Source organism: Alligator mississippiensis, chromosome 3 (genome assembly GCF_030867095.1).
Source record: "Alligator mississippiensis isolate rAllMis1 chromosome 3, rAllMis1, whole genome shotgun sequence".
Classification (NCBI taxonomy): Eukaryota; Metazoa; Chordata; order Crocodylia; family Alligatoridae; genus Alligator; species Alligator mississippiensis.
Genome location: NC_081826.1, coordinates 53,187,377 through 53,258,414, shown reverse-complemented (window position 1 = coordinate 53,258,414; position 71,038 = coordinate 53,187,377). Strand labels below are relative to the sequence as shown.

Sequence of the window (71,038 nt, the reverse complement as noted above, 5' to 3'; positions counted from 1 at the left end):
GATGTTAAACAGCTGATGAAGATGTTAAACCTGTTGTGATCTGAGTTCCTTGTAACAGAAGATTTGCTTTATTATTCCAAAAAAATGAAAAATTAGAACCGACATTTCCAAGGGGTGCCTTGAGTCTAATAAGGTTGAGAACCCTTGCTCCAGTTTTATCTTACTACACCAAAGATTTCAATGAAGTTACACTATCAGAAGATGGAGTTACACAGTAATGGATCAGTAACAATGAGAAATGTAAGATACTTCTAGGAAACTATTTAATCTTCAAAAACATTGGTGAAACAAAGAGCAAGAGGTGCTGGGTAATAGAATGTAGTATATAGAAACAATCCGCAGATTATATTTTCCAAATGTACTGTAGTTACTTAGTTCTGATTAACAGCTGACGACATGATGTGAGTTACTTTATTTATAATGATAGTCCAGCTTTATAATTTAGTGAACTCAAGGGGTTTTTAGGTTAATTTCTTCATTACAACTCAATTATGTAGGTAGCAATTCAGTCTCTGTTCCTTTTCCTCATGCCAAGATTACATTTTAACACTACTCAGCACTTTTCAGAAGCTAACTTCTTCATTTTGGTGCAGTTTCTGATTCAATATTTAGAGACCTAAAATGTAAATATTTAACTGATTTCTGCATACTTTAGCCTCCACAGCAGAATATCTTTTTCAGCTCACTGCATCTGGCATTTCTACAGAATGCTTATCCCTATGCATGTGAAACAATTGTTGTCTGTTGCAATTAATGTTTCAGATGATGGCTCAATGGTGTGGTATAAACCATGTTAGGGTATGTCTACCCTCAGTGCTACCAGAGGCCATGTCCAGACAAACATGGATGTTTGGTTTCCTGGGGACAAGTAGCAGTGGTGCATCTTGAGCTGCAGCTACTTGTCCCCAGGGAATGCCTGTGCCACATGTACTTTGGTGCGCAGCAAGTTACCCCAGGGGCAGTAGGGGAGGCTGAAGCCAGTCTTACTTGGGGGCCTCTTGGGGCTGCAGCAGCAGCAATCCTGCTGGACAGAGCCTGGCTGCCAGCCACAGCATTATTCTGGGTGGCCTGGCTCTGCTTCTCATTGGTGTGTGCTGCCATGTGTGCACTGCTGTGCTTTTTTTTCCTCTGGGTTTTTTGACCCCTGGATACCCCTGGCATGGCCAAGGTTGAAGCCTGGCCTAGAGCCTGGCATACTTTAGTTGCTGTTGCAACTTCTTTTGAGTTCAGCATAGCTGTGTCACTGAACTCCAGCTATGTGTTTTGCTGGCTGTTTTGGCCACACAGGCCTAGAGTGGGATGATGTCATGAGCTTATCCTCCTCTAGTCCAGGCTGCCCAGGAACGGGGTCCTGGCAGCTACTGGCCGTGCAGGCCTTGAATGGGATGATGCTGTGAGAGTATCATTCCCTAATGGAGCCTGACCAAGAAACAGGGTCTTGGTAGTCATTGTGTTGGGGACTGTAGTGCCTCAGCATGGTGGTATAGCTGAGATTACATGTCCAGGCTGCAGCCATAAGCCTGGGCCCTTTTTTGCTGTTTACAGCTGCTGCATTTCAGCCCACTGGTCTGAGGCTGAACCCCAGTCATGTGTTGGTTGTCAGATTTGGGCCAGGGTGAAGCACTGGCACTTGTTGTTGTTTATTAATGCTTCAGTGGTGGATAAGCCTAGTTGGCTTTTTGCTGCCCAGTCCAGGCCCAGTGAAATAGGCCTGGGCCCTTTTTTGGTTCCTTTTGCAGTTTATGCCCTAATCCAGCACTGTGGTTGGGTGCTAGTTTGAATTCAGGCCCAAGTCAAAATAGGTCTGGTCCTCCTTTGTTGTTTCATAGCTGTTAGGTCTCAGCCTAGCAGTGTAGCTGAGACTATGGCTAAGGACAGATGTTCAAAAACCCTGAGCCTGAATTGATTCAATCTTTGCAGGTTAGTCTAACCTAGCTAGGCTGAACTGGTTTGTAACCAGACAGACATTCTCTCTGGACTGAGGAAATTCAGGCACATGCCTGCAGTGGCTCAGGCTAGAAGCTGGGGGGCGAAGGGGGGGCACTAGAGTAGCCCTCCCTTCCCTTCCAGGTGCTGAGCTGATGAGGGGTGTGACCAGGCCTCTGATTAGCAAGGTTTACCTGCACCATCCCAGGCTTTTCCCTACTGGCTGCTCAAGAGGTGGGAGTGTTGCCAGACCCCAGCCCTGGGCTAGCACTCTGAGGCAGGGGGGCGGTGTGTAGTGCATGCATCTGTTGATGACACAAAGCTTTTCAATCTCCCTTCCTGTTTCTTTATACTGTCTGAAGCAAACTGACAGGTGAGCAAGCCAGAAGGCAGCTGATAAGTGTTTATCACCCCATCAGCAAAACAATAGTCTCTCTCCATTACTTCAAACTCTTCTTAAACAGCTTACCAGTGAACCTGTTGATTAGCTCCAAAAAGCCCTAAGCAGTCTCTGTTCTGTCTGCCTGTCCTAGTGAAATTAGAGACAAACACACAGGCACCTCTCAGCATTAGCTAGCATACCACATGCCCAGGGTCCATGGGGCTGGGGTCTGTGCTGTGTGAGATAGGAGGGATGGGGAAATCCTTGCTTGAGCAGTTAAGGGGGTGATGGGGCAGGATAGAGGGAAGCCAATAGACCCTGCTGTACCTGCAGTCTCTGCCAGAGCTCCAGCCAGAGAGCAGAGGGGAGGGGCAAGCCCTGCTATGGAGCAGAGAGACCTGCCCAGCTCAGAGAGCATGCTGGGATGCTGGGGGAGTCTAGTTTATCTTAAACCAGCAAAGCTGGGACAGACATTGCATTAACCTGTTTGAGCCAAATCAGTTAAGTCTGATACTACATTCAACCTGGTTTATTTCAAATTGGTTTCAGCCATTTTCAAACGGTTTATCTGCACTGAACATCTGTTCTGTTACAGGTTTAAACCAGTTTCTGATCACTTAAACCAGTTTATGTGTAATATATGTCCAGGCTGCAGCCAAGTAAGCCTGGTGCTCTTTTGCTGAATGTTCAGGCCTGGGTGCAGGACAGGCCTGAGTCCCTCTTTCATTGCTTTACATTAGTTGTGTATCCGTATAGCTGTACTGCTGAGCCCTGCTGTACGTTTGTTTGCTGTATGTCTGGGCCTGGCACATGTTTGCTTTTGTGGCTCTGTGTGGTCACCAATGCAGTGCAGTTGGCACTGGTTGCTGGTCAGGGTTTTTTTGCTGTTTAGCTTGCTTTTCTCTGAGTTCTCTTGCAGTTTCCTGCCCCAGCTGAGCTGGGATTAGAGGACTAAAAACTTTGGGGTGCTATATGCTGATGAAAACTTCAGTTAACTTCTCAAATCCACCATGTGGGAGTGAGGATCAGTGCTACAATTTTGCAGGGAGCAATGAGGGACTCTTTGCAACACAGAAGGACCTACGTTCTCTAGCAGCTTCCTAAGGAGCAGCTCACTGGACTCTCTGGTGCAGGCCCCTGCTCTAGCCCATTGCTGAAGGGCAGGTATCAGGGTGCAGGCCCCTGGAACTACCCTTTGGGAAGTCCCAAAGTCCCAGACTACCTGGGTATGGGTAAAGACCCTGCAAAGAGGGTACCACCTATAGACTTTGTTTTGTAGTTTGTAGTGTTTTAAAATTATAGTTAGTGTTTACTTTTGTTTTTCTTTATGCTTTGTAATAAATTTGGTTCTTGTGTTTACACTGCTTGCAGGAAAAGGGTTGCTGGCTTTATTGGACACCCTAGTATATCCATTTAGTGTTTCCCAGGTAGACTGGTTGGGGGCTTGAGCCACAGTAAAATATATTTGGTATCCCCGAAATTGAACCAGGCCCTTGTTGCTACTAACAGGTACTCAGCAGAAGGGTTACACTGAGAATGATTCAATGCAGTAAAACAGCTCCCACTTTAACCATGCTTCATCCAGGGTTAAAGTTCACATCTCCACACCCTTAAAACTTAAGTCAAACCTATCTCCAGATCAGTTAGATCTGCAGTGAGCAACCTTTACAAACTGCAGACCCGAGGAGCTTGACTCTGGTTGGACACAGGCTAGAGGATTTCAGCAGGACATCAGTGGTGGGGGGCTTTGCCCACACCTGTGTCAGGGCCAGGCAACTGGGTACTGTGCCTGCATTGCCACTGCTTCTCTATACATCTTTCCCCTTGGCTCCCCAGGTTCATAGCAGCTTCCAGTTAGTAGGTAGCTATGCTGGAACTGAGCAGCTGAAAGCTTTGTCTATCTGCCACCACTTCCACCCCACTCATCTCCCAGCTATGGTGCCTGGTTTCAATGCAGCTCCCCAGCAAGTGGTAGCTGTGTCCACCCCACATCTGGGGGAAAGGGAGGCAGAGATAAGTGACAGCAGTGTGGATGAAGTTTCTAGCTTCCTAGCTCTGGCTTGGCTGTGGGCACAGGCAAAGCCCTCCAGCTCCAAAGTAAATCCATTCCATAGACCATATGTTGCTGACCCCTGAGTTAAATGTACAGAATGATAATAAATTGGAAGACAGAATATAATAGAAGACAATTAGGGTTGTGCGAAATAGCACCATTCTGATTTGACTTCCATTTCAACCATTCAATGGAACAGTGTTTCGTTTTGAGTTTCGTTTAGTTTCAAAAGCGTTGTTCTCTTTCATTTAGTTGGAACTGCTTTGCTGTTTTGACACTGTTTTGATGTTTCACCCATAGTTTATTATGGGGAAATATAACATGTAGCAGGCAGACAGATGGGGCTGCAGGGGCTGTGCTGGAGTCCTCCTGGGGGTGCTGGCCCCCGATCTGCCTGCCAGATGAGAGAAGCCAGGTGCTGCTGCCTGGAACCAGCACTGAGAAGATCACCGCTGCTGCTGGTCCCAGCTGGCAGCACCCATCTCCTGTCATCTGGCAGGCAGAATGGGGGCTCGCCTGCACCCCTCGGAGGGCTGCGGGGACTGAGCTGGAGTCCTCCCAGGGGTGCAGGCCCCCAATCTGCCTGCCAGATAACAGACTGGCGCTAGGCGTAGCCTGCATCCAATGCCAGGAAGATCGGTGCTGCCACTGGCCCCAGGCGGCAGCACCTAGCTCCTGTCACCCGGCAGGCAGATTGGGGGCATGCACCCCCAGGGAGGACTCCAGCACAGTCCCCACAGCCCTCCTAGGGGTTCCGGCAGGCCCCTGATCTGCCTGCTGGCTGACAGGAGCCGAGTGCTGCCACCTGGGGCCAGTGGGGCTGGGGTAGATCAGCTCGTGCGGGGACCTACCTCCCCAATCCCGGGGCAGGGGAGGGTCCCTGCACAAGCTGATCTGCCCCATCCCCGCTGACCCCAGCCAGAACATGGCTCCTGTCAACCAGCAGGCAGATCAGGGGCCTGCCAGCACCCCTGGGAGGGCTGTGGGGGCTGTGTCAGAGTCCTCCTGTGGCTGCGTACCCCTGATCTGCCTGCTGGGTGACAGGAGTTGGGTGCTGCTGCCTGGGGCCAGCGGCAGCACTGATCTTCCCGGCGCTGGGTGCAGGCTGCACCCAGCACCACTCTGTCATCTGGCAGGCAGATCAGGGACCCACACCCCTGGGAGGACTCTGGCATAGCCCTGCAGCCCTCTTGGGGGTGTAGGCGAGCCCCCGATTTGTCTGCCGGATGACAGGAGGTGGGTGCTGCTGGCTGGGACTGGCGCTGAACCCAGTAAGCCTGGCTTCGAAACTCGAAACATTTTGAAACTTCCAAAACTTTTTGAGTTTCCTTTTTTCATTTCAAAGCTCTTTTGAAGGCTTTTGTTTCATTTCAATTTCACTGTTTCAAGCTCAAAACTCATTGAAACAGCTTCAAAACGAAACACCAGGCAAAATTTTGCAAAGTACTAAAGAGAATATCTATTGAAAATAATTCCCATCATTTCAGCCACATTCATAGATTCATAGATTGTAGAGTCGTAAGGGACCAATGGATCATCGTGTCCAACTCCCTGCCCCTGGCAGGAAAGAGGACCGAGGTCAGACGACCCCAGCCAGGTGATTGTCAAGCCTCCTCTTGAAGACCTCCAAGTTAGGCGATAGTACCACCTCTCTTGGAAGTCCATTCCAGACTCTGGCCACCCTTATTGTAAAAAAAGTCTTCCTAACGTCTAACCTAAATCTACTCTCCAACAGTTTGCACCCATTATTCCTAGTTACTCCCTGGGACGCTCTGGTAAACAGCGCATCCCCAATTCCCTGCTGTCCTCCCCTGATAAATTTATAGGCAGCTACAAAGTCACCCCTCAGCCGTCTTTTGTATAGGCTGAAGAGATCCAGATCTCTCAACCTTTCCTCATAGGGTCTTTCAGGAGACCACTAATCATGCGAGTGGCCCTCCTCTGAACCGTCTCCAGATCCTCTGTGTCCCTCTTGAAGTGCGGCACCCAAAACTGGACACAGTACTCCAACTAAGGCCTGACTAATGCCGCATAGAGGGGGAGTGTAACAGGGGGCCTGCTCGGGGCCAATCTCCGTGGCCTGCCCACCTGTTCTTGGGCCAACCACCCGCCTTCTCGCCCACCAAGCCTTGATGTTAATTGATTAATTAATAGATGTCAATTAAGCGGGAGGCTGCCCACTTTGCTGCCTGATCCTGGGGGCGCTTTCTGCGGCTCCTTTCCTCCCCTTCACCACAAGTCTCACAGATGGCATCTAGGTGTTCTCATTATCCCCAGACTCCACACTGTGCCTCCGGAATCCTCCTAACAGGACCCCTACATGATCCCTCCATTCAGGCGGCCTCCCCTGCCTTCATTCAGGCTACCTAGCTCCCTGAAACTATTTTCCCCTCTCGAGTGTGGTCCCCCCAGGACCTCTGGCTACCAGCCCTGGCTCACCTCCAGGCCAGTCAAGACCCCAAGCCCCTGGCTCTTGGGCGTCCCTTGTGGTGGGCCCCTGGCCCTTTTGACCATCCTGGTCCTGGCCCCAGCATGGGCCAGTTGAGGGTACTCTCTCAATCAGGTTGAGTCACTAGCCCTTCTCTCTCTCCTGGGGTCTGCCTTCTGGGTCCTACAAACACAGGGGTTACTCACCTGGTGGTGGGGACTAGGGGTTAAAGCACCCCGACCCACCTTTCACCGGGGTGGTAACTGGCCTGGCATTTCCTGGGGGCTCCCGCGCCACTGAGAGCCCCACCAGGCCACCCACTTCCGGCAGGGTGCAGTTTTAGGTCATGCCCAGGACCAGGAGCCTCCTTACCATCCCCTATGGCTCCTCCCTTACCTCCAGCTGTAGAGCTGCAGCCCTTCGGCCAGGCGATGTTGTTGTCTGGCCTCCAGCAGCTGAACTGCCCTGTTTATATAGACAGCCCCTGACTCAAAATGGCTGCCTTCATCAGGCACCTGGTGGCTGCCAGCTCCAGGCCCTCAAAGTGGCAGGCACACACAGTGCCCTGCCACAGGGAGCATCATCTCCCTCAATCTGTTGGTCATGCATCTGCTAATACATGACAAGGTGCGATTGGCTTTGTTGATGGCCTTGTTACACTGCCGGCTCATGTTCATCTTGGAATCAACTATGACTCCAAGATCTCTCTCAGCCTCTGAGATGCTGAGGAGGTCTTCCCCCAACCTATAGGTGTGCTGGGGATTCCTCCTTCCTAGGTGGAGTACCTTACATTTATCTTTGTTGAATTGCATCCCATTACATTGTACCCATTGATCTAACCTGTCCAGGTCTACCTGTATCTGCTCCCTGCCCTCTGGTGTATTAACTTTGCCCCATAATTTGGTATCATCTGCAAACTTGAAGAGGGTGCTCACCATACCCTCATCCAAATTGCTGATCAAGATATTAAATAACACCGGCCCAAGGACTGAACCCTGTGGGACCCCACTGCCCACCTCCTTCCAGGCCGAGAATGACCAGGCCACCACCACTCTCTGGGTGCGGTCCCTAAGCCAGTTGGCCACCCACCTGACTGTGTATGCGTCCACTCCACAGCCCATTAGCTTCCCTATGAGAATAGGGTGTGAAACTGTGTCGAAGGCCTTCCTAAAATCCAGGTAGATGACATCAGCCTCAGCTCCTGTGTCAAGGCAGTGTGTGACTTGGTCATAAAAGGCTATAAGGTTTGTCAGGCAGGATCTACCTGTAACGAACCTGTGCTGGTTTCCTTTCAGCCTTGTTTCCCCTGCTGGGCCTTCACAAATACGCTCTTTGATGATTTTTTCTACTATTTTCCCAAGGATAGAGGTAAGACCAACTGGCCTAAAGTTACCTGGCTCCTCCCTTCTCCCCTTAAAAAATGGCACCACATTGGCCTTTTTCTAGTCCTCAGGGACCTGGCTAGAGCACCATGAGAGTTCAAACAGCCATGTTAGCAGCTCAGCAATGACACTGGCCAATTACTTCAGCACCCGTGGATGGAGGTCATCCGGGACAGCTGACTTGTACCCATCCAGCCCTTCCAATTGCTCCTTAACTAAGTCAGCACTAACCTTTGGTGGTCTGGTGCCTTTTGGACTACTGTCTATGGTCAAGGTGGGGGGGGATTGTCTTGGTCAGTATTAAGGAATACTGAAGCAAAGAACTCATTGAAGAGCTCTGCTTTTTTCTCTCTGTCAACCACCACCTGACCTGATTTGTCCTGCAGGGGCCCTATGCTACTCTGAGCTTTCTTTTTGCTCGCTATGTATCTGTAGAAGGACTTTTTACTGTCCTTAATTGTTGTAGCCAGCCTAAGCTCCAGTCCTGCCTTGGCCTGCCTGACTCCCTGCAATAGTGTGCCAGTGTGGTGTATGCCTCCTTGATGGCTGCCCCCTGCTTCCACTGCCTATACATCTCTTTCTTTGCCCCCAGTCTTTCCTGAAGCTCCCTGTTCAGCCAAGGGGGCTTTGTTATCCCCTTAGCCCCTTTCCTGTGTAAGAGGATAGACTTCCCCAAGGATCACTCCCTTGAGAAACTTCCAACCCTCTTGGATCCCCATTAGCTCGATGCTCTTGAGTTTCGCCACCTCACTAACTAGGTTTCATAACATTATGTTATTCTTTTTCATCCAATGTTATTTATTATATCACTCAGGAACATGATCCTCGTCATTTTTCAAAACAGGAGTAACAGATGCCAGAGACTTCTTGGCATTCACCAAAAATTGCCTCTGTGTACCCTTTTATTGTGTTCACATGGGTGGTGAAGTTGAATCAGTAAAACAATATTTCTCTCAGTGCGTGTTTCATTATCAAAACTGCTACAAAACTAAAAATAAATTAACAGTTTAAATCTCTCCCCCACGTATTTTAACATGTATATATTTAAACATGAACAGGGATAAGCACTGGTTTGACTATGTTAAGTGCTCTGAGATGTTTAATTTAGCTAATGTTTCTCTTACAGTTAACAGAAAACACAATGTGAATGTCTTATCAATAATTCAAGACAAAATGAAAATTAATATAAATTAAGCATTTTCTTCAATCCTGTGAGACAGAGAGGAATCTTTGGCTTTTCTAAAGCTTCTAGAACTTTGATTTGAAAGGGCTAAACATTTAGAACCCACATGACATAAAATTCTTCTCATCTTACCGCAGATACTTAGAAAGCATTATTGTAAAAGTATCCTTCCTGAATTTCTGATATTGTGGAATCAATGTTATAATAAAAAACTCTTTAGTACTGTTAATTAGGAATCATTTACATGGTATCTTAGATCCCAATTTCATCTGGGTAGGGCAATTTCCCTGAAAACACTTACATTGTTTTCTCTCTTTTGTGTTGCTAGTATAGTTCTCTACAAAACAATTTCTGTATTACACTTTTTGTTCTTTTATATCTTTAGCATACTCACTTTAATGAGTGCAGCATTACTTAATTAGTTTGCTATAATTATTACTGCTACAGAATAAGGAGACACCTGACATTTCAAAGAGGCTGAGATTTGTTGCAGTGAGTTCATGCAAATCTTTTATTATAATGCATAAGGAAGGCCTTTGTGGAAACAACTGAGATTCTCTCGTTGTATTTGGCAGACTTGTGTGTCATAGATAGATCTCAAAGAACTCACTTATTCTGAAATAATATGTTGGCAAAACAAACATTCATCTTAGTTTTCTTCTTATTTTGTAAATACATAAAACTGCAAGCAAAAGATAAGCCTTATATAAAAGGTACTGCTTCTAGGAATGTTACAGCTAAATAGAATGTACTGACAGTTTTTGGTACAAAACTACTATACATGTAATTCATATTTGTGTCAGGATTACAATTTTTAAATATTTGACTACTGTTCTAATATATGGCTGCTCTTGGTCTGAATTATAGAATTAAAAGGAAAGTGATTTTCCAGTTGGATTTGTTAAACCAATACTTTATAACCTTCCACCTGAAAGTATATGTCATACCTATGTTAATAAATGGGCCTATCAAAAGAAGCAGTTCTGATCACTTGACAGGAAAAATAGCTATATAAACAAAGGAATTGAATAGGTGCTGAGTTTCATGAAAAGCACATGCAAATCTAAGACTATGAGGAAAATATTTTATCATCAGCAAAAGTTGAACAATATTATCAGGGTCTGCTAAAAATGCAGACATATATAACAGCAATGTATATGCATGCCTATTCTTAGAAAAAGAGAGTGAAAACAAACTACTTGACTCACAATATTCACAACACTGAAAAGTGCCTTTTAATGGGTACATACATCATCAATATCTTGCTCTGCTCTTTAAAATCTATAACTATTTTGCAAAGTATACAAAATACAGGCACAGCTTCAGGAACTCTTTGAAATGTATCGGAATGTATTGATTGGATTCCAACACAACTACTCTTACTGAAGTCTGCAGTTGTCATACTTCAGCAAAACTGTTCCCAATTAGATTAAGGTAAGAGGTCTGTCAAAGGTCACTCTGCCAGATAAGGGTGTAACAGTGGCTTAGCACATCCTGACACAACTGCGGTCAACAGGTTTACTGTACACATACCTGGAATGCCATCTACAGACTGCAGCCCTTTATGCAGCTCATGGAGACTCTTGCTGACCTTGAGCATTCTGCCTTCCATTGAACCTCTGGGGTAGGGACAGACATTACACATAAGCTGTTTTAAGTGATCAGAAACTGGTTTAAACCTGTAACAGAACAGAAGTTCAGTGCACATAAACCAATTTGAAAATGGCTGAAACTGGTCTGAGATAAACCTGGTTGAATGTAGCATCAGACTTAACTGATTTGGGTCAAACTGGTTTATACAATGCCTGTCCCAGACCCTTCCTGGTTCAAATTAAACCAGAATCCCCCAGCATCCCAGATGCTTTGCAGCCCTGGGCAGGGCTCTCTGCTCTGAGAGCTGGGCTGGCCCCTCCCCTCTGCTCCCTGGCTGGAGCTCCGGCAGAGACAGCAGGCACAGTAGTGCTCCCCCGCTCCACCCCCCTTATCATAGAATCCCATGCTCAAGCAGGGATTCCCCCTCTCCTCTCCCACAACACGGGCCAAAGCCAGCATGTGGTATGCTTGCTAATGCTGAGAGGCATCTGTGTAAGGCAGACAGGATAGTGTCTGCTTAGGGCTTTTTAGAGCTAATCAACAGGTCAGCTAGTCCCTCCATTCCTTCCTTGGAAAAAGTTGTTTAAGAAGAGCGTGAACTAATGAGAGAGGCTTTTATTTTGTTTTGATGGGCTGATAAATACTCTGTTATCAACTCTCTGCTGGGCTTGTCAGGAGCAGCGAGGGGGGAGCCCCTCCCTAATCAAAGCATCGTGCTGGGGTCTGGCCACGCCCCCCCTCAGCTCAGCACTATGGAAGGGGAGAGCCCCCTGGCGTCTGACCCCCGTTGTCTAGCCTCACCCACTGCAGGCATGTGCCTGCATTGCTTCAGTCTAGAGGGGATGTCTTTACAGTTATAAACCAGTTCAGCCTCGCCAGGTTAGACTAACCAGCAAAGATTGAATAATTTCAGGCTCAGGCTATTTGAATGTCTGCCCCCAGCTTTTTCCTTGCTATGGTTGTGAGGGATTTTTTTATTCCCAGCATTATACAGGAAGCGGGTGTAAATTTGCAATCAACAGAAAAATCCAACCTTCAGCTTCAGAAATACAATATATGGAACACTTTAGGGAAGAGAAACTAAAGGAAAGCTCTTCCTCTTGTTGTTACATAGCTGGAACAATGAAAAATTCATAGATTCATAGATGTTCTTCTGGGGAAGATCTTGGAAAAAATGATCAGAGAGACCATTCTTGATAAACTGGCTGATGGCAACATCCTGAGGGATAGCCAGCACGGGCTTGTTGCGGGTAGGTCTTGCCTGACCAATCTCATCTCCTTCTATGACCGGGTGACCTATCACCTGGACAAGGGAGAAGAGATTGACATCATATATCTTGATTTTAAAAAAGCTTTCAATCTGGTATCCCATGATCATCTCATAGAAAAACTGGTCAACTGTTGCCTTGGCTATATCACAGTCTGATGACTGGGGGATTTGCTTTGAGGTTGGACCCAGAGAGTGGTAGTTGATGGAAATCAATCATCATGGTGCGCCGCAACCAGTGGGGTCCCCCAAGGCTCCATCCTTGGGCCTATACTCTTCAACATCTTTATTAATGATGTGGACATTGGTATCAAAAATGGACTGGCCAAGTTCACTGATGACACCAAACTTTGAGGTAAAGCATCCATACCCGAGGACGGGATGGTGATCCAGGCCAACCTTGATAGGCTCAGAAAATGGGCAGACAAAAGTCTGATGGCATTCAACACCAAAAAACGGAAAGTTCTCCATCTTGGGAAGAAAAACCTGCAGCATGCTTATAGGATCGGCAGTGCTACTCTTGCTAGCACCACGGCTGAAAGGAACTTGTGAAGGGGAACAGAACGGAGTCAATCGCCATTATGTGTAAGCGAGCAGGTCACATACACAGCTGAAACTATGAGGAATTCAAAGGGCATGACCCCAAACTGCTAGGCTAAGCACAAACTGGAACAATTCTAGTTTAGTAAAAACAGGATACTAGTATAGAAAGTGCGTGACTATTAAATAGATTGATGTATCTGTTACTATGCATATGATGTCATACTTCCTATATCATACTTGCTATATAATCAAGCTGCGCGCGAAGTGGAACAACAGACAGTTTCCTCTCGGGGCAGTTGTCTGTTCAGAATGCATTCTTTAATAAATCAAGTCTTTAAACTTATGTTGTTGTTCGTCTGAGCCTCCGCCTAACGAACCCGGGGACAAGTTTTCCTCAACACTTGGGGGTCATGACTGACCACAAGGTGAATATGAGCCACCAATGTGATGTTGCAGCTGGTAAAGTGAGCAAAACTCTGTCTTGCATCCCTAGATGCTTCTCTAGCAAATCCCAAGATGTCATCCTCCCATTGTACTCAGCCTTGGTGAGGCCGCAGCTGGAGTACTGTATCCAATTCTTTGCTCCATAATTCAGGAAGGATGTGGAGAAGCTTGAGAGAGTCCAGAAGAGAGCCACGTGCATGATCAGAGGGCAGGAGAACAGGCCTTATGATGAGTGGCTTAGAGCTATGGGAGTCTACAGCCCAGAAAAGCGCAGGCTCAGGGCGGGAACCTGGTGGCTGCCTATAAGTACATCAGGGGTGTACATCATCAGGGGTGTACATCAGGATCTGGGGGAATGCCTGTTCACCAGAGCGCCCCAAGGGATGACAAGATCAAATGGTCACAAACTCCTCCAGGACTGTTTCAGGCTGGACATAAGGAAAAACTTCTTTGTTGTCCGAGCCCTAAAGGCCTGGAACAGACTGCCACCAGAGGTGGTGCAAGTACCTACTCTGTACTCCTTTAAGAGACATTTGGACATTTATCTTGCTAGGATCCTTTGACTCCAACTGACTTCCTGCCCCTGGGGCAGGGGGCTGGACTCAATGATCTCCCAAGGCCCCTTCCAGCCCTAATGTCTATGAAATCTATGAAATCTATTAAGTAAACAAGTGACTGATCTTTCTCATTTATTTCATTTTCAGACTTTTAGAGATAAGACCAAAAGAGACCATAATCATGATCTAGTCCTAGGAACACATTATATTATATAACTTCAGTAATTCTGTCATCAAGCCTATAGATTCTGACTGAGCTAGGAAAATGTGCAGTCTTGATTTAAAGACTTCAAATGATGGGGAGACTTTATGTCCCATCCTTTGGTAATTGTTCTAATAGATAATTACTGTCATTGTTGAAAGTGTGCACCTTATATCCACACTGTATTTATCTATCCTCAGCTTCTAGCCCTGGAATATTATTGGGCTTGTTGAATCAAAAGCTGAGAATTATCAGACATCTTTTCTCTATATTAGTCCTTTTATACTCTTATTTTAATTCCTAGTACACACAGGCACTCATTCTATCAAGGTGACAAAGCACTCCCCCCCCCCATCTCTTCCCACTTCTGCACATTGGATTTCCCTATTGCCCAAAATATTCATAAGCATGATGATTATATGGGTTGCTTCATATTTGGCTCTGGAAAATATCTCCACTTACATTAAAACTTGCATAAGATATATGACTGAACAAAACAGGATTCAATTTCCTTAATATTTGGAATGGATTTTCGCTAGGAACAGACTTAGATCCAAAGAGGTGATACTTCCCCTCTATTGGGCGCTGGTCAGACCACAGTTGGAGTACTGCGTGCAATTCTGGGCGCTGCACTTCAAGAGGGATGCGGATAACCTGGAGAGGGTCCAGAGAAGGGCCACTCGTATGGTTAAGGGCTTGCAGACCAAGCCCTACGAGGAGAGACTAGAGAAACTGGACCTTTTCAGCCTCCGCAAGAGAAGGTGGAGAGGTGACCTTGTGGCTGCCTATAAGTTCATCACGGGGGCACAGATGGGAATTGGTGAGGTTTTATTCACCAAGGTGCCCCCGGGGATTACAAGAAATAATGGCCACAAGCTAGCAGAGAGCAGATTTAGATTGGACATTAGGAAGAACTTCTTCACAGTTCGAGTGGCCAAGGTCTGGAACGGGCTCCTAAGGGAGGTGGTGCTCTCACCTACCCTGGGGGTCTTCAAGAGGAGGTTAGATGAGTATCTAGTTGGGGTCATCTAGACCCAGCACTCTTTCCTGCCTATGCAGGGGGTTGGACTCGATGATCTATTGAGGTCCCTTCCGACCCTAACATCTATGAATCTATGAATCTATGTTAGGGTCAGAAGTGACCTCAATAGATCATTGAGTCCGACCCCCTGCATAAGCAGGAAAGAGTGCTGGGTCTAGATGACCCCAGCTAGATACTCTAGATATTTTCTAGATACTAGAAAATTACAGCACTGTGATCAGGTAACATAAGTTACAGGAGTCAATAACTGGCACTGGTGTCCTTATATTTTTAACCAATAAATACTACATACATTTTAACTAGGGCTCCCATACACACTCCCTTCAGCACTGATTAACTCCAAGCAACAGAAATGTGGGTAGCAGAAAAGGAAGTGAGAGCAACTGGGAAACATATTCATTTGTTCTTTTACTTTAGCATGACTTGGAAAACAAGCTTATATTATGCAATGACTTTATTTGCAGTGTTTGCATTTTATTCTTAACAATAGAATGTAAATTTGAGGACTTTCCAGGAGGTGTTTGCTTTGGGGAAATGTTGTCTGTGAAAACTTGGTTTAATAATAGGCAGACAAGGTTCTTTGGTAGGTGTGATATCTTTTATTAAATCAACTAAATAGTTGGGGAAAAGTTATTTGCAAGCTTTGGGGCACAAACACCCTTCTTCAGGCATTGGGAGACTCCGCTGCTGTTCTGTGTTCTCCAGGGTAGAAATGAAGCTAAAGTAAACAGGGAGTCTGTGAAAATGCAAATGAGTGGAAGTTTGGAAGACAGTGAGTAGAGAAGTGGGTGGGGAGGGAGGGAAATAATATTCACTCCAAAGGGAAAAATAATCATCCAAATTATTCCGACGAGCCTCAGGAATATACTGATGAACCTCAGGGTATCCAGTAGTGATCCACTGTGTAAGGTAAGGTAATCATCCCAACATTGCCTTCAATTTGGTAACACTATGGGTAAGTACAGTAAAAAAGCAGACAGTAAAAAAGCCCAAGACTGAATTGATTCAATCTTTGCAGGTTAATCTAAGCTGCATAGATTGAACCGATAAGCAAGTGAACAAACATTCACTTTTGATTTCAGAAATGCAGCCACATGCCTGCAATGGCCCATGCCAGAAGTGGGGGGCACTAGAGCGTACCTCCTTGCCGGCTGGAGCAGACAGTTTGGACCAAAGCTAGCCTACCCACCCTGAGAGGATGTATTTTTGGGGGAGGTGCAAGGCATCCTGGGATGCTAGGGGACTGTGAGTTAACTTGAATTGGGGGGGGGGGGGTTCTGGGACAAAAGTTCTATAAAACAATTTAACCTAATTCAGCTCATCTGATACTACATCCATCCAGATTTATTTTAAACCACTTTCACCCATTTTGAAAATGGTTTATGTGCACTGAACTTCTGTTGTTACACATTTGAACTGGTTTCCGGTCACTTATACTGGTTTATGTGTAATGTCTATCTCCATTGGTGACGCGTAGGGGGTGCACATGCACCCTCTGAGATTGGATACCGCTGCTGGCGGTGTCTGCGGGTGCTCACCGATCGCCACTCGGTGCTCACCACCCCCACCCCCCGCCACTGCTAACACTGCTGCTGCTGCCTGTGAGCGATCACCATGCCCCCCAGCCTTGGGAGGCACAATGCATTCATGTCTGTCCCTAGCCTATATGAAATGGTTGTCCAAACATTCTTACTGCTGCTATCATGTAGCAGTTACTATGTAGGATCTGCCTCTTTCAGTTGTTCTTTTGAAGCTGTGTAACTGTGCATTTCTCTGCTGCCAGGAAAGAACTATTTCATAAAGTGAAGACACTGTCTTTGTCAAAGACCTTCTGCTCTGCAGCCATCTGGAGACATTGCCTTGGAACGTATCCAGTAGGCATCCAAGATTTGTCTTGGTCACCTCTCTTTGTGGACTGCTACCCCTAAGGCAGCATTACATTTTATTCATAGAGAACACAGTTTCATAGCAAGTTGTCTGGAAATGTAATTCTGACTGCTAAATGTTGGGCCCGCAGCCAACTATGATGGACAGTCTCAGAGAAAGAATCAAGAAAAATAGCTAAAGGATTCTAAGAAAGAAATCAAGAGAAGGGGACGTGAAACTAAGACTCCAGGATGAAATAGTTGGTTGGAGATGTAATTCTTAAGGTTAAATCCTAGGTCTACAGGGCAAAGGATATTAGGGGGAAAAATCAGAGAAATATAATGAAAGGATTTGATGGAATAAAGTAGTTGAAGAATAGATCCAATATTCTGGAACCAAACAGACAGAAATGAAAATCTGGGCCTAAATCTGAACTCTACAGTTTAGGCCTTTCTCTAATTCTGACTAGACAAAGGAAAGTGGGGAGAAGTAAGGAAAAAGGACTAGGAGGGGAAAAAATGAGCAAAGAAGAAAAACAGGCTAACAAATGTAGCTAAAATGATAGTTTGTTGCTATCCTCAGTCCATAATGAGGGTATAAGTAAGAAAGAGCTAGATTTGCTGTTTCACATATGCTGATTAGACAAGGCTAATGGGCTGCTAAATAAGTCTCCAGTGGGGCTAATTATACACAAAAAACAGTCTGTATACTTGAGCTGCAGGGTTTTTTGGGGTTTGTTTTTTTTAGAAAATGTATATAATAAAATATTAGACTGCTGTCTGGGATACCAACATCACTTTTGTTAAACAACACTGCCTCACAAAATTAACACATTGTAAGACTATAACTAGATTTAGGAATCATGAATCACTTGGTGTAACAATAAGAACAGCCTCAATCATAAATCTTTTGGAGTTCTCAGATGACCTAAAGGGAATGAAAAGATCTGTTAAAGGTCTTATTTCTTATGTACTGTTTTGGAATAGACTTTCAAAGTTCAATCTCAAGTACACCAATGTCAAACTTCACTTGTTCAGTAAAGTTGGTATAAGACCCCAAGTGATCAGCGTTATAACTAAGACTCTTTTATTCAGATTGAATAACAAAATGTGGTTGTAAGCAAGTGCAGAGAGTGAATGGCCACACACCATTTCTTGGGGATTTCATGTAATAGAAAGATTATGTCTTTTTCAGGAGCAAGAAAGAGTTTAAAGCTTTATGATTACAAAACTTATCTTTCCTTTATGGCAGGGGTGTCGGATACAGCCCACAGAGCCCTGTCAACCATCCCATAGTACTGCCTATGAGTCTTGGAATGGACCCATACACCACTTAAGGTGAGCACTGGATTGGCCCTATATGCTTCACACAATGTGTGGGGCCAGGGAGGATGTGTGTTGCACAGGGAGTGCAAGGCCATTCCAGGATGCTTGCTGTACATGCTGCCTGCTCTAGCCAGTCTGGGACACCCACTGGATACAATACCAATGCAGGGCTGGTCCAGGATGTATGCTAGCCCTGCATGCTAGATCTGGCATGTGTGGCTGGTCTACAGGTTCAGTCTGGCCAAAAGACTGGCCCTGCACCATTTATCCAGCCTGTGAACAGCATTCATCTGGCCTACAGGGCTGGATGAGTTTAACACCCCTGTTCATGGTACTAACGATCCCTCAGATGATGGAGGTATATTCAGTTTATGGTTTTCTAAGGAAGGAATTGTTTTATATCTTTTCAAACTGATGATTCAGATCTAAGGAAAGGTTATGACAAATCTGGCTTCTGGTTATGACAAATGTTGAGAGACTGATTGACTTGCAGTAATTATCACAACTTTTGTTTGGATTCTGTAGAGTGAGTGAAGCATGTGCCACAAGAAACTGCTGTCAAAACACATGAAGGATGATCCAAAAATTATTTCTGCCTTAGCTGTTTTGTAGTCTACAAGAACTGAAGACTCCCAAGACCTTGGAGAAAAAAGCTAAAACCCTTCTTCATTTCCTGAATATGTACCAGTCCTTCTGCCATTGAGGCTGATAGGTATGTTATTACCAATTTAAACTGTAATGAGATCAAGTTATTTGCATTACACTGAAGACAGAGATGGACTGTTGAAGTAACATAGGTTAGTTTTGCCTACAAAATACAAATATTCTATTTATCTTTCTATGAATCGGATCTTACATGCCTTACTCAATCGAAAATCCTATTACTTTTTGAATAAGGCAGTTATTCTCAACCTTTTTAAGACTCAAGGCATCCATCCATAACTGTTGTGAATTGAACAGTACCCCACTTTAAAATTTGATTTATTACAGTGCTTGCCTCCTTGCAGTGGAGGCAGGGACCTACCAGTCAGGGAGAGCATGAGCTTGTTATCTCTTTATCTCTTCACACTCCTGGTGCTCTAGCTGGCACTTGATTGAGAATCACTGGCACACGGAATAGGTTTGTTACAATTCTTTCTCACAAACATATTTTTCCCCCTCAGGCAACAAGCTAGAATCAGGAAAGGATAAATATGTTAAGAAGTTACTGACTCGTGAAATTACTTTATCTGCTTAATTTTATAAGATAGATCTAAGAAGGAAGTTGGATTTCTCTCAGGTCTGTATTAGTTAAAAAGAATTAAAGATAAATTCTAATAACAGGTGCCAGATATTCTCTTTTGTACATCACACTTCCTGGGGAAACTTGGGGAGCATTTTGACACAAAGTAAAGAAGAAATGCTATACTGAAGGCTTCTTAGATAGCCACAGAATGTATTTACTGTACTATTATCAACGTATTTACTCCAGGCTCCCTAATACCTGAGGGTTGCTAAGAGCCTATGCTTCAGGTAGCAAAACAAGACCCGCCAAAAACTTAGAAAAGGTATTTCTGCCATCTAGTGGAAAAATTAAAAATTGCACTGGTTTTGCATCCATCAAAAGTGCCTTCATGGGTGGAAACACACGTCTCTTGACACCTCGTGTGTGTGGCCGTAACATTTTTTATGGCCACACAAAGGCTGAGCAAATAGATGTCGATACCCGTTGTTGCACCACGTCAAAAGGAAAAGCAGTGGCACAAAGCTGGTAATAGAGGGCGCACCTACACGCTCATTAATTCACCATAATTATGGCAGGGCACATTTAGTACCTGTAAAAACTTAATCGGCGCTACTGCACACTAGCGCAAACGAACACTTTTTGTGTGATGCTTAATGCTCGTTGGACTAATGTCCTGCGCACTAGCAGGGTTTTGGCCGCCCTGCCAACGCGCGGTAGAACTAGTCCAATGGGCATTAAGTGCCCCGTGCAGACGCGCCAACTCTGCCGCGCACTGCGACTTCGCGCCACCTCCCCCTTCAGCCACACCCGCACCCCACTGCCGCGAGCTCCCGCTACGCATGCGCGGCTTTGAGCCGGTCCCACGCTCGGCTTCCACAGGGCCCGCGGGCGGGCAGCGCGCACGCGCACCCCGCGCACTCCATTTCCCAGCAGGTCCCGCGCCGCGCTTTCCCTCCCTGCTGCCGCGGGGGCCGCTGGGGGCTCGATGGCGGCGCGGCGGGTGATGGTGGGGTTGCGGGCGGTGAAGAGCGTTCGGGTCTGCTTCTGCCCCTTCGAGACCAACGTGGAGAGCACGCGGTGCGCGGCGGCGCCCCTCACTCCTCCCCCGCAACCCCTGCTCTCTGCAGCCCCCTGCGCCTCCTTGCTGCCCGGCCCGGCCCGGCCCGGCCCCTGCGAGCACAGGCACTGGCCCGGGGCCGTGCAGCTCCTGGTGCCCCGGCAGGCTCCCTCATCCCCTTCCCCCTGCCTAGCCGCATGGCGGCCACGCGTGTGCGCGCCCTCCCCCCGCTCTTCGGAGCCCCAAGCAGCACCTTGCTAGGGCAAGCCAGGACAAACCTAGAAGCTGAGCTGACCACAATCCTGGACGTTTGAGTATATAAAAAAACCACCCGGGGCAAGACTGGGGGATCCAAAAAGAGAACAAAAACCCAAATAGATTGAGTTATCATAACTGTGAAAATGCATGCAATGTATTTTACTTACTTAAACATGCTTCATACATCTTTACAGAGAGTTTCTTCACCACATAAGCAGTAAAAAAGCTCGCAGCTCCAATTCCAACTGTGTCGTGACCACCGATGTGAGGCACGATGGGTCTGAACCGATGGTGGACATCATGTTTGGTAAGCAGCTTAACTTTTTAAAGTTCCTTTCAAAAGTCCTTGTAGATTTATGCAGCATGGTGGCTGTCGTAGTTGTTTCATAGATTTAATAGATTCATAGACATTAGGGCTCGAAGGGACCTCAAAAAGCCATCAAGTCCAGCCCCCTGCCCTGGAGCAGGAAGTCAGCTCGGGTCACAGGATCCCAGCAAGATAAACGTCCAGTTGACTCTTAAAGGAATCCAGAGTAGGTGCTTACACCATCTCTGGCAGCCGTTTGTTCCAGGCCTTGTGGGCTCGAACTGTAAAGAAGTTCTTATGTCCAGCCTGAAACGATCTTGGAGAAGTTTGTGACCATTTGACCTTGTCATCCCATGGGGCGCTCTGCTGAACAGGTGTTCCCCCAGATCCTGATGTACAACCTTGATAAACTTATAGGCAGCTACCAGGTCCCCCCTGAGCCTGTGGCTTTCCAGGTTGAAGAGTCCCATAACTCTCAGCCTCTTATCATAAGGCCTATTTTCCTGCCCTCTGATCATGTGTATGGCTCTCTTCTGGACTCTTTCAAGCTTCTCCACATCCTTTTTAAATCGTGGAGCCCAGAATTGGATGCAGTACTTCAGCTATGGCCTCACCAAGGCTGAGTACAGCGGGAAGATGACATCCTGGGATTTGCTAGAGAAGCATCTATGGATGCAAGCCAGAGTTCTGCTTGCTTTGCCTGCTGCAACATCACACTGAAGGCTCATGTTCATCTTGTGGTCAATCATGGCCCCCAACTCCCTTTTGGCCATGGTGCTAGCAAGCATAGCATTGCCAAGCCTATAAGCATGCTGCGGGTTTTTCTTCCCAGGGTGGAGTACCTTGCATTTTTCAGTGTTGAAGGCCATCAGGTTTTCGTTCACCCATTTTCTGAGCCAGTCAAGGTTGGCCTGGATCACCATCCTGTCCTCAGGTGTGGACGCTTTACCCCAAAGTTTGGTGTCATCATCGAACTTGGCCAGTCCACTTCTGACACCAATATCCACATCATTAATGAAGATGTTGAAAAGGATAGGCCCAAGGACAGAGCCTTGGGGGACCCCACTGGTCACAGGGCATCGTGATGATTGACTTCCATCAACTACCACTTTCTGGGTCCGACCTTGAAGCCAGTTCCCTAGCCAGTGGACTGTGATGCAGCCGAGGCTGCAATTGGCCAGTTTTTCTATAAGGCGATCGTGGGATACCAGATCAAAAGCTTTTTTAAAGTTGAGATATGACATCAATCTCTTCTCCCTTGTCCAGGTGATATGTCACCTGGTCGTAGAAGGAGATGAGATTGGTCAGGCAAGACCTACCTGCAACAAACCCGTGCTGGCTATCCCTCAAGAAGTTGCCTTCAGCCAGCTTGACAAGAATGGTCTCTGATGATTTTCTCCAAGGTCTACCTGGGGATGGAGGTCAGGCTTATGGGCCTGTAGTTCCCCAGATCTACTTTCCTCCCTTTCTTGAAGATAGGCACCACATTGACCTTCTTTCAGTCTTCTGGCACTTTGCCTGAGTGCCATGAGTTCTTGAAGATCCGTGCCAGTGGCTGAGCTATGATGCTTGCCAGCTCCTTAAGTACCCTGGGGTGTAAGGTGTCTGGGCCAGTTGACTTGAAGGTGTCCAGCCTCTCAAGGTGTTCCTTCACATGGCCAACATTGAAGGGTAACAGCTCTCCCTTGCCCTGGCTGTCCCATATTATTTTGAGCAGGGCCGTCCCTTGGGGCTGGTGAAAAACCAATGCAGAATACTCGTTGAGCAGGTTGACTTTTTCCTGGGCGTTGGTTGTCATTTGACCCATATGGTTTAGCAGGGATCTAATGTTACCCTTGCTTTTCCTTCGGCTCTCTGCATATCTTAGATAGATTCATAGATGTTAGGGTCGGAAGGGACCTCAGTAGATCATTGAGTCCGACCCCCTGCATAGGTAGGAAAGAGTGCTGGGTCTAGATGACCCCAGCTAGATGCATATCCAACCTCCTCTTGAAGACCCCCAGGGGAGGGGAGAGCACCACCTCCCTTGGGAGCCTGTTCCAGACCTTGGCCACTCGAACTATGAAGAAGTTCTTCTTAACGTCCAGTCTAAATCTGCTCTCTGCTAGCTTGTGGCCATTATTTCTTGTAACCCCCAGGGGCGCCTTGGTGAATAAAAACTCACCAATTCCCTTCTGTGCCCCCATGATGAACTTATAGGCAGCCACAAGGTTGCCTCTCAACCTTCTCTTGCAGAGGCTGAAAAGGTCCAGGTTCTCTAGTCTTTCCTCGTAGGGCTTGGTCTGCAAGCCCTTAACCATACGAGTGGCCCTTCTCTGGACCCTCTCCAGGTTATCCGCATCCCTCTTGAATTGCGGTGCCCAGAATTGCACGCAGTACTCCAACTGCGGTCTGACCAGCGCCCGATAGAGGGGAAGTATCACCTCTTTGGATCTATTCGTCATGCATCTGCTGATGCACGATAAAGTGCCGTTAGCTTTTCTGATGGCTTCGTCACACTGCCGACTCATGTTCATCTTGGAGTCCACTACGACTCCAAGATCCCTTTCCACTTCCATGCCACCCAGCAGGTCATTTCCTAGGCAGTAGGTGTGCTGGATGTTTTTCCTCCCTAGGTGCAGCAATTTGCATTTCTCCTTGTTGAACTGCATTCTGTTGTTTTCTGCCCACTTGTCCAACCTATCCAGGTCTGCTTGCAGCTGTTCCCTTCCCTCCAGCGTGTCCACTTCTCCCCACAGTTTTGTGTCATCCGCAAACTTGGACAGAGTACACTTCACTCCCTCGTCCAAGTCGCTGATGAAGACATTAAAGAGTATTGGTCCAAGGACCGAGCCCTGCGGGACCCCACTGCCCACACCCTTCCAGGTCGAAATCGACCCATCCACCACCATCTAAAAAAGGACTTTTTATTGTCCTTGATACCTGTAGCCAGTTGGAGTTTAGTTGCAGCCTTGGCTTTCCTGGTTCGCTTCCTACAGGTCCAGACCAGTGGAGAGTACTCCTTCTTTGGGGTAGATCCAGCCTTCCATCCTTTATAGGCCTTTCTTTTTAGTCGTAGGAGGTTCACTAGTTCCCTGCAGAGCCAAGGGGGCTGCTGTGCCCTTTTGCTGCCTTTCCTCTGAGATGGGATAGACATTGCTTGTGCTTTCAGGATCGCTCCCTTGAGGAGCAACCACTCTTCCTGAACCCACCTCCCCTTTGGGTCGTGGTCCCTTAGGGCCTTGCCAACAGGCCCCCTGAGCTTGTTGAAGTCAGTTTTCCTGAAGTCAAGGACTTGTTTGCCGTCTGACTTGCCAGCTTTACGGCAGATGGTGAAGGTGATCAGCTCATGGTCGCTGTCTCCCAGCTTCCCTTCGATCGTTAGGTTGCTGGTTAAGTCATTCACTGTTGCCAGTACCAGGTCAAGCAGCACTTTGCCTCACGTTGGTCCATAGACTTCTTGAGTCAGGTAGCGCTCATCCACGCACATGAGGAAACTTTGCGACCGTTCGGATATGACTGAGTGCTCTTCCCATGAGATGTCAGGGTAGTTAAAATTTCCCATGCCAACCATGCATCAGGAGCATGCAGCCTCAGCTAGTTACCTTGCGAATTCCTGGTCAAGCTCTTGATCCTGGCTAGGAGGTCTGTAGTAGACCCCCACCACTGTGTCCCCTGTGCCTTGTTTGCCACGGATTTTGACCCAGAGAGTCTCCAATCGTCCCCCTGGGTGCCAGTGTCAGCTTGCAGAGATGCATAGCTTTCCTTGACAGAGAGCTACCCCCTGCCCCTTTTGTCCACACGATCTCTCCTGTACAAGGTATAGCTGTCTATACCTGTGGCCCAGTCATAGGTGGAGTCCCACCAGGTCTCCGTTATCCCTATGAGATTGTAATCCTTTTGGTTTAGCAGGAGGACCAGTTCCTTCTGTTTGTTCCCCAGGCTCCTGGCATTGGTGTACAGGCACACAAGTGTCCTATTGGGGGTCCTTGTCTTTCCTACAGATCGCTCTGGGGCTGGGGTAGGGGTGGGTTCCCTTGAGGGCCTTAACCTGCTGGGTTTACAAAAACTGCCCAGTGGGCTTGCAGTGGCGGTACTCTCCCCATCCCCCAGTGGGCTTGGTTTAAAGCCCAGTTGAGCAGGTCAGCAAGTCTGGCTGAGAAAAGCCTCCTCCCCAGCAGAGTGAGGTGGAGGCTGTCTCTTCCCAGCAGCCCACTGCCTCCCTCACCAAAGAGCGGACTGTGATCTTGGGAGGCGAAGCCTTCATGATGACACCAGCACTGCAGTCTCTGGTTGACTACCTCGACCCATCTCTCCCACCTCAGCCCATGACCCACAACTGGGAGGAGTGAAGAAAAGACCACCTGCGCCCCCTAAGCCCCACTCCCAGAGCCTTGTAGTCTCATGACCCAGCTGGGATTGCTCTGAGCCGTGTCATTCGTGCCCGCATGGATAAGGAGCATAGGGTAGTGGTTGGAGGGCTGGATGATCTTTGGGATCCTCTCAGTAATGTCCAGGATGTGGGCCCCCGGGAAGTAGCAGACCTCCTGGGCTAGGGGGTCGGGGCAGCAGGTTCCCTCCTTGGGGGGCAGTCTCCCATGATGAGCACTCTGCGTTTCATCTTAGGGAGAGTACGGGTGGGCGATCCTCCCTTGCCTGCAGGAGCTGGCATCTCTGCAGGCTGTACTGGGGCTGCAAGGTCTGTACCTGTTGCAAAACCCCAGAGGGGAGGGGATCGTGGTGCGGTAGGCCTTGGGGCCCTTGACCATCTTGGTCCAGCCCCCTGGCTGAACAGTACGGGAGATCCCCGAGTCCTCCCTTGTCCTGAAAGGTGACCTTGGTCTACCCTCTGCATCCAGGGGGTGAAGCACCTGGCAGCAGGAGTATATCTCTTGCTCACCATCCCTGATGGCACACAGTCTCTGGACTGCAGCCTGCAGCTCCTTAGTCCGATGCCCCAGAGACTCCAAAGTGGAGCAAACCCTGCAAGGGAAGGTGGCCATGCTCCCGGTTCCATGTGCCTGGAAACGTGCCAGGCAGCCCCCACAGCTGAGAGCCAGGGGCTCCGTCTGCGTGGAGCCCGGAACCATGGTCTCCATCTGGGTGGAGGCCTCTGAGGTGCCAGTGGGGGAGGCCGCAGACTCCAAGGGGACCCTTGGAGTGTGGCGTGTGTCCATTTGTATTGTGCCGCTGGGAGTCCGGCTACTGATGGGACTACCTTCCCTGCGTCTCACTGGCAGGACCTCGGGCTGTCCCGTTCACCATCCTGCGCAAACTCCAGCACTAACTTGCACGCCAGGCAGACAAGTGCACCTGTTTGTGCGGCCTGGTCACATGGCTCCCTGCGGGGTTGGGCGAAGTAAAAGCCGGGGGCAGGGGGAGACCCTCCTTGGCTCCTCTCAGCTGTCTCCCCGCAGCTGATCTAAAATAGCCCCTCCCTCCACAGGCCCCGCTCACCTCTGGCTGTCCTGGGGGTCAGCAGGGTGCTTCGCAGCTGCTGAGGGGCTTCGGGGTCCGGGGACATGACAGGCCTTTACCTGTGCATCTCGTGCCACTCCCTAAGCCCAGTTTGTTTTCTGGAATTCTGTTAACATGATTTGCTTTGGGATCATACGATGACTGGCATTTCATTGTGGGAGGCAGTGTAAAAATAATGCTGAGCAAAAGCAGGATGGGATCACAGGCAGGTTAGTATACTGGGAAGAGCATAAACACTTCTGTCTAAGTTGCATTTTGACCCGGGAAGAGAGAGAATGCTTAAAATAGATCTTTTGGCCCCATGGGCCAGATGAATAGTTTGGGGCAGTCTGTACCTCCTGGCTCTGCGCGCTGGGATTGGGCCCCATGTTGCCCCAATCATGGATCCCCAAGTATCTGGATATTTAGCGGCAGGGTAGCAACAATTAGCTGCTGCTACTCCCCTGTTGCCTAACTTTCAGACCACAGAGAGCTCTGGGCTGGATGACATGGCTCCATGGGCCACATCTGGCTCATGGGCTGAGGGTTGAGTACCGCTTGTGAAAGTAGCTGACTTGAGATGCCTGCCTTGAACCTGTGTGGAGCCCCAGTGAAGTCACTGACATCTGTTTCCTTACCCCACCTCAGCCCACCCCTGACTCTTATTGTAGTACCAGAGCTATAGACAACTCACTCCTGAGAAGTTAAGGTCTGCTCCTGCAAATAGTTATTCACAAATAACTTGCTCTTACAAGCTGTCATAATGGTTTAAATGGGACTACTTCTATGGGCTAAGCTACTTCGTTACGTAAAGATTTGTGGTATGCAGTCAGTTTCTTGGGCTTATCTGTTTTATGGGGTGTTGATCTCTAGAGCAGCACAGATTCTAGACAGTACACAGATGGCTTTTATTTGCCTTTGCCTGTGCTGCTTCTGTTGCTTTTCCAGACAGGCCCAGCACAGACTGTAGCCTGTTAAGTCTTTTCCATTACTAGTGCTTGTTACCTGTTCTTCACTTTAATTGTTCCAATTAACTTTTCCAGAGAATTTTGCAAATACTTGCCTATAATATGCAAAATCTCTCTCCATCTCTCTCTCTGTCTCTCTCTTGCTGTATTTTTAGAGGTTTCTGTTTGCTTTCTTTTATTTTCCAGCCTTGTCTCTGGGATAATTGTTAATGGGACTTAGTGCTGTGCACAGGCACAGCCAAAATGAATTATTTCACAGATGCTAGTAACTACTGTTCTTAACTTTACTTACCCAGGGCTGAGCTTATAACAAGTAAAGCATCTGCAGACCTGAACTCTGATACAAAGTTTCTCACTGTGGGAATGTCTATACAGTAGGTAGACAAGGTTCCTTGGGTGAATTTGATATCTTTTATTAGACCAACCCAAATGGCTGGAGAATAGTTATTAAGCAAGCTTTCGGGTTCAAAAACCCTTCGTCAGGCTAAGGAAGCTTCAGCAGTTGGTGTGTGCTCTTCCTGGATGGAATGAAAAGTAAACAAGCCAGGGGCTGGGCTGGGCAGTCAGTTGCCAGGCAGATTGTAATGTATCAAAAATCCAATGTCTATATTTAGTCCATGATCTATAGTATCCAGCAGGTTGATGAAATGGAGCTCATAGGCTTGTCTCTGGGAAGTGTTGTGTAAGCTTCCCTTGAGGATCAGGACTGAGAGATTGGAGAGAGAGTGGCCCTCCTGTGAGAAATGTGCCCCCACCGGTAATTGGGTGTTTCTGTCTTTGATGGATTTCTGGTGTGCGTTCATTCTGGTGCGCAGTTGTTGTCTGGTATCTCCTACATATCTTCCATCAGGGCATTTGGTGCATTGGATGAGGTATATTACATTTCTGGAGGTGCAGCTGTAAGATCCTGGGATGCTGATGGCTCTGTTGTGGGGTGTAGTAATAGTGGAGGTGGAGATGTGTTGGTAGGTTTTGCATTTTTTGTCATGGCACAGTCTGGATCCTTTTGGTGTGTTCTGGGCTTGAGGAAATTTGCTTCTGGTGATGAGGTTGGCGAGGTTCGGTGCTTGGATGGGTGGCTCTGGGAAGATCTTTTTAAGAATAGGGTCTTTTTCTAATATGGGTTGCAATTTTTTGAGGATTTTCCATACAGGTTCAAGGGATGGGTGATAGGTCATAACCAGCAGTGTGCGATTTGTGGGTGTTTTTCTTCTGTACTGCAGCAGTTCTTCATGTGGTATCCAGGTGGCTCTTTCAAACGTGCAATCTACCTCTCTGGAGTAGTGTCCTTGCTGGGTGAAAGCCTTTTTAAGATTGGTGAGGTGGCGATCCCAGGTGTTCTCTTCAGTACAGATGCGGTGGTATCTGAGGGCTTGGCTGTATATCACAGCTTTTTTGGTGTGTTTCGGGTGATTGCTGGTTCTGTGCAGATATGTTTGTTGGTCTGTGGGTTTCTTGTATACTGTGGTCTGTATTTTACCCTTCTGGATACTGATCCTTGTGTCTAAAAAGGGGATGTTGGTGTTGGAGTATTCTAAAGAAAGTCGGATGGAGGGATGGTGATAGTTGAATTTCTGGTGGAACTCAATCAGAGATTCCAGGTTCTCACTCCAAATGATGAAGATGTCATCGATATATCGTAAGTACAGCAAGGGTTTGATGGTGCAGTTCTTGAGGAAGTCTTCTTCCAGGTGGCTCATAAAAAGGTTGGCATACTGTGGGGCCATTTTAGTGCCCATAGCTGTTCCCATCATCTGGAGGAAGTGTTGATTATTAAAAGTGAAATTGTTGTGTGTGAGGATGAAATGTATAAGCTCAGTGATATCTTTGGGTCTGTATTCTGGGTTGTGATCTTGTTCCTGTAGATATGTAAGGCAGGCATGGATGCCATCCTGGTGTGGGATGTTGGTGTATAGGCTGGTAACGTCCATGGTGGCTAGGAGTGTGTTGCTGGGAAGGTGGTCTATGTTTTTAAGTTTCCGTAGCAAGTCTGTAGCGTCTTGGACAAAACTTGCTCTGTGGGTGACAAGCGGTTTTAGGATGGATTCAACAAAACCTGATATTTCCTCAGTTAGGGTCCCATGGTTGGATATGATAGGTCTGCCAGGGTTCCCTTGTTTGCGGATTTTAGGGAGCACGTAAAAAGTCCCTGGGTTAGGTAGCGGGGGGATCGAGGTCTGTAGTTTTTCTTGTAATCTTGGTGGAAATGATTTGATGGTATTGTTGAGTTTTTTGGTGAAAAGGAGAGTAGGATCTTCTTGTAGTTCTTTGTAGTAGGTGGTGTCAGAGAGCTGTCTGTTGGCTTCCTTTATGTAATCCTCACGGTTTAGGATGACTATGGCTCCTCCTTTATCTGCTGGTTTTATTACTATTTGGTGGTTAGAGCTTAGAGATTCTATGGCCTTTTTCTCTGGTAGAGAGAGGTTGTTGTGGTGGCGCGTGTTGCTGATTATTTCATTGTTCATTCTTTCCCTGAAGTAGTCAATGTAGCGGTCAAGGTTAGGGTTTCGTCCACTGCGAGGTGTCCAATCTGATTTTTTTGGGGTTTTTTGGTATTGATCTTTTCTTGAATGTTGTCAGAGGATGAGTTGTTGTTGGGAGTGGGTTCAGTTTGGTCGTGGAAATATTCTTTGAGGCGCAGGCATCGGAAGAATTCTTCTAGTTCTCCACATTGAAGTATTTTATTAGGGTATTTTTCTGGACAGAAATTTAGGCCTTTAGAAAGGACAGATTTTTCAGTTTTGGTAAGCGTGTGTGCGGAGAGATTGATAATATTTGTGGGTTGGTTGCTGCTTGCAGTTTCATCAAGTCTGAGGTTGGAAGGTCGTAAGGTGTTGGTGTTGTTCTTCTGATGGTTGTTTTGTGGCTGGTCTTGCTTATCCAAATACTTGATTAGCCAAATGGCAACTTCATTATATGATACTAGTTACAAGTCAATACAACAAAGTACAGATTTACTGTACTTACAGTATGTATGGTATAATACATTGTGGTGTTAAATTTGGTAAGGTTTTACAACAGGCATAATATTATCATGTATAGAGCCTTACAAAATGCTGTAGTTTCACCTATCCTAATACATTCTGGTACTTAAAACAGCTCTTCAAGAAGTGCTGCACTGTGCTAGTGGTATACCATACAGTGCTGTAGTAGGGTGCTTAGCCCAGTCATCACACACTGCCTTCAAAACTGGAAGTACTATAGTTGGGCCAGTGCAACATTGTCTGTGCACTACTAACCCTGCCTCTCAGATGATAAGTAATAAGAGCCACTGTGTTACATTATGGCAGCTACACTACTGGTTCAGAAGATAGTGCAGGCAAAGTGGATGAGGCCTATCTGGTGCAGTGCAACCTTGGTGCAATAATTGTATAGACCAGTGGTCTCCAACCTTTTTAACTAGATCACCTTTGACATTTAAAAGCAACCCAAGATCTACTGTATGCTGCCGCCGCCCCCTGCCTCCCTCCTCCAAAGCAGGTAAATCTGTGGGGAAGGGGTGGAGCAGATCGAAGCAGAGGGAGAAAAAATTATTTGGAGATGTGCCTCCTCAGCAGGTAAGTTCCACCTGGCTGAGGCCCCACTCAATTTATCCCTGCCCCTGCCTCTGCTGCACTGTCCTTCACTGCGGGGGCCTCGATCTAGCCCCCGCCTCTTCCCTCCCCCACAGACTGACCTGTTGGGTTGGGGTGAGCACGTGGATGCATGCTGGCACTCAGCCCCCAACCCCAGCCTCAAATCAACTCCAAAGAAGCTCCAAGATCTACTGCAAGAGGCTCCGAGATCTACTGGTGGATGGAGATCCCCTGGATGGTGACCACTGGTATAGATGTATTCTGTGGCAGAATGCCACCTCTGTCTCTCCCTAAAAACTCTGCTGTGTGACAATTTGGTTAATATGGGCCCTTTAGGTAACCCTGAGTTGTAACCTGAGTTGGATACATTCCTGAGTGAGGGGGGGAAACCTGCTCCTTTGGCCTACGTGACTGGCATAACATACCCGGTTGAGGAGCTTACGCTCCCTATTATTAAGCAATGTCAACCTGATTGGGAGGGGGCTAGAGACTCTGCCTGTCTGCCCAGCGACCAGTGATGCATTTCAAATTGGTTGGCTGGCAGCCTCTATTCGATCAGGTAAACGAGGTCATAAGGGCTATATAAGTTAAGGACTGCCCAGGAGGAGAGAGAGAGAAGAGCTGGACCATCTGAAACTTGGTCTCTCTCTTGAAACTCATGATCAGTGAACTGCCTGCCTCCAGAGGGAATCTCCACCTGCCTCTGGATGATACTCGTGAGTAAGCTACCTGAGATCTAACTAGATATATAGCTTGCAGTAACATAGATGCATGATCAAAGGCTACTGCAGCCACCCTATTTGATCTATGGGATTTCTCTGATACTACTCAACTCTGTACCCTATTCCAACCCTACTCCTTGTAACCAGTAAAGTTCTCCTTTGTACCTAGCATGGGAGACTTATTGGGAGTGGGTCTAGATTATGCCTTGAGGTCCCCTTGGTTCGGCTGACTAAGGGAGACCTTTACTTGTGCTTCTGACTGAGGGAAGCACCCCAAGTTCTTGAAGTGAGTCAAGTATCCTTGAGGGCTACTAGGCCTGTGTTTCCCAGGAGGCACAGTGCCAGGATCAAGCCCATCCCTAGGTGGTGGCAACTATACCCCTAGGCTGGTGGGTGTGCTCCAGGAAGGGGGTCAGCCAGACGTGACGGGCCCCAGGGAGGCACTTGGAGCCTGGAAGGTGGTCAGGTGCAGTGAGGTGGGTGGCTCACTGCAGGAGCACCCCCTGCTGGCCCGCCACATACTCCAACTATAAATCAGGAAAAATCTAGTCGCCATCCAAAAAAGGAGTTAAAATTTTGGTTTAGATACTGCATTGGGCTTTTATTTCCCTCTTTCAGTTTTACGTTTTGAAATAATATTTTCATAACTTGTAAACTACTCATTCTCTTCTGTTACTGTATCAAAGAGGTATGCATTCAAAGGGAATTGATTCATTCATTGCTTCTTCAGACAAACAGTGAAACTGACTTCATATAACTGACTGTTAAACACGGTCAGTGCAGGATCCATGCCTTCAGAAGCCAAGTTTGCTGACCTTCAGAAAATGGTGCAAATCACTTTTAGTGGTGCATCTTTTTTTCTGGACAGCATGAAATGGTAGTTACTTTTCTGTGGGCAGCTTAATGTATTGCTTGCTCTTAAAGTATGCTTGTGTCCAGATTACAGGTGAATGGGTACACAGATGCTGAATAACTTAAACTGAATCAACTAAGTAAGCATTTCTCAACCTTTTTTAGATTCAAACCTTGTTAGATTGGAAATTACCAGCTTTTAGCTTTCACTTTTTTTTTTATTGCAAAAAAGTAATAGACCAATTTTTCTTGTTCAGAATTCAGAACACCACACGTCAGAATACTTTTGACACTAGATTCTAATTTGAAATCTCTTGGTTTATATTATGAATCGTGTAAATGTTTGCATACCTTAAGTGCATCCCAGAGCACTCCTGGGTACCATTACAATCTTGGTTGAGAATTGCTGAACTTAAACTTATATATATTTTGCTTTGCCTAAATAGACCTGCATGTCACCTTAGTTGTTTATTATACATTTCCTTGTCACTTTTAAAACACGTAAATAGTGTTTTCTTTTCAGCTGACGGAGAGAGATTGATAATGAAAGGAGCCAACCTGACAACTCCAGAAATGTTATTTGCATTAAACTCGAGATGTAGAGCAAAAGAGCTTGAGGCTGAAGAGAAAGTCAAGAAAAAAAGTGCTTGATAAGGAGAAGGACAATGAAGTTTGTTCATACTTGTGGAAAACAATGCACGGCTTCTGTCATCAAAACTACTGAGGAAACTCTGAAAAAGATCTGGATGAAATACCAGCCTTTCAATACATAGGATTTATTTGAACATCTTTTATTTTTCCTAGGGAAAGTATAATTGAGACACTAAAACCTGTTTATCAGTGATAGGCTTAAAGTATCTTAAATGCACAGATGCATCATTCTAACCACCGGTCTCTTGTACATCTATACGCTGGACAAGTATCATATCTAGTTATATATACATCAACATGAATAATAAAACTGAGTAACAAATTTGTTACAAAATGAAAAAAGATGATAGACTGTTTTTTTCCAATGCATTTACATTTAGTGGTATCCAGCATTTTATTAGGCAGTTAAAGTTTAATTCACTACATATAAACATACTGAATTTTTACAATACTGTATAGTCTTGCTATTGCTTGGTCACAGTATTTACAGACAAAATCTAGAACAGATTTTATAGCATCCTACTTATCTTTCAACTTTTGTCTTGATTCAAAACAAGTGTCTTTATTCAAGCTCAGTGATGCTTGATAACTTTGCGGTTAGTTCAGAAGTGATATTAAAACCGCAAAACGAGAATGCTAGATATTTTAATAGTGCACCAGAAAGTTGCTTTTAGATGCATGAGAAATTGCAAGCCTAGCACAAAATGAAGAGAGCAATTAAGCTCTCTATTTTGGAAAGAGTAGCCATTTTTATTTGGTGCCATTTTGTTGTTTTCTCTTTGTTGCTTAGATTGGATATGTTACAACCTTTATCTGAAATGAGGGGAGCAGTAGAAACTGCAGCACCGTTTATTGCTCCTGGGTGTTCCTGGGACTACAAAACGTTGAGCTGGTTTGGAGCAGCTCCAGTTGGCAGGGGTCCCAGGGGGGTCAGCCTGCCAACCCAGGGCTGCTCCAACTTGGCTCAAAGTGCTACAGAGGGGTTGGCTGGGATATGAGGGTGCTTCAGGATGGGGCTAGCCAGGCAGCTTCCACACTGAAACACCCCCATGCCCCAGCCAGCCCTGTCAGCATCTACATGTACAGTGCTGCAGAGTGAAAATCTCTGCTGTAGGATAGTACTTGTATTTACAAGTACTAACTTACTGTACAGTTAATTAAGTTACTCTGATCCTAATAACACTGCTCATGTAGATACTGAGGCATTTGCTGTGGAGCTAATTAGGCATCTCTGCAGTAAACATCTCATGTAGATGTGCCCATTGTGTGCTTAACCTGGAAGCAGTATAACCATATAATGCAGTGTTGTATGTGCACTTAACCTCTGCTTCTCAGTAGAATTATTATTTTTTTAATAATTACATTTGGAATGACAAATTTAAAAAATATAAACACCAAAGAGAGGTACTATAGCATTGTTTAAATTACCTTCTAAATCTTTAAGTTTTGTACAAATTTGAAAACCAGAACAAAAAGACAAATGCCCTTAATATAAAAAAGAACTTTAGTAACCAAGTCCTTTTATAGCATGGCCTTTATTCTGAAATAGTAAATGCATTACATAACATGGTAATCCCATAATAGTAAAAAACCAGGCCATAAACAATAAAACCTCACTCTATTTTGCCCAAACAAACCCATTATAATAGATGAACCTTGTAGCAAACTCAGAAGCTTTACAAATCCAAGCTGTTTTGGGCAAAGGGGAATGTGAGCTCCAAAGGCAAGATTCTTCTCAGAAAAAAAGGTTTAGCAGTAGCTTCCTTTTAAAGTAGCAGATTGTCATTTTATGTGAATCCACTGATCTCAGCTGCTGAGGTCTTTCAGGCAGTCAACTCTCATTTAGGGCTTTATAAATCAAACCAAGCACCTCAAATTCAACCTGGAAATTCAAATAAAGCAGTCATCATTTTCCCTGTGCGAAAGTCCGCTTATGAATGATGGCATGGCTGCAGCAGATTCCTTCCAAGTTTGCACATAAGTGCTTGTACATTTTAAAAAGACAACACGCCCAACTAAAAAAATACCGTTTGCCACCTGAGCCCTGTGGACCATTCACAAGGACAGTTTGGAAGCTAGATTGGTAGTGCTTCAACTTTTGACTCCATGGGTCAGAAGAGTGGCATGGGACTGGTCCATGGGCTGAATTGGGTGTTATAAGCCAAGGATCAGGCTCTGTGTGGCCTTGGCTGGGCCCTGAACACTGGAATTGGGCCCCGCATGCCAGGACCAGGCTCTGTGCTGGGATTGGGCCCTGGGACCCCATGCTGCCCTAGCCTGCACGCACGCAGGGGTCAGGCCCTGCAGCTCTGTCCTGCCCCTCCTCAGCCCATGTGCTGGGATTGGGCCCCACACCATCCTGCATACCCAATCCAGTGTGTGGAGCCATGCAATCTGACCTACAGGGCTCCCCATAGGTCTGAAAATTTGGAGCAGGGGAGTGATGGCATTGCTCTCCCACTGTCAGATTTTGGACCTGTAGGAAGCCCTGCAAGGTGGATGACAGTGCTGAAGGCTAAATTCAGCCTGTGGGCCTGGGATTAAGCACCTCTGAGCTAAATGCTAGTATCAAACAAGCATGTTATATTCACCTGGGGCATAATGGTGACAGAGCCAGCTTAATTATAGAAGTGATTTTAGACTTGTTACAAGAGAACAGTTGAGGGATCAGGGGAGGGTAGATTACTGGTTACACCATTGGTTGCACTGAAACATCTAATTTCCCATTGCACACTTCATACACAGGCTTGGCAGAGCTCCTTCTGTAGAACACACAACAGGTACCGCATTTAGATTCCAATATGTTAGGCCAGTGTTTCCCAAATGTTTGATACCTGGTGCACACTTTTTCCCGGATTAAAATTGGTGGCACACTTCACTTTTACACCTAAAAAGTGGAGGAGAGTGTGTGTATGTCTATGTAAGACTTAGGTAGCAGTGCTGAACCTTTTGGCCCTATGGTTCCATGGACCTTATCTGGTCCCTAGGCCTGATCCCATTGTGCAGGGCTGGCACAGCCAGAGCCCAATAACAATACATGGAGCTTGGAATTATGAGAAATAAGAGAGGAGTGGCCATGTTAATTGTCACCACTCCCCCACTACCAAGTTTCCCAACCTGAGGGCAGCTCCATGGGCTGGATCTGAAACTGAGGAAGTAAAATTATTTTGCAGTGTTCCACCACTTGCAACACACCCTTTGGGAATTGCTGTGTCAGACCCTCGTGCAACTAAATTTCCTTCGGTCTCTATTTCCATCTACTAGCCACTCGCAGAAGTGGGACCCCACAGCTCAGCTGCTAATACGCCCCAGAACTAGTGCTGGCACTCCAGGCTCCACAGTTTAAGAACCCAGAATTCCACTTCTTCAGAGACTTGCAGCAGGTGAAGCACATAGCAGACATACAGACTTTGCAAATATTTCTAAATACAATTATTGTGTAAAAAGAACATGGCCTCTATAGATCACCCGCAGATGCCGCCGGCAGTGTCGGTGGCGGCCAGCAGGGATTGCGGACCAGTGGCAGGGTGGCCAGTGGTGACCACTCACAGGTGCCACTGACAGTGCTGGTGACACATTTTTGTAGGGGGTGCACAGCCATGCTCAGAGGGTGCATGTGGATGTGCACCCATATGCACACCCTACACATTGCCCCTGCTGCAAATTTACAAGTAATGCTTAAATTGTGATCCAAGCTTACCATAACATGGTACACTAAAAATGTACAAACATAACCAGAGAATAAAGGGCATTTTTACACATGGTCTGGGGCTTCGGGGAGGGCACTTTAACTAGAGCGGTTCCAAGAACTGCTCTAATTAAAGTGCCTGGAGTGTCTCATGTATCAGCATCCCCATGTTTCAAAATGGTGGTGGGTATGCTTTATCTAAAGCTTGAATGAGCTTTAGTTAAAGTGCCCCTGCCACCATTTTAAAGTGCAGGGATACAGATATATGAGACGTGGAGGCTGGCTGGAGCACAGTAATTACCATGCTCCTGCAAACTCAATTAATCAAATCTGCTCTGATGCGCTGTAATTACAGCTTCCTGGCTCTTGTACAGGCACCCAAACAGAGCAGGATGAAGTGGGAGAAAATGGAAAAAAAAAGGTATTGAGCAACTCTTTATCGTCAAACTCAATATATTGAAGAACTAGATAGAACCTGATCTTCCACCCACAGTACTTTGGAATTAATCAGAATTTTGAAGTATTTTATTTGGAAGCTTATAACCATTGTTTTTTGTTTAGTAAAGGTATCTATGCTAAACATGGGTCAGGCCAAATATTCTTATGAAAATTTGGATATTTGTAATTGAGATTTCATTTTGGTCATTGTTATTGGAGTAAAAGTGTTAAAGGAGTAATTTGGTACATTATAATTTTTCCATAGCTGTGATTTCAGAGTTAAAAAGAGCCTTTTGATCCATACGAAAGAATGACTCGTTAGCAGGAGATGGCTCCTCATGGTAAGAGGCAAGCTAATAGACAATAATTTAGTCTGGCTCTTCAAAAGAATTAGAAAGCACAAAAAAATATTTGGTCCAAAGCTCCATAGGCAAAATAAAGTAATGGCTGATTAGTCTTTCCTTTCTATGGCATCTCATAGTACACCCAGCTGCTCCAGACTGGCTTCTATTTCTGCTTTATGTTCATAAGTGGTGGGAGCATAGCTGTGTAACAGGGGTGTAGGTAGTAGCCATGTTGGCCTAAGGACATAGGCAGACAAGGTTCTTTGGGTGAATCTGATATCTTTTATTAGATCAACTTAAATAGTTGGAAAACAATTATTAAGCAAGCTTTCAGGTTCAAAAACCCTTTGTCAGGCTAAGGAAGTTTCAGCAGTTGGTGTGTGCTCTTCCTGGATGGAATGAAAAGTAAAGAAGCCAGAGGCTGGTCTGGTACAGATATAAAAGATATCAGATTCACCCAAAGAACCTTGTCTAGCTGTGTAACTGCAGTTTTGGGCATGTATGCAGCTTGGGGTTCAGCACCGCCTGTGCTACCTACTGAGCGTGCACTGAGAATCATTTAGGTATGCATGTGATACTAGGTAAGTCCTGAAATTTTAGTTGGAGGAAATAACCACAACTCACGAAGGAAAGCAGCCCTCCTGCCTTCTCGCCTGATAGTTTAATGCACATTCCCAGGGAGAAGTAGAACTGAGTTCTAGGTCCCTCTCACCCAGAATGGATTTGAATGTGCATCTCCTGATTCTCAGCAAAATGCTCTAACCATTACATAATGAATTAGGCATTTCCCCAAACACTCTCTGGCCCTCCCCTTGAAACTGTGCTTGGAAAGTCAAGGGAGGAACCAGGAGGAGGCAAACAAAGTGAGCAGTGGTCCCCAAACTTTATAAGTAGAAGATCACCTTTGGCATTTAAAAGCAACCCAAGATCTACTGTGTACCACTGCTCACCACACCCAGCAGATAAATCTGCAGGGAGGGAAGGGGGGGAAGGCAGATCAAGGCACAGGGAGAAAAAATTATTTGGGGATGTGCCTGTCCAGCAGGTAAGTCCCACTTGGCCGGGGCCCCACTCAACTTACCCCTGCTCTTGCCTCTGCGGCACTGTCCCTCGCTGTGGGGGCCTTGATCTAGCCCCCACCTCTTCCCTCCCCCACGCACTGACCTGCTGGGCTGGGGCACATGCGTGCATGCATGTGGGCACTCAGCCTCCTGCCCTAGTCTTAGATCAACTGCAAGAGGCTCCGAGATCTACTGGTGGACCGAGTTCCACTGGTTGGTGATCACCGAAGTAGAGAATGTGTGGCTTAGTGGGATGAATACTGCACTGCAAGGCTGAGCACCTCTCACAGGCACAGTGCGGAACCCTGCTACCACTACCAGGGGGTCATGCATGCGAAGCACAGTATGCCCCAGCACATCCTGGTGGGCACTGCACACTTCCAGGATGTCCTCCCCATTGGTGGCCTTGCCTGAGGTGGAGGAAATAGTGGAGGCTAGTGGGTGTGGCCAGCTTGAGCAGGGTGATGGCCAGCTGGGTGTCTGCAGGAGGTGTCCTGCCATTCCAGGTGCGGGTGGAGCTGCTCCAGGAGGTCCAGGAAGGTGGCCTGGATCATCTGGAATGCCTCCAGCCAGTGCTCATCATCCCAGATGGTCTACACAACATGCAGCCACCAGCCCTGGCTGGCAAGGTAGGCCCAGAGGTGGCAGAGTTGGAGGCCCAGGAGGGTGTGGATGGCATCCAGGAACACATCATTGGCATTCCTGCTGGGGTTTTGCCAGCAAGATGGGGTCCAGATGGCAGCTGCATGGTGGCAGTGGCTCTGGGATGTCATGGTGCGGTTTGGGCAGGCAGTCACTACATGCGGGGGAGACAGCAGGGCCCAGACTGCCCTGGGCCAGTGGTTGCCATGGCAGGCCAGGAGGGCCAGCACCATGGCGAGTAGCAGCCTGGGCTGCTGGATGTTGCTGCCAGGGGCAGGGGATTGGGCAGCCATGGTGTGAGGGGGACAAAGGCTGCCACCATGCTCTGCATGCTGCTCCCAGCCAGAAAAGTGACTGGCCAGGGACAGCATGGGGGTCTGCCTTTTAAAGATGGCTGCTGGGCACAGGCAGCTGCACCTGCAGCCTCCAGCTCCCTGTGGTTCCAGCAGGATCCTGGTGCAGGGCCCTCAGGAAGCAGGAGTAGTCTGCTGCTAGGAGCAGGAAATCTCTTCTCACGCCCCTGCATGTGTAGCCATGTGCCTGGGAGCGTTTACTCTAGAGTAGTTTACTCTAAACTGCTCACAAATTATTTGCATGTGTAGCCCCGCCCCTTGAGAAGCATAAGCTTGTTCCATAGGCTGCCTCATCAAGCCAGCTGTAAACAGATATCTAGTAAGTTCAGGGTAGGGAGCTAAAGGCAAAAATGTGATGCTAGTGTTAGTGGCTATTGAAACCAGGACACTTAGACCAGAGCAGGGTTGGGTGGACCTTTGATTTGACTCTGTACATTCAAGAAGGTGGCAATACAGTATAGAGAAGTCATACATAGTATTAATTAAAGGATTCATTTTCCTAGCTGACCATTCCCCTTTTTCAATATACAACACTTACAAGTTTTTTCCCTTCAAATTGAATTACTGGTTATCAGCCACTGTCAAAGGAAAAAAACACTAGATATAGTGAGTCTGTGGTTTTGTCCTCCCTGGTGAAGTTTTCATTTTTTAACTAAATGGATATATTTTTTTTATTTGGGGATGACCACTGGTTTGGGAACAATACATAATCATCTGTGAGGTAGGATATGTTATTTTAACAAGGATTTGTGTCAAATTAGGAGCTTATCTATGTTTGTTGGGAGTAATATTCTGGCATTTAAGAATGTGTGTGGGAAAAAAAATGATCTATTGTGGGCCCAGAAGAAAGAAAATATAAGATAAAGACTAGACTTTATAATAGGGAATCATAACATGCAAGGACTGATTCAAAACAGTAGGTGCCGAAATAGAAATGAGGCATTTATGGACCTGGCCTTAACATCTAGTACTGCATGGGGCTTCTTGCTCACATCTTTCAATAATTGTAATCTTGGCTGAGGCATACAACATCACATCAGACCAGGCCCATAATACTTTTAATCTTCTAAATACTTTAAACTTTAATTCTGTTTCTAAACAAAGACTGCACTGGCCTCACAATTTCCCTGTAAGTCTTTTGCACCCCCCCCCCATATAAACACAGAATAATTCTGAAGTTATAACTTTTATTTCAACCAGTGTTGTTGGAAGAATTCATGGAATGATGTTATGACTATAACAAAATGTGACCTTTAGTTCTTCATATATACATTTATTAATTTATTGGCCAGGCAAAGTTCATTCTTATATCTACTAGCTCTAGGTCTTCATTGGATGATCAGATTCCCATTGGTGGATCCCAGTGGGCATGTCTACATGTGCATTAATGCGCCTTTTCTAATACACATTATATTTATTACCTCCAATGTGAGGTACTAAATTAATGCACGTTAGGCTGTGCTAAAGCACAGTAGTGTGCTTGCATGTTTTTTTCAGTGATGCTTAATGCGCAGTAGATTATTTTACTGTGTATTAGCATAATGTCACTGTTTTTAACTTTATGCTTTAATGCACAGTAACATAGTCTACTATGCATTAAAGCATACATGTAGACATGCCCAGTGGTCCTCTGTAGTCTCAGAGACTTTAATGCATGGATATGGGAGCTGCCTGCATGGTCCTCACTGCAGGCTGTCTTACTGAGAAAAAATAACCAACACATCTTACAAGCTTTTTAAATTTTATGTTAAAGGTAATATCTGAGATTTTCCAATCTGACTAACTAGGGATTTATAATTTGTTAGTACTAATCAGTGTTACATGACTAAATCCCCTGTTTGTCTTTGAAAACCTTAACACTGATTTTGCCAAATTCAACCCTACATGTAACCATTCAGTTGCACTGAGTTCCTTCGCATGCATAGATTGGCACATCCAGTAGGAGAAACCAGTTGGGAGGAAGGAAGGTACATATATTGGCTTTGAATGTCTCAGGAAATATTTGCTTGGTTTATGCAGGAATACGTTATGTATGTATGTACAGAGAATTCAGCTCCTGATATCATTTTGTTGTCTATTTGCCACTTGCTGTTGTCAGCTAATGGCAAAACTCCCTAGAAATCTGTGCAAGTATCCAAAGGCAGGATTGAACATTAAGTTTTGATTCCAGTACTGATATTGTTCCTGGTGTTATAGAATACCTATAGGTGGATCTGCAGATGCATAGAAGAATTGGCTGAATTGGGAGTAAGAACAACTTTGTTTTGACTTGAAAACTAAGCAGACTTGTTGCACAAAGCAGATGGATAAAATCCAGAATCATACCCAAGTTGTTCAGTTTACTTTCCAGAGCCCAGGCACTATGAAATACAGGCAGTCCTTAGACTTATGACACAATTGGTTCCTGAAAATGTTGTCTTAAGTTGAAACGTTGTAACTCTGAACCAATTTTCTCATAAGAAACAATGTTATGTGTCAAATTAGGGGGATATATGTTATAAATGGGGGATTGGTTCCTGAACCAAGGCCCGTTACTCTATTTTCACCAAAAATACCCCAGAATGTTGTACTTGATCAATTATAGATGAGCAATATAGCTACATTAATGTATTTATATTGTAAATAGCAATCATATTGATTTGGAAGGACTTCTGTGAGGTGACTTTGCTGGATTTTTGAAAGGCTCTTGGTTGGACTTTTTGAAGGGTTCTTGGCTGGAGTCTTCTCAGGAGTCTTGGCTGCAGGTTTTTCTGGAGTCTTGTCTGCTTTCTTAAAGAAAGTGTCCAAGGAAGTTTGGACAGATGTTCTCCAGGGAGACGGGTGATGCAGCGAACTTGTTCGCTGACATGGCATCGCGTTGGATCAAGTGTTGTAAAGTCAAAACTGATGTCATAAAGGTGAAACAGGGTGTCAATTTATAAATGGTGTAAGTGTGAAATGTTGTAACTCGAAACATTATAAGTTGAGGACTGCCTGTACCTATAAATAAAAGGATCACAAGAGTACTAACATACTCTAAATACTAAGAAGCATGCATTACTTCACAATGCTGGATTCTCTCAGGTTTAATTAAAAACTATCTGACCTGAAGTAAAGCTTATTCATGCCCACCATGCAGAGACATGTTTCAGCTCTTTTTTGTCCAGTGATTATACAATAAGCAAGTGACTATAATCCTGGGACAACAAGGAAGCAGAAACATAGCCAGTCTTCCAAATCTTGTCTCATCCACAGAGTGGAAGTAACTAACTTTTATGGGCTGGTAAAATGTGTTCTTTTTATAGCTAGACATGGACAGCTGAGTGGATTTTGGTATGTTCTGTCACAATACTCACAGTATGGAGGTTAGCACATACTAAATAATATTTAGTATAGAAAATGTAGTCTACCTCATGGTTTTAATATGTGGTGCAAAGAGAGATTGACCAATTCTCAAGATATATAATTAGAGGAAAGCAGGGTGTTCCCTCTTACTCAGTATAGCACTATCAGATTGGATTCCTCCCAGATTAAATATGTGGGCATTTGGATGAACAATAAGCCTCCTACAACAAATCAATGGCAAGGTGTGGATGGCAAGAAGGTGCCCTGCCCCACATGGAAAGACTAGAGTATGGCTTGTTTGCAGGGGTGAGGCCATGGTCTTACTAAGACATCCCTCGTCTACCCCAGAACTAGTTGGCACCCTTCTTCACAGCTTCTGAGCTCTCACTGCAGTTAACGAGGCATAAGCACACCTGCCCCACACAGATATCTCAGGCAACAAAGGACACTTTGAACCCACTTTCTCAGTAGACAGCAATAACGATAGTATTATGGTAATCCTTTTCTAGCACACTCATATAGTATGGCTATGCTTATGCTGCCAAAATGGAAGTTGCTTTTAATTTTAGTTATGTATTTTCTGGGCAACTACACTTCACAGAAATATTCAAAGCTGTTGAAGGAAATGTGATTGTGCTTCTCCAGGACTTGCTGTCTTGTAACCAGAAGTTATGACACTATTCTGATAACAAAAGGAAACCTCGAGTTTCTAAAGAATAAGGGCATTACAAGCAATGACTCATAACCAGGGGGAAAGGGAAGAGAAAATAATATTGAGATGATTGTTTGGAGTATATGATTAACCCCAAGGTGGTTTTATAACTTTCTAACTGATTAGTAGAGTGGGTTTAAAAATAGGATGATTTTTTCTTTTGTGTAAAAAATTAGCTTGTAGAATTTGGTAGTTTACATAAAAATCTACCCTGATCCTACAGGCTGGATACATGCATTTTTTGGGTCAGTTTGCAGCAGGATGTTGAGGTCCATCAGACTCTCACAAATCTCATTACCCAAACCAGAATTATAATACTTGGCACATGGATTGACATCTGTATATACCTGTGGAAACTTATGATCTTCACTTTATGACTTTTTTTTTCTGCAGTTGGAGAACACCAGCCACTTTCTGAGGGGTTCCATGCAACTGAACTCGATGCCCATCTAAAAGCCAGGATCAAATAGGAATTGAAAGAAGGAAATCTGCTTTGAAAATCTGATTCTCAAGTATAAATTTGGATGCCTTAAATTCAAATTAATTTATATATATAGAGTATTAAATAGCTGTGCAGAATTAGTGCATTGTAGCACTACATATATGTGCCTTATACACATAAAGAGAGATATATTTACAATGCTGACACTTAAAAAGATTTTTTCTACTGTTCGTCAGTAGTTTCCCCATTTCAAGGAAGACTTTTTACTGTAAGATTCTTTATATTTGACCATTGGAGATATAATGCAGCACTTCCAATTCCAAACATAAAATTGAAAATAAGTGAGCCAGACATTCCCAAAATCATAAATTAGCTTAAAATAATTAGACTTACAGTAAACTGAGAGTGATTCTGGGTTTGTTTTTAATATTAAGGTCCATGTGGGTCTAATTTCAGTACAGAAACATGAGATTTCTCCTTTGTTGATGTGACTTCTCATATTCACGTGACTCCTAGAGCTGGAGCTTTAAGAAAAGCACAAAATATCACAGCATAAAATGACCAGGAGTTACCAAAACTGCAACTACCTTGGTCTCTCTCTGTATAATTACATTTTAGGTACAAGAAAACAGTCTCTCACCACTAGATGGGAATAGAGTATTTTGCAACCTCCTATCTTAGCAGGAGGGCAAACCAGAAACCTATCTGCAGAAATGACTCAACAAGTTTCTCCTTTGGTCAAGAACTAGATGTTTGCAGTGCTTGACTAAAGCCAGGATTCTGGCTTCTCTGGAGCCTCCTATCTGAAGCCAGGAACAAGATAGGAGATTTAGCATTTGCTAATACATGAAAGATGATTCTGTTTGATCTGTAATCTAATTTCTTTTAATGTATCCTTTTTTAAAAGCAAGCAATAAAGAATGACAGGACAGACAGAACACCAGCTGTTCTAAGAGTAAATACCAGGCTAATTTAAAACCTACTCTAGATCCACTTGCACAAGCAAGAAGGATAAAAGAGGAAGGAAATGGAGTTTAAATTTAAGTGTCTGACAACAAGACAGCAATGTGACTTGCTCTCTTATGACTAGATGCTGTCACACTATTGATATATGAAAAGAAAACATAAGATTACTGAAGAGCAAAGGCATTAAGAGTGAAAACTGACAATCCATCACCAGGTGGAAAGGAATGAAAACAAATACGGAGATGGTTGTTTGGATTAGAAATCTAAACACAGGGTAGTTGTATAATAACATCCTGGCAGATAAGCAGAGGTGAATTTAAAGCGGGATGATATTGGGCAGGGGGGAGCATTTTTTAAATGGTTAAAATGTTGGAATTTGAAAATGTTTCAGGTGGCTTCTGGACTCGCTTTACTGCAAATTTGAATGACAAAACAAAAACTAAGCTAGCTGACTTTTACTGCACTCAAAATTTCGACCTCTTGCAGTTTCTGAAGCACTAGCACCAGATTGTGCTGTTATTGCATTCAATTTTTGATCCAAAATCAAAGCGTTACTACTAAACAAGGGTAGCCACTTCTTCACCAAAAAACCCTGCATACCTTGATTCATTTTCCAATATGAAACTGCTGATTCTGCTCAGTCACTATGGGCCCCATGGTGGTTTATTGGGATAGCACCGTTTTGAAACCAGCAGATCAATGATCTCTGAGGTGGTTTTGAGTAGGGATGTGCTGGGAACTGAAGTTTTAGAGTGAGCTGGAGCAGCTGCAGGTCTCATCTGCTCGGCTGGCAGGGTCTAGAGGGGCGTGTAGAAAGCTAGCGCGATCCAGCCAGGCGAAGGGGCTGGAGGGATATGTGTCTGCTGCCAGGCTCTCGTGCGGAAGGAAGCTGGCTCATTGTCTCTCGGGGCAGCCGCTGGGATTTGGGGCAGTGCCACTTACAAAAATGGCCAGATTTCTCACGACCAAACCAAGGGCGAGGTTCCACTTTCTCCAGGGACAGGCAGGCTGGTGCCCTACATCCGCGTGGGGCAGAGATGTCTCGGGAGCGCCCGGCTGTAGTGGGCCCGCGGGCAGGGTGGGATGTGGGGCAAAGCCCGGCAGAGATTTGTTTTCCTGGTGGAAGTGGGTGATGTCTAGTCCCTCCCTGCCCCGGCGGCTCCGGGACCTGCACCTCGCCTGGGTGAGGGGGCTCTCGCCCGGCGGCGGGGCCCGGGCCACGCTCGGGAGCCCTGACTGGGCGGCGCCCCGTGTCTGTTCCCGCCCGGGGGGCCCTGACGTCACCGCGCCCCATTGGCTCCCGCTGCAGCCCGGGCCGGGGCGGCGGGATAAAGGCGGCTCTGGCGCGACCCAACCCGGCTCAGCTCAGCTCAGCTCAGCTTTGCTCTACCACAGTGCACGTCTGCCTGCCTGCCTGCCTGCCTGCCTGCCTGCCTGCCTGCCGCCCGCACCATGACCATCGACAGCTTCCTCGGCAAGTGGCGCCTCATCTCCAGCGAAGGCTTCGACGACTATATGAAGGAACTAGGTGAGGGGCAGGACCGGGATCGGGACCGGTCCCCGGGGCGGCAGCTCTGTCCCGGGGGGCCCCGGGCTGGGACCGGCTCCGGCTCCTGCTCCGCCGCAGCAGCGAGCCCGGGCCGGGTCCCGCCTGCCCGCGGCGGGGCTGCCCCCCACGCTCTTCCCCTGCCGCGTCCCTACAGCTCGAGCCCGGCAGCTTCAGCCCCCGCCCGCCCCGCCCCGGCCTCATCCGAGCATCCTCCCAGGTGCTCGCAGGCACCGCGCGCTCCTCTCGGAAGTCCTCACCACCAGAGCCGTAGAGAAACGGGGCTGGGAGGGCCCTGGGGCCCCCTAGTCCAGCCCCTGCCTGCCTCAGGCGGCATTGTCCCTATCCAAACCATCCCATACAACCGTCGTCTGAACCCGACATAAGAGTCCCCGCAGTCCTGGCACAACACAGAGCTAACGCCCTCACCTGACATGGGTAAAGCTTAGGACAAAGTCTTGGCTCTTTTTTTTTTATCTCCCTCCTGTCTTTCAAACACGTTGGTGCATCTACACGTGTGCTGTAATGCACATTAGCCTATTTTAATGTGCATTAAAGCATTACTAAACTGTGGGCACATCTGCACATGCATTAATGCACTTGATTTAATGCGCATTAAATCTAGCATCTCTATTGTGAGGTACTAAGAAAAGGCACATTTGCCTGTCTTAATGTGCATTAAGTAAAGAGCATGGGGCATTTGTACACATGTTTGCGCTGCAGTGCTGGGTGCTTTTAAAAGCACCCGGCATTGCAGCTCAAACATGTGGCGAAGTGCATTTCAGTGCTGAGAAAATGACTGTGGTATGTTTTTGAATGAAAACCCCTTGAAGGTGTTTTTGATCAAAAGCACACCACTGTCATTTTCTGCGTGCTGATGTGCATTTTGCCACTTATACAACTAGATGTGATGCAGCAAAGTGTGCATCAGCTTGCATGCTGAGCAGATCTGATTGAGTCTGTTCCACCCTGTTGGATCTCCAGCGCGTCACCGGACAAAAAGGTATGTGTATAAATGCCCATGGTTTTTAAGTGATGCTTAATGCACAGTAGCCTATTTGAATGTACATTAACTACTATTTTAATGTACATTAACTAAATAGCATGGTGTTTTCAGTGATAATTTAATGAGCATTACAGTAGGCTACAGTGCATGTGTAGATGTGCCCACATCATTTTTAGTTAATGAGCTTTAAAATATGCTAATGCGCATTTTCCTAGTACCTTATAATGGAGGTAGTAGATTTAATGTGTTAACTAAAGTGTATTAATACATGTGTAGACATGCCCTCTTGATGCCATGTTTTCTAGCCCTTTTCTGCAAAGGTGTTGAAGCTCATAGCCCTGTGATTTTTTTTTCCACTGTCCCCTCATTCTGGTAGCTGGGGTTTCAAGACAATTTCCAGTAGGGCAAGACTCAAAATAAAACAAGAGCTGGCAACACTTGTAGTGGAGCTGCGATAAGTTGCTTGAGATAAGTTTTTTAAATTTCTCTTTCTGTGTTGCATGGCAAATAATTTGGAGCCAGACCCAATAAAGAAGTTGGGTGCGCATAGGCTGGGCACCCCAGGTTGCAGAGGAGGGTCCTTAATGCTGCGTGGGGTACCTTGGTTCTCAGCACAATGCCTGGGGAGAGTTGGGTGTCTTGGAACACCCAGGGTCTAAAGCAGCCGGCAGTTTAACTGAGTGGAAGCACTTTAGCAAGCGCTGATAGGAAAATGCCGAGAACTGTGCAAGTCTTATTATATCCCTCAAGTGTCCTTTCTTACGCAGTGGCACAGCTATAACAGGAAAGGTGGAGAATGTTTTCCTCATCTAGACTCTTGCTTAGGCTTTTGTGCTTAATTCATTACCTTAAGAGGTGTGCAATGTGACTTTGAATCTCTTAATGCAGCAAAGGGAGTTCCCACTTCCTGGACAAATACAGTAATCATTAGATCATAGGGGAGATAGTACCATTTGAAAAGGCAGCTGAAAGTACATTTTGTGAGGGGCTAATCCTGTGGGTGTGCATTAGGCATATTCAGAGATTGAAACCCTTGAGGGACTTGCAGGGAAGAATGCTTGCTTTCTGGATCTTGGTCAGGCTTAGGAGTGAGCTAGGTACCACTGTTCAGCCCTGTGAAGACTGGGAGTTTGGGTGAAGTGCAGAGGTGCAACTCTAGGCATCTGGGAATTTTACAGTTATCTACAGTCTAAAGGCATTTTATTTACCACTGGGATTAGATGGTAGCTAAGTGAACGTAAACACCTAAATTCTTATCCATCTTATTTCAGGTTTCAGAGTCCTTTATTGAGTCTGGTATTTATCCACTATGATTGTAGAGGCAAGGGCTAGGACTTCACTTCATTTTGAACCTATTGAAGTACACTAGGTGGGGGGGGTGGTCTATGATATTATGATTCCAACTTGGATGGTTCAGGGGTATAATAAAGCAGATTATTGTTCAGTATGGAGAAAACATCAAGTTCTGTCTTCTTTAATTGGACTTAATTGAGTGGTTGATCATCTGAGTCACTTGGATGAAGAGCCAATTGGATAGCGGTGATCATTCTTGTTGGCTGGAGATTTAACTGGAAAAAGTGGCAAAGTTAGATTGTGCCCTTCTAGTTGGGGGCAGGGGGGAGGGTTCTTTTTGTCACTCAGGTTATTGGAAGCAGTTGTGGAGGTACAAGTAGAAGCTGTGGCTAGGAATTCTCTTCATCACCTCCATCTAGCTAGAAACTATAGACTTTTGGGGGTTAGTCTTCGCCACACTTGATGCAGTCATCTCAAGGCTAGAACACTGTGTTGTGCTGTACATGAGAATACAGAGGCCCTAGATGCACATAATTTCTGTTGTGCTACAAAGTTTGCAGCACTCCAACAGATAGGAGCAGGCATACATTGGCAGATCCCACAGAGGCATGCTTTCCAGGCAGCAGGCAATAGGGGCTGTTTCTTAGCTCTCCTGTTCCCCAAGGGAGCCTGTCAGTGAGCAAAACAGTGTTATTGACAGGCTTCCTCAGCCAGCTCTTGCCATGGTGGCAACAGCTGATGGGGCTTCCCACAAATGGTTGGTGGCAGCAAAGCATGATAAGGTGGTCTCTTTCAGTCCATTAGGCCCTGCTGCTGCTGTAGCCCTGTCAACGTTTGTTCCCTAGTAGGAAGGCTGAAAACTGTCCTTGAGCTACATGGTGGTAAGGGCTGATTGTGTGGCAGGCACTGCCCATTCAGGCCCTGCTGTTACTGTAGCCCAATCATGCAGGTGATGATGGTGGCAAATTGGTCTTTGCAGCTTGCGGGCTGAGCAGGCTATGGGGAAACCAGCAGGTTTCCTCTCCCTCCCACCACCCCACTTAGATATATTACATTCCCATGACAGAAGTTGCTGTTTGAAACGGCAGCATTATTGTCATGGATCAGTTGCTTTTATAATTGATCGTCTTTTTTCTTTTTAATGTGCCAAACTGCATGAACATGTGGATGCTCATGTTTTACAGTGTGACAAATGTAACATGCATTGGGGTGTAGGACAATTCAAATGAAATATTGCAGAATGCAACTGCTCACTACTGCAGTGACACTTCTTACAGAAAGTGCATCATCCTGAGCTCTGATATGCATAGACTTTCAGGTTGTTGGGTGCAGTTAAATTGCTGGTTTGAGGGTAGTGTAAGAAGCTCTGTGCAGTTCATGGTCCAAGTACCTCCACAATCAGTTATTCTTCTGTTAAATGGTTGATATTAGATTATATTAGTACTCAATTTAATTTAATTAAAAAGAGTCTAGAGGTAGGATGAAGGATTTTTTTGGTGAAGCGTCTTCAGCTTTACCAAAAAAGTGGTGCTCTAGCCCTAATTTATGGAATTTCAAGTGATGCTGCAAAGCTCGTTCTCCCTTGGTTTTGTCTGCAAAACTCAGATGAGTGGATTTTAATAGATCCTGTGAGTGTTCTCACTTCGGAGGATTGAATATGATGAATATTGGCGTTCAGTTCTGTGGTTTTGGGGGTTTTTTTTAATTGCAAGAGTTCAGAAGTATAGACTTTGAATAAACTAAAATAAATGTATATGAGTAGATTAACTTTATATTTTGAAAAAAATCTGCTAGATAATTTTTGAAGCAGAATTACGTGTGTAGCAATTCTTTTTATAGCTCATGTTTGCCCTTTCTAGCTTGCACATTGGCTTGTGAGCAAGGGAGGATCTGGCAGGTGGGGGTGGGCAGGACTGGGTGCAGTTATATCCTTCTCTGAGTCCTGCTTTACCTAAATTTTAAAAGCAACTGCCTAGGAGGGGCAGCAGCATTTCTATTCAAGCAGCAGTGAGGGAGTCAATTTAATTCATGGCTTATTATGATCTACCAGTAGAAAATCTAGCTGCAAATTAGTGCACATTCCAATAAAGTTATTATTTTTTTTTTTTTTTTTTTGCTTTGATCTTACTTTGAACTGACTAATGTAGTGCTAGGCCTCTAGTGAATAAAGCTTCTAGTTTCTGTTTAACTGGAGAAAAATGTGTTGCTATGCCACACTATCTACACCTTCCCCCCCCCTTCTTCAAAATCCTAGATCCACCCATGTTTGAGTGAATGGACAGAAAATCTATTGGTCCTCTAGGGGGAGGAGTAGATTAAACTTTTTCTTCCTGAGCATATATAATATGAGTTCTCACAATGAACTTTCCTCACTTTCTCCGAATGATTAAAACTGATAATTTTTCTTTGAGTCTTATGCTCCACTTCACACACTGAGGTGACCAACTCCCATTGATATCTAATAAATCTAGGCCTTTATCTGATTGTCTCATCTAATATGCTGCTTTTCTTCCTCTGTAGGTGTGAATATGGCCATGAGGAAGATGGGAAGTATGGCCAAACCAGATGTTCACATCTGTAAGGATGGAGATACAGTCACTGTGAAAACGGAGAGCACCTTTAGAACCTCACAATTTAGCTTCAAACTGAATGAGAAATTTGAGGAAAATACATTAGATGGCAGGAAAACTCAGGTCAGTACCTCAACCTTTCTTCTGAATAATCTCAAGCCAGTGGATAGCCTTCTACAACCCTACTTGCATCAAGTATTGCCTTACTTTCAGGCCCCATTGATCTCAGTCAGTTTTTCTACACTAACTACTCTGCCAGTGGGGAAAACACTGAAATAAAATAAAGCCATGCGTGTCTAGTTAATCACTTTCTCATTGCAAAACAGTGATATTTAGTGTGTTTAATTAAACTGGCAGACGTATAAATACATATTAAACACTGTCAGTGGCACCTCTATCAAAAATAAGTGTAAGATTTGTTACCACAGCTAATCTTGAAGCATTATCTCTTGCACTTGCACAACATTTTCCAGTGTGCACTGGATTGTCCTGTAAGGATATGCAAGCCTGACTCCCTGTTCCTGAATTCCACAGAATGAAAATGCCTTTCCATTTTAATTAGAGGAATTATTCATGATTGGGAGTGGATGAGAATGAATAAAACTTAATCTCTTTGAATGTTATAAAATCATAGGGTTGTAAGAGACTTCAGCTTGTCCACAGATGCAGGATTTGCTAGCCCTAACCCATACCAGTTAGTTGACTTATCAAGGCTGGATAGGCATCTGTCACATTGTTTGGATTCAGTGCACTGGCCAAGATTCTCCCCTAGCTCAATTATGCACTGTCATTACATGTGCCCAGTGCAAGACCAAACAGCAGTGACAAAGGCCTGAGCACACAATTTAAACTGTGCATGCTGTAGCAGCTTTATTATATTCAGTGACCGGTAGGACACATTTCTAGGTAAGTGGCAGAGTAATGTAAGAGCAAGAGCCATCAAAAAAACTTAAAGTGAAAATTTGGGACTCATAGAAAAACTTCCTGGGACTTCAGCACAGCTAGGATTTCCTCTTTGGAGTAAAAGAGTTAGAGTGCATCACATAATCAGAACTTTACTGTTTAGCTCAGAGTCATTGTCTTTATTTGCAGACCCTTATCACCTTAACTGATGATAACATGTTGCACCAACTTCAGACATGGGATGACAAGGAATCCACAATAATACGGAAAATAGTGGATGGGAAATTAATGGTGGTAAGTGACTTAATTCTTGCTTTCTGATTATTGACTTCTGTAAGGCTATAGAGGCAAGCAGCTGCTGGGTGAGTGGAGCTGTGTTGTCCCCTGCTAACCCTCTTGTCACTGAACACTATGTCCACTGGGGCCCAAGCCCCCAGATTCTTTAGCAGGCAATGGCCTGCTCTGGCCCCGTGACCACACCTCCCAAATTCTAGTTGCCTGCTGGTAGCCTGGGAGGCTATTGTACAGTGACTCAGTGGGCCATATATTTGATAACCCTGGGCTGTATTTTTCTATACTATAACTTTAAAGGAAACTCGGAATCTATATTTGCATTCCTATTGACACTTGCATTCCTGTGTTCTGTTCTAATTTAAACTTGATGCAATTTAATTCATGTATCTTTTTTTTCTAGGAATGCAATATGAATGGTGTCAAATGTACTAGAGTCTACCAGAAAGCATGAGGATCATGTCTCTATCTCTGCACTGAGTTGGACTTCCTAACAACAGCTCAATTCAGTGAAAAAACTTGGTGTACACTCCATTCTTATCTCTTCCCAGCTGTCTAGTATTCCAGTGGACTGAATAGCTATGTGCAACCATATTGCAAAGTCATGATGCAACTACCCTGAAGTGTTGTGGCCATTAAATACAATTTTTAAATATATGAATTGGAGCTGCTTTCAATATGGTGAATTTTAAGGATTTTTTTTCAAGTGAAGTCTATTTAATTAGAGCTGAGTTATAGAATAGAGTCTACAACTAGAGTTAAATGAGACAATATCCATGTAGAATGCTAAAGCACAGGTAATGGCAAATTGTATTTGAATTTGACTGTTCATATTTAATTGATAAAAGTAATAAATCAGTTTTTCAAGTGATGCAATCAATTTATAATGGTGTAAGAACTTTCAGAGTGTTACTGTCTGCCTGTTGCAAAAAGAACAGGGCTGCACTGGCATAACGGAGAGAAAAATGTAGGTTTAAGCAAAAAAAGTACATTTTTTTTTTTTTTTTTTTTTAAGGTATTTTATTTTTATTGAATCAAATCCCAAAGAGTTGGATTATATATTGGGTACCAACAGTAGGTAACTTGGGCAGGGCAATCAGGACAGCTTCACTGGGTGGAGAAGGGTAGTAGGGTAGAAAGAAACAGCTGCTGCTGAAGCCACACAATTGTTCAGGCAGCCTGGGGGCAACCAGAAGTCACCACTGCCCCTGTGCCTAAGAGCTGCACTGGGTGCCCTGGCCACATTGTTACACCTCTGGCCAGTGGACATGATAGAACTAAAACAAGGGCTAAGAGCTTTCCTGAAAAGAGGCCTTAATATGAAAAATTTCCTTTGTATTAGACTAATACTTTTTGACAACATTTTCTTATTTCCATATAGGTAATATTATTTGCAAAACATTTGAAAATTTTAAGCTGTGGACTATTGAAATACTTCCTGAAATTGAAAGACTAAGTTTTGCTGGCTCAAACTTGGTAATGGAGTTTTTATATGCTTTCAAGTGTCAAATAAATAATCATAAATATTAATGGTGTGGAGTTATTACTTTTTATAACAGTTGGGGGAAACAGATAAAGAGTTGTGTAGGAGAATACCAATTTTATAGGAATTATCAGTGCTATCAGACCGGCCTAGTCTGTCCTGAAAACTAGAATTGGCTGGCTAAATAATGATAGGAGGATTTCTAGGGCCTCTGAAAGATGGTGCACTTAAGATGTCATTAACTGGTTAATCGCATCTTAAGTAGTGACCTAGCCACATGTTCATTCAATTAATGACATGATAGAACAGGGGATAAGCCACAAAGTTATTACACAAGGAAATATACAAAATAACTGTGGCTGGTTCCTGTTATACCTTAAATTGAACATGTGGCCAGTGCTTCCAGCCTCAGGAGCACACTAGAACCCTTCAGGACTCCAGTACATTACCCAGGCTGGGGGCACTTGTCAGTTGATCAAGATTCCCAGCCAGGGAAGTGCAGGGCAGCCTTTGGCCCCAACTGCTCTCCCATGGCTGGGAGCCCCAGTCAGCTGATTGTAGCTCCCAGCCACAGGAGTACATGGGAGCCAAGATCGCTACTTGCCAGTGCAGGTGGAGTCCATGCACGTGTGGCCTGGCAGGAAATGGGATTGTTGGGATTGCTCATCAGGTCTCATCGCACCTTTTTAATATAACATCTGTCAGTAGCCTAAATAGCAGGTTTGGGTGACCCACTGGCTTGTATAATCCCAAATCTTGCATTTTGCAGAATCAATAATTATTGTTGAATTTCTAGCTATTCAGAACAAGCTTGATAATAATGTTGACTTTGCCAGAAAGTCCTATTAACCAATTGTTCTGTGCATGCATGCCTGTACACAAGAGTGGAGGCTGCTCCAACATGCTGGAATTCTAGCACATTGGAGCAGACTCTATTAATTGGCAATTTCCACACTCCTGCAGCCTCCTATGTCTTGTGTATCAGCATCCTTGCACTTAACTGGCGGCGAGGGCACTTGAGCTAAAACTCAATCACCCCTGCTGCCATTTTTAAGTGCAGGGATGCTGATACACAAGATGCAGCAGCACTTTAATCAGAGCAACTCTCAGAGCTGTTGTAATAAAAGCACCACCCTGGAGCATGTGTAAAAGTGCCCAATTTTACCTAATACAGAACCTACAGCCTACCATAACAGAAATGGAGGGGACATTATCATTAGTTGCTTATAATCTGTTTCTTTTAAAATTTAAAAGAATATAAAATAAACATGCTTTGTTATTCAAGTGCTCATCTGCAATTGACCAATCCTTGTAGTGTTTTGTCTTAATTTTTTTGTTGTTGCTATTTTTAGTCTTTCCTAAACTCTGAAGATTACTGTATGTTGTTATCCATATGATATTCCACATATTGGTTTTATTACCTTTATGTTTATCTATTAGACTTGGGAGTTTGGGGGGAGGGGAAAGGTTGCAATGTGATAAGACATATCCCTGGATTTGGGGCGTGAATTTCATTTTAGCTCAAATACTCATCCATGCAGGTGAAGTTAAAATTAATCTAACTTCCATTCACCTCTAAGATTTAGGTATACTATTACTAACATGTTAAGCTGGTGCTGCAAAGGATTGTATTTGGCTTATTCTAATACTGCAAAATAGAAGATGTGTTCTAAGTATCACAGCAATGAGGTTTTAGAACAGCCTACAGCAGTAATGAAGGCAAAAACCCTAACTATCAATAGTTATAAGACCTGACCTTGACACATTTTTAACAGGATTATGTGGCATGGTTACCTTCAGTTGCCGAGGAGGAAATGCAGTGGCATAGGAAGTCCCTCTGTTTTATGACTAAACTGAAATTTCTGCCTCATTTTAAAAAGAAATAAGGTCAGATCATTAAACAATGCAACATAGCCACTTACTGGGATCATTGCTCTATCAGTGCTAACACCAATCAAGGTCTAAGTGTTCACTATACACTGAAAGAGTTTTCTATTTCATAGGATGTCTCCTTTTATGGTAAGGTAGGTGATATCTTTGTTTGTTTTACTTTACAGGAAACTTCCATGTATTGGGCTGGTGCTTTCCATACAAGTAGTTTGACTTGAAAGTATGATGCTTTTCCTGTATACTGGTCAAATCAAGCTGTTTTTCTGAGATTACATAGCCATGGCAGAATCCTACCTCTATTTCAAACAGTGTCTAATAAATATTAAGCTGCAACCAGAAGTGTATTTGTAGTGCTACAAGTGCTGCAGCATAAGCAGTGCCCACATGTTCAGTGCCCTCCTCCTCCCTCCAAGCTGAAGTACTATACAGTCACTGAAAAGAAATGCTCTCCAGTCAGGGGACAACAGGGGGTTGCTCCTCTTTCACCCCCTGCCCTCTAAGGAGGTCTTTCAGTTTGCTTAATCACTGATAGCTTGCCTTCTCTCCAACCTGGGGAAAAAAGAACACCAGGCAGGTGGCTCATCACGATCAGTGCGCACTGGTGCCTGCCACCATGGGGCAGCAGTAATGATCCCCACTGCCTTTGCAGGTAGAACTCTGCTCCATGGCAGGTTCTCATGGAAAGAGCTGCTCTACTTCCTTGCCCTCTTGGAGAGTGAAGCCATGAGAAGCTGAGGAAGCAAGAGATTTACCAGTAGCAATTCTATGCAAAGTTCATATGGTCAGTAGAGGTTCTCCTGCTGTGGGGTGGACAGGTGAAATCTAAGCTAAGACACAGATCTTCAGCAACTTACTCAAGAGCACACATCAAGTCAGTAGTTGATGCGGAAACAGAACTCATGATGCCCTGGCTTCAAGTCCTATATGCAGGTGCAGCTCTCCAGGACGTACTGCTTCTCATTTACTTATTGTATATTAATAATATACACAAAACTGGTTATATTGTTGAAGTTTCCATTCTTTTATGAATTAGATTATTTTATAAAAGTTAACACCTGAATTAACATGTGAGATGTACCCTCTTTTTTGGTCACAGTGCTGATTGAACAACCTGCTATATTGCTTCATGTTCTCAGACTGAAAATTTTTCTCATCTCTTAAATGGACTTGACAAATAGATGGTTCTGAGATACAGAAACCAAAGAAGAGATGCCCAAAAATTACAGATGTGAATCATATGCAATAGTGCTTAAGTATTCCTGATTTCAATCCCCTTCCCTCAAATGTGTAGCATGAGGCAAGCTAATATTAAATCTGTAGATCACCTCTCTGGCTCTTTGGTTTCTTCCTGAATTGCCTCACCTCCTTATATTTGACTGTTAGCTTTCTTAGTCTTCTATTTTGAGCTCCAAGCTGGCATTTTTTTTTTTTTTTTGAAGTATACTTTTCTAGATAAGGGTGCTTAGCAAAATACTACAAGGACAGGAAGATTGGCCAACTTTTTTTAAATTTTATTCTTACTGTAGAATAAAATATGATTCAATGTATAATTTTTTGATAATGTGAAGTTGCTATAGACCTGATATAAGATAGCACTTAAGCAAGTAGCTAAATGCTTTACTAAACATTGATGCTTTCATGAATAAGGTCTGTATGTTTTCATGTATTTTATGATACTTCTCTCCTTCAAAATATCATGTTTATGTCTCTATAGTGACTACATCCTCATTTCCTGACAGTGGACTATGAACCAATAGCTTCCTCCATAAAATACCTGAAGAACGACAACAGCTTGCTTTGAAAGGCCCAAGCAACGTTTAACAATCCCTCAGCTAAATTATGAGAGGTTTAGAATAATCCCTGTCACTCATTGGGTTTGGAATTCCAGTATGTTGGAGCAGACTCAGTCAAGTCTGCTGGAGCATGGCAATGACAAATGAGCTTTGGTTCAAGTACCCCTGCCACCATTTTTAAGCACGGGGATGCTGATGCACAAGATGCAGGGATGAAGCATGTGTAAAAGTGCCCTATTTTCTGGACTTTATTGTTTCTCGAATTATATGACTTGTCATTTTATCAATGTATAGGTGTCTGAGCAGTGCCAGTTTATGACATGCTGAGGCCCTGAGCTTTGTCCAGTTTAAGAGGCCCCCATACAATAAAAAAAATCCACAAAATCCATGAAAATGGATTTTCATGAAACTTTAAGATTCATTATTATTTCTGCACAAATTTATGAACTCAATATGAATAATAACTATGGAGCCATGTATAGGTATATTTTGGTCATATTAGAACAAAAATGTCCAGTTTTTTTTCTTTATTTAGAGGCCCCTCATAGTGTGAGGCCCTAAACTGTAGCTTAAGCCTAAATCTGGCACTGTGCCTGAGATACTCTCATCACTGGGGTGTGTGTGTGTCTGAAAAATTGCTTTTGTGAACAAATATGTTTACTCCTTACCAACGTTACACAGTAATGTTTCTGCCATATGGGTCAATATATTAAAAAACAACACTCCATAAAAGGCTATCAGTCTCATTCCTTTAATTGATATCATCAGCTGAATCGGTAAAGAAAAGGAAATCTATTGCCTACCCAAACTAAATATCCTTTAGTATAAAATACAAAAATAAAGTAAAAAAAAAAAATTTCCACTCAGGTTTCTGTCTATTCTTCCCATAAACTGCTCCATTCATTAAATTACCGCCTCTGAGAAGGTTACTGGGTATTTCCCTTCTCATGCCTATAATGTTTTTTGTGAGGTCTCCAGGAAATCCTTTATCCAGGGGAGCATATGAGTATCTCCTTTAGCTTTCTGTATCTGAATTCTTCCTTCAGCAGATCACTGCTGGATCTTCACTATCAAGTGTCCTCTTCTATAAGAGAAATTACAAGACTGATCTGTCCCTATTCTGAGGGCATTACATGTAGTATGTTAAATTATAGAGTAGTCTGGAACTTCTCAATAACTTATACCCCAGAGCTGTGTTGCTGCCAAACTGATGAGTCCCTCTGGAGATAGTTAGTAGTTCATTCTCTACATCTGATCAGATTATGGCTTCTGTCGGTACTGAGGTAGATGGTAATCTATTTTGTAAACACTCTCCTATAGAGTAAAGACCACTAAATTTACTGGTGCATCCCTGATCCCTTATGCAGCAGTTAGATTCTGACCCACAGATCATAGAGGCCCTGGAACCCCAATTTTAGAAGTGGAAGCTCATGCTATTGGCTGTTCAACTGATTTCAGCTTTATAAAATTTAGCATCTGTTTATATTAATGCTCTGTTTTTATGAAACAATTTCCTCCAGATGCACTATTAGAGGAGAAAGGAAATGATGATCAATTGCTGCATTTATTTTTAATCTAATGTGTTGATGAGGCTATCATCTACCAGTAGGGGGAAGTTAACAGTATTGCCTCTCTATCCTTAATATACTTTCTGTGTTTGTTTTATTCTCAGAAGAAAACAAAGCATGAGTAGTATGTGGAAATGAAGTACTGTACAAGCCAAAGCACATTGTATTCTGTCAAAGTTATTCTTAATTAATCACATTATCACAGGGAAAACATTTCCTTTACATTGTTTATTGGCCTTGAATAGTACTGACAAATTTCAGTAGGAAGGATATTCAGTTGCATCTCACAATACCATTTCACTGATAACTTTGCTAATATTATGACCATACATAAACATGGAAAAAGCATTCATGATCCAATGTCATGTGGTTTTGTAGTATAATGTTTATTGAAATAACTCCAGAAGTACAACATCTATCCAGCATATCATATGGCATTAAGGCATAGATCCAGTGAAGGATTTAGGTGCCAAAAACTTAGGCGCCACTTTGCCGAACTTTTAGGAGCCTGGCACCCACAATGGAATCCAGAACACAACGTCAAACCCCTAGACTTCCTATAGTGGGCCTCAGAATAGCCTCAAAAAGTGAAGTGCCTTAGAACAGCCATCCAAACAGACTACGTGCTGTACAGGGAGCTGCCTAAAGCTAGCCAATAGGAGGCTAGGGGGATGTGTCCTAAACTGTTTTGTATCTTGGGACGCTAACTTAGAATTGCAAGTAGGCATCTCTGTCTACTTGGGAGCCACCATCTACAACCCTCTCCTGAAATTATGGGCCTAAAATTTTTCTCTTAAAGGAAAGAGCAGAGCTTACCCTTTTCTTTTAAAATGTGGGTGGGGTGCTGAGCCCCCTCTCCAGGACTGTTTATTTGTTACACAGCCATTGGATAAACCATAGAAACAGCTGTCATGGCAGATGCTAGAACTCAGGACTCCCTATCACGTAAGAACTAGGCTACAAAGTCATAGTTCTTCTGGCTCCATGAATCTTGCTCTCTTGGCTGCCCACTGGGTCAGCTTCACTATGTTTGGAGTGGGCTCCATCAAGCCTAGCTTATAGCTTGGTGATGAGGGCACTCTCCTAGGTATTGGAAAATACAGATACAAACTTCCTTAATCTGAGTATGGACTTGGACCCAGGGCAAGCAAGCAATTTCCTGAGTGCTTTAAATGTTAATTTGGTAATTTCCTAATTTTTGGACCAATGAATTAGTGTCAATCTGATGTGATCTACAGACCATTTGCTATGGCCTCCTGGGCCACAAGTGGTCCAAGGACCATAGTCTGGGCATCACTACACAAGACTGCTTGCCCTCTGGTCACATTTTGAAAGAAAATGGTCACAATTTCTTTTTGTGAGCGTATGCCCTAAGGTAAAGTTACACTTACACTTAAACCCCATACTAAGGGCACTTAAAATAAGAGCATCTGCATGTTATAGTTCCTTAACTTATACTAAGTGCTCTCTGAGCATCTCAAAGTTATGCCACTTTGGGTGAGGGTTAACTCTGGGCCAGGCTTCCTAGCTTTCATTAGGGTAACTTCAATCTGCTCTTACAAATTACATTTTATCTCTGTATACTTCAGTATCCCAGGATGCCCTGCTCTCCCCTTCTCTCCTCCTTCCCCTACCCTCGAGTAGTGATAGAGCTCAGGTATCTTGGCTCTTAGCCATTCCCCTGTTCACTAGACCTCTAGGGGCAAGTCAGAGCTATACAGGCAAGAAACAGTATTAACCCTTAGTGTACCACTACTCATAACATGTTCTAGCTTTAACACCACTTTGGAAGACCCTGCCTTACATGATGGATCTTATTTTAGAAAGTTGCAGTCAATCTGCCAGGACCCGATGGCCCCCTTTGGAACTCATTTACCATGCCTTTGATGAAGAAAAAACCCCAAAGAAATATGTAACCTCAGGAGGAAGATCATTTGGTTATTCCTGCAAGTTAATTGGCCATCTCCTCTTCTCAGGGCTTCTCCATCCCCATACCCTGCCCTTACCACTCCAGATGTTTGGGTGCAGATTCTATCCTCACATTTCTCCACTACACCAGTTGTCCCCTATCTGTGGACCACAGTCTTATAAATCCCAATAAACAATCCCTCTCTCAATAAATCTCTGTGTTCAGCATAAACAGTCAATATGCCATAAGCAAGGAGCCTATCAGGCACCTGGGAAGACAGGTAACACTGGACTTCATCTCAGTGTCCTTAGGAACACTTTCCCACAGTTAAATCCTTCATCAGGAAGAGATTCCTCCCCCTAGTAACTCTCTCTCAATCTCTCTTTTCCTCCTTGTCCTTTAGGTACCCAGTACAGAAAGCCCATGCTCACTGTTTCTGATCCCTGCTGGACTCTGCGCAGCACTCTGGTTATGTACTTTTCCTCAGATAAGTCAATCTTGGTCCTACAGCTTTCCACTGTCACCATCAGTCATATGCAAGCACCACACCTCTGTGCAGTCACGTAAACCTCTGCTTACACTGCTGCCATCTCTGGGAAATGATTGCTTGCCCATTCCTGTTTTAACTTCCAGGGCAATCAGCTGTGCCACTTAGTGTGGCTTCTGGTTCATCACCCCAGTGGCATGTCCAGCTAGTCCTCCTGTCAGGGCGGCTAGAACCTGGAACCAACTTCCAAAAGAAGTGGTACTGGCTCTTACCCTGGGGGTCTTTAAAAGGAGGCTGGATGAACATCTGGCCAGGGTCGTTTGACCCCAGTACTCTTTCCTGCCATGGCAGGGGGTCGGACTAGATGATCTCCTCAGGTCCCTTCCGACCCTACCAACTATGAAACTATGAAATTAACATCTGGGTCCTCTTGCCCTTCTTTCTGATTGCTCAGTCCTGCTGAATGGGTACATTCTGCTGTATTCATTGTTCTCTGGGTTTCAAGTGGCAGGGCGTACTCGCTGCCCTGTCACAACCACTTAACAGAGTTTGCATAGTCTAAATGTAACATGTAACTTCTCCTTACAGCATGCTTGGAGCAGACCTATTAAATCAGGGTCCTCAGTGGGAAAGGGCAGCAAAATGCTTGATGGCACCTGTGGGGAGCTAAGACCAAAGATGTTTAGGCCAGGGCAATTCCTCAGGGCATGTGCTGAGACAGAACTGTAGGCAGCTAGGGAATTTAAAATCATATGAGGAGATGCCTAACGAGTTCAAACACTTCCAGGATCAGACAGCAGAAAACACAAGGGGTGCCTTCATAAGTGTTTAGGGGGGAGAGGGGGAATTTAATTATAGCGGTTCCAAGAACTGTTCTAATTAAAGTGTCCACTGTGTCTCATGTACTCAGTATCCTGTGCTTCAAAATGACGGTGGGGGCATTTTAACTAAAGCTCATTCAATGAGCTCTAGTTGAAGAGCCACTGCTGTCATTTTGAAGCACAGATAGTAAAGAAACCAGAGGCTGGCCTGGCATGCAATACAGGCAAAAAAGCCAGTCAATGAAAATGGAAATGGAGGTGTCAGAGGGTAAGGGACAGGCTGAGGTGGGCTGGGGAGGGAAAGGGGGATGAAGCAGTGCAGATAAAAGTGCAGAGGTACCTGGGGAGCCAGATGTCCGCCAGGCTGCAGTGTCAGAACTCCACTGTCCATATCGAGTCCATGAGTTTCTGTGCCTACTACCTAGGAGGCTGATGAAGTAAAGTTCAGAGGCCTGGCTCTGAAAAGTGGTTTGTAAATTCAAGCAAACACCTAACCTCATCACCAGAACTGAAGCCAACTTCCTACAGCTCAAAACACAAAACCTGCCAACTATCTCCAGTACCCCACAAACTGCACCCCCCCCCCCTCTGTCTCCAGTCTCTCAGGACTGATCCTGAGAAGGAACAATTTACAAACTACTTTTCATAGCTGGGCCTATGAACTTCACTTCATCAGCCTCCTAGGTACAGAAACTCATGGGCTCAATATAGATTAGACAGTGGAATTCTGACACACTGTGACCTGCCAGACATCTTGACTCCCCAGGTACCTCTGCACTCTTACCTGCGCTGCTACAACCCCCTCTCCCCCTGCCCCCACCCCAGCCTGTCCCTCACCCCCTGATACCTCCATTTCCATTTTCACTGACTGGCTTTCTTGCCTGTATTGCGGGCCAGGCCAGCCTCTGGCTTCTTTACTATTCCTTCCATCCAGGACCAACAGACACACAAACTGCAGGCGCTTCCTCAGCCTGACAAAGGTTTTTCATCTCAAAAGCTGGCATCCCAGGCAGTTAAGTTTCGCTCACCTGAAGCCTCAAAGCTCCACTACAACCAGCAAGCCTCAGGCCTGTCAAAGACATGACAGGTCTGGGCTTTCCCCAGTCAGGACCATGTGTGCGCATGCGTTAGCTGGAGGTTATGGTGCCTCCTACCTGCCTTTCACCAGGGGATCCTCGGTCCTGGCATTTTTATGGGGCTGCCGCATTGCCAGTAGTCCCACCAGGCCTCCCTACGTGGGTAGGATGCAGTTTTAATGGTCATACCCAGGACCTGGGGTCCCCTCCTTCCCCATAGCCTCAGCCCATACCTCCAAGTTCGTCTTGGCACAGGAGCAAGCTCAGCAGGGACATGTTGTTCCCCTGCTGGCTGGTGATTCAGTGAGTGCTCCATCCAGCTGAGAGTGAGGCATTAACTGTTTTTAAAAAAATGAAAAAAGGAAATAGGTGTGGATGGAGTGAGGAGGGTGGCACTCAGTCTGTCTGCAGGTGGATCTTGGGGAACCCCAGCAGTGGCAGGTTCACCTTCAAGAACACCAGCTGCTCCACCAAAACAGGATCCAAGCGGATGCGGTGGGGTGTCACAACATCCCCAGTAATGCTGAACACTCTCTCGCTTGGAACACTGGTTGGTGGATAGGACAAGTGCTCGCAGGCAACTGTGGCCAGATCCAGTCACATCTGGCTGTAGCTTGCCCAGTAGGCCAAGAGGTCGCACAGCAGCGAATCCACATCCTTGGCAAGCCACGAAGGCCTAAGTGCTACCAGCCTGATAGTGGGATCTGGTGGCTCTGAACCCCACCATAGAAGCCATGCCCTTGGCCCACATTGGCAGCACCTGTGGTGGAGGAGGAGACTGGCTGGTGGATGGTGTGCTAGCATGGGACAGTGGATCCCCCCCTTCCATGTCCCCCCACCTCCACCACCTCTCTTCACCAGCACCTCTGTTCACTGATTCAGGATTTGGCTGCTGCATATGCTGCTCTTCATCCTCAGGTCACACATGGCAGCCAGCACGTGGACCGTACTGGCCCGCAAGGGATCAAGATGTTTCCTGATGCCGTCTTTCAGCTGCCTCACCAGTGCCTGCACATCTGGTGACAGCGACTTGCCCCAGCCAGGAACACTGATCCCCTGGAAGATCTCCATTTGGCTCTGAAGTTCCCTTACTATGGGGATCACCTGGCTAAGGAAGGCATCAGCAGTGCAGAGGGTCTTGGGGGCCTTGAGGAATGGTTTGAGGACCACCAAGATATGGGAGATGATATCCCACTCAGTTCTATTCAGGGGGGCACTGATCCCAATCTCCCTGAGCAAGGCCATCTCATGAATGGCCTTCTGTTGCTCCACCAGCCTCTTGAGCATCAGGTATGTGGACTTCCACCGAGTCCCACCATACTGCATGATTTTGTGCTGTGGGATGTTCAGCTTTGCCTGTTTGTCCCGCAGCATCTTGCCCATCTTGATGCTCCGGTGGAAGTAGCCTTCCACCTTCCTGCATTTTGAAATGAACTTGCTGGTGGTGCTTGCACCATCACTGGCAGCCCTGTCCCCCTTCAAGGCATCACTGACAACGAGGTGCAACTTGTGTGCTACAGAGCGGATGCCAACAAAGTTGGCATCATGCACTGCCTTGACCATAATGGCCCCATTGTTGGCAACCATGAACCCACAGGTGAGCTCACTCTGCCTAGTGAGCCACCCCTGCACCAAGCGGTTCATGGCCCCCCTGATCTCTGTTGCCATGTGGGATTCATCCATCACCTCGGCTTGAAGGAGAGCCCACCGATGGCCTGACTGGTCACACCAGTGCCCTGTGAGGGAGAGGTAGGCATGATCACCACCCTGACTGCTCCAGATGTCCGAGGTGAAGTGTAAGTCCACCTGTGGGCATGCCTTGTGCAGCTCCTCCCTCAAGTACTCCCTGCATGCCTCATACAGGGAGGGCACCACTGTCCTGCTGAAGATGGTGCATGTTAGCACTTGGTATGATAGGGCCATAAGCACCATAAGCCGTCCAAACCCTGGCCACTCAACTAAGGAGAAGGGCTGGCCATCAACAGGAAGCATCTCCCCAATGCCCTGGATGATTTCACTTGCCCTTACAACGTGCCCTGCTTTCTGTCTGCCTTTCCCCCACTGCTCCAGGGTGCCTGAGTCTGCTTCGGGGGGGATGGGGGCTTTGAAGTGAAAGGGGGAACTCCCTTTAGGCATGCTCCCACTGGTGCCAGGCTGAGGAGAAGCAAGGGCAAGGGGGTGGTGCCTGTGGAGATGCATCAGCATCCCCGTGGTGCTCATGTGTTTTGTTCCCTTTCCCTGGCTAATTTTGGCTTGGCAGTGCAAGCAGATAGTGTACGTAGGATCATCTGCCAGCTTGAAATGATCCCAGACAACACTACCCATTTGCTTCTGGGGTGTGGGTGCATGTGTGGATGCTGCTGCACTTTCCCCCTCTTCAGCAGGCAGAGGCACAGAAAGAGGAGGAGTGGACTCAGCTGAGCCACTTGCTTCTATCTCTACATCAACCTCCTCCGAAGTGCCTTCTGGTGAAGGAGACCTGACTCAAGGAGAAACTTGAGGAATGTCGAGCACAAACAGCTGATTCCCCTCCTTCCCCAGAGTTTCCTTTGCTAGGGCTGAGATCCAGATCCAGATCCAGCTCTTCCTCTGGCACTGGAAAGCTCAGCATGGGAAGTGAAGTGGGGGTGGAGTAGGCTGCCATGCTGGTGCTGCTGCTGCTTGTTGTTGTCATCATGGTGGTAGTGGGGGTGGGGGAGTTATGGCTGGTGCTCATGGAGGGGATGCAGTCTCAGGCACAGGCAATGGCACTGGCACTGCTCCCCTCTCCTTCCTGCCTCATCCCTTCTAGCTAGAGGAAAGAGGCTGCATCTCAGTTTGGTGTGTGGCTGAGAGGACTTACAGCTCTCCCTCTACCCCCTCTTCTGCCTCTCCCTGAAGGCTGGTCACCTGCCTTTCCACCATGCTTCATGGTGTGTTTTATGTCTTCCCGCAACAGCTCAGGGGCTGCCTGGCCTGCCAGCAGCACACCCCCTGGCCATGGGGGGTGGTGGGCAGGCTCCAGCAAAAGCAGGATCAGGCCCCTCACCACTTCTGCCTGGCTACCCCAGACGTCCTACCTGAGCCCCTCACTCTGGGCTATGCTGGTGTCCTGGGAAGCAGCTGCTGTCTGCATAGACCTGTAGCCCCACATGGTCACAGCCAGGATGCCTGCCTGGGCCATGCTGTGCCTGGCTTCCTGTCGGACAGGTGGTTGGGGGGGGGAGGCGCTGATTGTCAGTGGCTTTTGTGCACCTAAGTAAGGTGGCCAAGTGGTTTTATGTTGCTGGCATGAAGCAGGGGTGGACTATGAGCTAATGGGGGCACTGGCAATCAGGGCCCCCCCAGGGAGCCAGGGGTGGCATGGTTCAGGTATCCTGGCCACAGCCATGCAGGCAGGCACTGAGGTCTGTGCAGGCAGTGGAAGCTTCCTGGGGCTGTCTGCAGTCCTAGGACTGGGTGGCCACCATTTGCTTTCTACCGGGAAATGAAACCATTCCTGGGTGCCTAAGTAAGGCAGCCAAGTGGTTTTATATTGCTTTCATTCATAGATTCATAGATGTTAGGGTCGGAAGGGACCTCAATAGATCATTGTGTCCGACCCCCTGCACAGGCAGGAAAGAGTGCTGGGTCTAGATGACCCCAGCTAGATGCTTATCTAACCTCCTCTTGAAGACCCCCAGGGTAGGGGAGAGCACCACCTCCCTTGGGAGCCTGTTCCAGACCTTGGCCACTCTAACTGTGAAGAAGTTCTTCCTAATGTCCAATCTAAATCTGCTCTCTGCTAGCTTGTGGCCATTATTTCTTGTAACCCCCAGGGGTGCCTTGGTGAATAAAAACTCACCAATTCCCTTCTGTGCCCCCATGATGAACTTATAGGCAGCCACAAGGTCGCCTCTCAACCTTCTCTTTGAGGAAGCTGAAAAGGTCCAGTTTCTCTAGTCTCTCCTCGTAGGGATTGGTCTGCAGGCCCTTGACCATACAAGTGGCCCTTCTCTGGACCCTCTCCAGGTTATCCGCATCCCTCTTGAAGTGCGGCGCCCAGAATTGCACGCAGTACTCCAACTGCGGTGTGACCAGTGCCCAATAGAGGGGAAGTATCACCTCTTTGGATCTATTCGTCATGCATCTCCTGATGCACGATAAAGTGCCATTGGCTTTTGTGATGGCTTCATCACACTGCCGACTCATGTTCATCTTGGACTAGGACTCCAAGATCCCTTTCCACTTCTGTGCCACCCAGCAGGTCATTCCCTCGGCTGTAGGTGTGCTGGACATTTTTCCTCCCTAGGTGCAGCACTTTGCATTTCTCCTTGTTGAACTGCATTCTGTTGTTTTCTGCCCACTTGTCCAACCTGTCCAGGTCTGCTTGCAGCTGTTCCCTGCCCTCCGGCGTGTCCACTTCTCCCCATAGTTTTGTGTCATCCGCAAACTTGGACAGAGTACATTTCACTCCCTCATTCAAGTCGCTGATGAAGACATTAAAGAGTATCGGTCCAAGGACCAAGCCCTGCGAGACCCCATTGCCCACACCCTTCCAGGTCGAAACCGACCCATCCACCACGACTCTTTGGGTGCGACCCTCCAGCCAATTCACCACCCACCGGACTGTGTAGTCATCCAAGTCACAGCCTCTTAACTTGTTCACCAGTATGGGGTGGGATACTGTATCGAAGGCCTTCCTGAAGTCTAAGTATACGACATCCACCCCTCCTCCTGTGTCCAGGCGTTTTGTAACCTGGTCATAAAAAGAGAATAGATTAGTCAGGCATGATCTGCCTGCTACGAACCTGTGCTGGTTTCCCCTCAGCATAATTTGTCCTGCTGGGCTCTCGCAAATGTGAGCCTTAATAATTTTTTCAAAGATTTTGCCAAGGATGGAGGCGAGACTGACTGGCCTATAGTTGCCCGGGTCCTCCTTCCTCCTCTTCTTGAAGATGGGGACCACATTGGCCCTTTTCCAGTCCTCCGGGACTTTGCCCATGCACCATGAGCATTCAACTATTCCCACCACTGGCTCTGCAATCATGTCAGCCAGTGCCTTCAGCACCCTCGGATGGAGCTCATCCGGGCCTGCCGACTTAAAGGCATCCAGTTCTTCCAAGTGACTCTGCACCATCTCAGGGTCTACGCATGGAAGTCTGGTGCCTTGCTTCTGCCTCTCTACAACCCCAGTGAGAGACTTGTCGTGTCCCTCGCTTAGGAACACTGAGGCAAAGAACTCGTTGAGGAGTTCAGCCTTGTCCCCCCTGTCCATCACCAATTGTTTCTGCCCATTTAGCAGGGGTCCTATTCCTCCCTGGGCCTTCCTTTCACTCCCTATATATCTAAAAAACAATTTCTTGTTGTCCTTTACTTGGGATGCCATCCTCAGCTCCATGGTAGCTTTGGCCCGTCTAACTGCCTCCCTACAAGCGCGAGCAGAGGAGGTATATTCATCGTTGGTGATCTCTCCCTGTTTCCACTTTTTATGTGCTCCCCTTTTGGCCCGTAGGCTGCCCTGGATTTCTCTGGTCAGCCAAGGAAGCCTCCTGGCCCCTTTCCCTCTTTTTCCTCGCATCAGGACCATCTCGCTTTGTGCCCGAAGGATCATTTCCTTAAGGCACAGCCACCCTTTTTGGGCTCCCATCACTTCAAAACTCCTACTCTGCAGTGCGTCCTTGACTAATCACCTGAGTTCATTGAAATCAGCTTTCCTAAAGTATAGCACTTTCACCCTACTAGTTGCCTTACCCACTCGCCGTCTTATGGTGAATTCTATTATTAGGTGATCACTGTCCCCCAGATGGCTACCGATCTGGAGGTCCCCTACCATGTCATCCCCCGTTGTCAATACCAGATCCAGTATGGCATTCCCCCTAGTGGGACCGTGTACCTCCTGTGTCAGATGGAGGTCCTGTACACAGGTTAGAAACCTGCGTGAATGGTGGGACTTTGCCGTCTGCGTCTCCCAGCAGATGTCTGGGTAGTTTAGGTCCCCCATAACTACCGCCTCTTTAGCTTTTATGGTCTCCGAGAGCTGCCTCAGGAGCCCCAAATCTATTTCTTCCCCTTGGTGTGGGGGTCTGTAGCAGACCCCTACCACAAAATCCCTTTCTCCTTGCCCCCCATGTAGCCTAACCCACAATCCTTCTACTTCCTCATCCTTTGATTCCATCTTGATGAGGGTCGATGTATATTGCTTATTGACATAGAGCGCAACCCTTCCCCCTTTTTTCCCCACCCTGTCTTTTCTGTACAATCTATAACCTTCAATATGTACTGCCCAGTCATGGGATGAATCCCACCAGGTTTCCATTAGCCCTACTAAGTCATAGGTGTTTTGTGCAAGCAGGAGCGCTAGTTCATCCTGCTTGTTCCCCATGCTCCTAGCATTAGTATATAGGCACTTGAGCCCTGCGACTGGTGCCTTTGCTGCCCCCCGCTCCGAATCCCAAGGGGCCCCTTATTTCTTACCTTCTTGTTGCTTACCTGTGCTGTAGTGCTGGCCGCCCCATGGCTTGCAGGTTCCCAATGTTCTCCTTCTTCAGGCTGGGCTGTCCTTATGGGTGCCACATGGTTTGGTTGTCCACAGCTTCCCCCGCCCTCATCTTCCCCTCCCCCCAACAAGCCTAGTTTAAAGCCCGCCGGAGGAGATCCGCCAACCTAGAAGAAAACACACGCTTACCTTTGGGGGACAGGTGAAGCCCATCCCAACTGAGCATGTCCCTCGTCGTAATGTGCGGGTCGTTGTCCAGGAAGCCGAAGCCTGCCTCGAGACACCACTGCCGAAGCCGCCAGTTGGTCTCTCTGATGCAGTTCTCATGCCGTCTTCCGCGTCTGTTCACTGGTAGGATGGAAGAGAATACCACCTGTGCACCGAACTCCCTCAGCACGCCTCCCAGAGCACTGTAGTCCGCTATCAGGTGATCGGGGGTTCTCCTGGCCGCATCATTAGTACCCACGTGGACTAGGACCATGGGGTAGTAATCGGTGGGCTTGATCCTGGCCTGGATTACTTCCGTCACATCCTGAATCTTTGCTCCGGGCAGGCAGTATACCTCCCGTGTTGAGGTATACACTGCCATTCTGGGCTGACAGGGCCACTGACAGTCAGGGCCCCCACCTGTGGAGCCAGGGGCATCACAGCTCAGTTGGGCATCCTGACCACAACCATGCAGGGTGGGTGCTGGAGTCTGTGCAGGTTGTGGCCGCTTCCCAGGGCTGTCT

At 45.9% G+C, this 71,038-nt stretch overlaps 2 protein-coding genes and 2 long non-coding RNA genes across 5 annotated transcripts; 2 read left to right on the top strand and 2 right to left on the bottom strand.

Moving 5' to 3' along the window:
• Positions 1-17,450: 17,450 nt before the first annotated feature.
• Positions 17,451-20,237, bottom strand: LOC132249288 (uncharacterized). Its single transcript, XR_009460691.1, has 3 exons — positions 20,008-20,237; positions 19,218-19,364; positions 17,451-17,795 (listed from the first exon to the last, which is right to left on the bottom strand). It is a non-coding gene; the product is annotated as an uncharacterized LOC132249288 (long non-coding RNA).
• Positions 20,238-20,362: 125 nt separating this feature from the next.
• On the top strand, positions 20,363-44,664 carry MRPL53 (mitochondrial ribosomal protein L53). Of its 2 annotated transcripts, none has more exons than XM_019498650.2 (3): positions 20,363-20,495; positions 20,928-21,040; positions 44,200-44,664. In XM_019498650.2, exons 1-3 carry the CDS (start codon positions 20,404-20,406, stop codon positions 44,274-44,276), a joined length of 282 nt encoding a protein of 93 aa, XP_019354195.1. In that variant the 5' UTR covers positions 20,363-20,403; the 3' UTR covers positions 44,277-44,664. The 2 variants fall into 2 exon arrangements, with proteins under 2 accessions (XP_019354195.1, XP_006261915.1); XM_006261853.4 differs by lacking the exon at positions 44,200-44,664 and adding an exon at positions 33,117-33,595 and having other exon boundaries at positions 20,385-20,495.
• Positions 44,649-46,486, bottom strand: LOC109285979 (uncharacterized). The gene is made up of 2 exons (XR_002093908.2): positions 45,815-46,486; positions 44,649-44,772 (listed from the first exon to the last, which is right to left on the bottom strand). It is a non-coding gene; the product is annotated as an uncharacterized LOC109285979 (long non-coding RNA).
• Positions 46,487-46,579: 93 nt separating this feature from the next.
• On the top strand, positions 46,580-54,353 carry LOC102563171 (fatty acid-binding protein 5). The gene is made up of 4 exons (XM_006261858.4): positions 46,580-46,742; positions 51,580-51,752; positions 52,722-52,826; positions 53,227-54,353. Exons 1-4 carry the CDS (start codon positions 46,667-46,669, stop codon positions 53,275-53,277), a joined length of 405 nt encoding a protein of 134 aa, XP_006261920.1. The 5' UTR covers positions 46,580-46,666; the 3' UTR covers positions 53,278-54,353.
• The last annotated feature ends 16,685 nt before the right edge of the window (positions 54,354-71,038 follow it).

Coding starts and splice junctions, on each gene's coding strand:
- LOC102563171 (XM_006261858.4), top strand. CDS start 46,667: ATGACCATCGACAGCTTCCTCGGCAAGTGGCGCCTCATCTCCAGCGAA. Junction 51,753..52,721: donor TAGATGGCAGGAAAACTCAG/GTCAGTACCTCA, acceptor CTTTATTTGCAG/ACCCTTATCACCTTAACTGA. Junction 52,827..53,226: donor TGGATGGGAAATTAATGGTG/GTAAGTGACTTA, acceptor TTTTTTTTCTAG/GAATGCAATATGAATGGTGT.
- MRPL53 (XM_006261853.4), top strand. CDS start 20,404: ATGGCGGCGCGGCGGGTGATGGTGGGGTTGCGGGCGGTGAAGAGCGTT. Junction 20,496..20,927: donor ACCAACGTGGAGAGCACGCG/GTGCGCGGCGGC, acceptor ACATCTTTACAG/AGAGTTTCTTCACCACATAA. Junction 21,041..33,116: donor GATGGTGGACATCATGTTTG/GTAAGCAGCTTA, acceptor TTTTCTTTTCAG/CTGACGGAGAGAGATTGATA.